General features: G+C 42.9%; 1 protein-coding gene across 1 annotated transcript; it reads left to right on the top strand.

Moving 5' to 3' along the window:
- Positions 1-20,138: 20,138 nt before the first annotated feature.
- On the top strand, positions 20,139-65,180 carry MCHR2 (melanin concentrating hormone receptor 2). Its single transcript, XM_006118438.4, has 6 exons — positions 20,139-20,572; positions 45,195-45,402; positions 57,316-57,525; positions 59,713-59,907; positions 61,904-62,023; positions 64,108-65,180. Exons 2-6 carry the CDS (start codon positions 45,221-45,223, stop codon positions 64,430-64,432), a joined length of 1,032 nt encoding a protein of 343 aa, XP_006118500.1. The 5' UTR covers positions 20,139-20,572; positions 45,195-45,220; the 3' UTR covers positions 64,433-65,180.
- Positions 65,181-72,089: the final 6,909 nt, after the last annotated feature.

Genomic DNA, 72,089 nt, shown 5'->3' with positions numbered 1-72,089 from the left:
GGTGAATGTTGCCCTAGCCACTGTGGGGCCCCTGTGCGGCCGGGGCTGCTGGCCACACCAGATGTGGGCTTGCAGTGAGAACATTGGTGTCCCTTGCTCCAAGGACTTACTCACTGATCACAAGCAGAGACAGTGTGTGCATGCATGACCGACCACTTCTCCCTCTTATCCTCCACAGCTGGACCTGCTGGAGCAGACCAGTGTGCAACACCTGTCCCACCACCCACCCAGGCCCATGGAAGCCGCAGGCACTCGTGGATCTATACCAACTTCATACGCAGGCACGATAAGGTCCTCAAAAGGATGGAGGAGACCATGGAAGAAAGGACATGGGCAGAGGCCCGGTGGCATGACTGCTTGCTGGATAAGCTCCTCCAGCAGCGGACAACAATCTGTGCCACTATCCGGGAGGCCATGGGTGTCCCAGGTCCTGCCCCCATTGCCAATCCTCCTGCTCAACCTTCTCCAGCCTCCCTACCCCCTTTCTTCCCCCTCAACCCCTGCCCCCCCCCCACCTTCTGCCATCACAGACCCAGCTGCAGCCTCCCCTTCTCCCCAGACCGCTACTGTCCCAGGCCCCAATCAACCCTGAGCACGTCTAGGGCCATGGACCCGAGGCAGCAGACTTTTGTGGGCCAGGTGTTACCCTCAGCCCTAAGCCTCCCTCCCCCCTCCAACCCTCCTCCTCCCCAGCCTCCCTTATCCCCAGTTAAAGAGACTTTATTATATTTACAAAAAAGTTTATTTTTGAAAACACTTTTATTTTGTTAGTAAATGTTATTCATTGCACTCTGATCGATGGTTTTTTAATACACAGAATGTTTTTGTCAGAAAACCCGGTGTGTGTGTGTATTAACTGTCCGGAGACTGGTACAGGGATGGGTTGTGAGAGGAAAGGTCTTGCGGGGGGCCCAGGCCACAGGCCCTATTGGAGATGCCCTGGGGAGAGTCATTGGGCTCCTAGGGTATGTCTACACTACCAACCTAGTTGGAACTAGGATGGTAATGTAGGCAACGGGAGTTGCAAATGAAGCCCGGGATTTGAATTTCCTGGGCTTCATTTGCATCTCGCCAGGCGCAACCATTTTTAAATGTCCACTACTCCGGTTGCCTACATTACCACCCTAGTTTGAACTAGGGTGGTAGTGTAGACATACCCCTACTGAGAATCTCTCATACAGGGCCTCCCAGATGTGGAGCCCAACTCATGTGCTTGGCTAATGGCAGCTGTCCGGGGCTGCTCAAACTGCCTCCCCTTGACATCAGCCCATGTCCCCCACCCTGGGAGGAAGGCCTCCCCTTTGCTCTCCACCAGGTGTGGAGCACGCAACATGCAGTCACCACCTCAGGGATATTTCGTTCCCCCATGTCGAGGCGAGTGATCAGGCACCTAAACCTCCCCTTCAGCCACCAAAAGGTGCATTCCACCTGCAAGTGAGCCTGGTTCAGGTGCGAGTTAAATTATTCCCTGTTCGTGTACAGATAGCCAGTGTAGGGCTTCATGAGCCAGGGCATAAGAGGGTACGCCACATTGGCCACGAGGCACATTGGCATCTCCGCAACCCCAAAAGCAAAGTTTCGCTGTGGGAAGAATGTTCCAGCTTGCGGTACAAGTAGGAATTTCTGAAGATGCAGGCATCATGTGCCCCTCCCGCCCACCCAACACAAATGTCCGTAAACTTTCCCTGGTGGTAAACCAGGGCCTGCAGCACCATGGAGAAGTAGCCCTTTCTGTTTATGTACTGAGCTGCTTGATTAGGCGGTGCACGGATCGGGATGTGAGTCCCATTGAGCGCTCCTCTGCAGTTCAGGAATCCCAGCCCAGCAAAGCCGGCCACGATGGTGTCCAGATCTCCGAGGTGGATAATCCTGTTCAGCAGCTCCGAGTTGATGGCCCTCACCACCTGCAGAAATAGATACATAGAAACACACAGAATAGAAAGTTAGAGGGGGTGCTTGAGTCCTTGGGAGGTGTCCCCTCTTCTGTCCCCCCCAAGACTCCAGGACCCCCCCTTCTCAGGCGGCCCCTCCCAGCAGTAGGGCAGGGTGAGGCCAGGAGCCCTCTCCCACTCCCACTCCATCCCCAACACCCTCTGCCCTTTCCTGACAGTCCCTCTTTTATAGTCCCCCTACCCTGCATGGACCGTCCCCTGAGAGGGACTTACCTCCATCAACACAGCACCAACAGTAGATCTCACCAATCTGGGAGCTGTTGGGGGTGGCTAGATTCCAGAGGGCAATAGCCACCCTCTTCTCCAGGAGGATGGCAGGCCGCAGGTGGGTGTCCTGTCATTGCAGGGCAAGGGTGACCCAGGTACACAGCTCCTGTAATGTGGCCTTATACATTCAGAAGTTTCAGATCCAATGCTAGTTGTCCCACCGCTCCACAACAAGCTGATCTCTGCAGTGGTGCTGCAGCCCAAGCAAGGGGCTCAAGGCTGGGTTCTGAATCCAGATCTGGCATGAGCATCATGATGGTCTCATGTAGATGCAGCAGAACTTGAAGCATGACAGTGTGGGGCCATCGCCTGCCCAGGGGCAGCCCTGGCTCCATGGCAAAAATAAGATTCTAAAGCACAAAAACAAACCAAAAACCAAACTGCTGTGGTGTCCCAGAAACCAGGGCACCCAAAGCAAGCACTGTAGAAGCTTTGCTGTTCCTCTAGGAGGTAGGCAAGACAGCTGCAGCAGTAAAGGAATGGTTGTCTGGGGGGTCCCTTTAAGCGTCTGTCTCTGCAAAGAGCATGCTGCAGGACCTGGAAGTAAAGGCTGCCTCCATGACCTTCCAGAAGTGGTTCCAGGTGCCCTTTTTTTGACAGAGCGTCCAGATTGCCTGGCAATCTGGACGCTCTTTTTTGAAAAAGTAGATTGCTTTTTCGATCTACTTAGTGCAACCAAACGCTCTTTTTCAAAAGAGGCTTTTTCGAAAGTATCTTTCAAAAAAGCCTCTTTTGAAGAAGGCTTGTAGTCTAGACGTAGCTTTACAGACTAACTTGGCTACCCTTCTGAAGCTTGTGTTAATAAAACACAATCAACCTCTGGAACTCATTGCCAGAGGATGTGATGAAGGCTAGGACTTTAACAGTGTTCAAAAAAGAGCTAGATAGATTCATCGATGGATAGGAATGGTGTCCCTAGCCTCTGTCTGGAAATGGATGAGAGGGGAGGGACCATGTCAGGATTACCTGTTGTGATCCCTCCTTCTGGGGGAACTGGTATTGGCCACTGTCGGCAGACAGGATACTGGGCTAGATAGACCCAGTATGGACATTCTTATGTAACTTAGCCTTGATTTAATTATAAATATATCTAAATGTTATGATATTAAGCTAGTTACTGATCTTGAATTGAGTCCTACAAACTAGTATATACATTATTCTCTTGGGGATAGAAGATCTGGTATTTCTGTAATAGTTCAGTGAATAAGGGGCTGGACACTACAGAATAATGCTTCGAAGGGGCTCATGGATTGGGGTGCGTCTTCTATTAACATGCAAGGAAAAGTAAGAGCTGCAGAAGGGACATAATTTGGGTGGTTAACAGGGTGATGGTGTCAGGGAGTTAACACCCAGTTAAAGTCTCCTGCTCACGGGATGTCGAGGGGAGATAAGATTATTCACAGTTCTGGGTAACTGAGAACAGTCACATTTCTGAGTTAAGAAATATTACAATGTGATGGAATAGTCTATGATCTAATGTATCACATCAGTAACAGACAGAATATAAGACTGTCTTTTTTATTGTGCATATTACAGCGCCTAGCATAATGGCAGCATGAACTCAACCTGGAGTCTTTTACCACACAAAAAGCCCTATGTTAATATGGAGCAATAGTTGAACCTAGATCTCCCACATTCCAGGGGCATGCCCTAATCACTAGGATATAAAAGGTGAGAAACTGAGTAGAATAACCAAGCTGCATGATCTCCAGCATCCAGTGCTCCATAGTGCTCTTGTTCCAGGTATAGACAAAAGAAGGGCAAGATGGACCCCCAAGAGGGGACTTGAACATGGTGCTGGAGGGGTCTTGCAGCTCTCACCTTGCTTCTCAAAACTGGGCTTTGGGCAGTGACAAGGCCAGAGGGAAAAAGGTGGTTGTGGCAGTGACTGAGGACCAAGGCTTCTGGGACATTGTTGCAGGGCAGGGTTACTCAACACGCAGCCCATTTGTTTGCGGCCCGCGGTGCATTCTGGTTTTATGCAGGGCTAAATATGCAGCCCTCAGGTGGGAGCCAAAACAAAAAAAATAGTCAATATAATGGTCTTCTGTTGATATGCGTTTTAGTAATTAAAGTCCCGAACTGTCATTACTCATTAAAAGTGCTTTCATTTGACTTAAATGGGATCTGCGTGTGGTATAGTCTTGCCTTAATCTTTGTATTCATGCCCATCAGTGTGAAAGAAGCTATTTGCACATATTTGCATATATATTTGCAAGTACATTCAACTGCACTTAAGTTGCAGCCCTTGGCATGTGCTGTGAGTATCATTGTGGCCCCCGGGGCTTTCAAAGTTGAGCAGCCTTGTTGAGTGTCCTAATAGCAGGGATAGGCAGTCTGGTATGGCACATAGAGCAGGTGATGGGAGGGTTGTAATTGCTGCATCTGCCAAGGTGCCTGTGTAGAAATGCCTAGAAAACAAAGCAGTGCCTTCAAGCCTTTTGGGGAGTAAAGGGACTCAGTCTTAGCTTGAAACAGCTTGTCCTCAGCAAAAGGGAGGGCCTGGATGGTGGTTTGGGCCTCCCGTGAGAAGCCAGAGGACTGCAACAATGACTCCCTGTATATGACTACTCCAGTTGCAAAGCAATGAGGGGATGTATCTAATCACATAAACCACCACCTGGGTGCTCACCTTGGCCGTCAGTCATCCAGACTACACAAAGTTCTGGAAACACTGACATTTTTCTGATGGTCAGTTATCCAGGAGCTCCACTAGCTTGGCATAATTGTTAAAGTTATACTTTGCTAGCAGATCCTGGTAATTAGAGATGCAAAATTGCAATGTCACAGAAGGGCAAATCTTTTAGCCCTGGGCATTTGGCTACCCTGTCTAAAGGGTGGGATATGGCTGGGCATGTGCTGTCTTGAATGTTAAGTTGCCATATTATCTAGCAAGGAAGTGGGGGTGGCTGGGAGAAGAGAAAGCCAGCTCCGTTAGGGTACACATTCACTACAGAGGAATATCAAAGCTGCCACTGTCAATCTTACAAGGTTCGAATTAGCCATCTAGTTAAGATAGCTAATTTGAAGTTAGAGGGGCACTCCAGTTGATGCCACTATCCATGCTTTCATGAGGAGTAAGGGAAGTCAAAGGAAGAGTGTTCTCTCTTTGACTTCGTGCAGTGTACACAGCCCCAAAAGAGTATGTCTACACTGCAAAGTCGAATTAAGATATGCAATTTCAGCTACATTAATTATGTAGCTGAAGTTGAAGTACTTAATTCAGCTTTTGGTGCTGTCTACACTGCAAGAAGTCGAAGGCAGAGATAGACATCCCAGAGCAGTTCAGACTCTCGGGCACAGCCATTGCATTGTTATGCTGCTCTTGGGGTCTACTGCACCACTATCACCTGAACCCTTAACAACACTGACTATCTTGGGACCCTTTTTGCCAGTCTTATCTCAATCCCCAGCATGAGAGTTGCAAGCACTAAACTCCACTGACAGTATTAGAGACATTCCCTAAGCTCTTGGCCACATTGATATCTGTCCTCCCAGCGGCTCATCTGGATCTGCCCTACTCACTTTCTCTGATGCTTATGAGACCATAAACCTCTCTAGAGGATGCACCACTCCTATTGAGACATGGACCTTACCCAGGCCTTGGCCAAGGACCACTCATATCAATGGCTCAACTGCTTCCATACTAAAGGAGATTCTCCTGCAGGAGTGTCTGATCTGATGGTGCAATGCCCTTCATCGGCAATGAGACCCCACCTAGTGCTTCTTCCCTCTCAGATCCGATGGTGTAGCCAGTACTGAAGAAGCCCCAGCATTAGAGTCGCAAGCACTGTCCTCCTTGTGTCCTGCTGCCAAGCTCAGGGTTCCATCCCCACGCCACACCCAGCCAGGTGAGATGTCAGGTGCAGACACAACCACGTTGCCACCCAAGGTTCCCTCTTCTCAGGGCAAAGTTTAAAAGAACTGGGAAGTGGTGGAACAGCAAGCATCAGCTACATCAGCCACCAGTCAGGATCACTCATGGGGACACGCACTGCTGTTGCTACTAAACTCCACTGACAGTATTAGACACATTCCCTAGGCACTTGGCCACAGATCAGACGGTCCTGTAGGAGAATCTCCTTCATAAGGAGATTGAGGAGACAGAGTAGGTGAATTTCAGGTCCATGATGGGTAGCAGCAGCAGATTTCACATCAAGCCACTAGAAGGGCTTAGCCAAGGGAATAAAGATAGAGTTGGTGCTTGTTGCACATGGAGAATGATCAAGAGCAGAACACACCAATGAACATAGAACACAGTCCCCCAGAGTAGCAGGGGGACAGACTGGCTCCAAATGAGGTGTTGGTTGAGACTAACTGTATTAAATTGCAACATTATAGTAAAAGAAAAATAAAATACTAACTATATGATAAACCAATAGTCTTGAAGGCAAGCTAAGAGTGTGGACGAACAAGGATTCCAACTCCAACTATGTGACAGTAAAAACTGAGGCGGCATCCTACCTCACAGCCTCATGCACCATGAGACTATGCACCATGTGACTATGTGTGGCACACCTGCGAGTTAACAGACACTGCTACAACTATCTTCCAGCTCTAGCGCATAGTGTTCTTGTGCACAGGCATTTGGATTACATACAGGGACGATCATTCAAAGAACTACCATTGATACTAAAGTAATAAAATACTGAGTCTGAATAGAAACAGGGAGTGGTTCACTCACTACAAAAAAAAAGTAATTTTCCCTCTTTTGGTATTCATACTTCCTCGTCAGCTCCTAGGAATGGGCCACATCCACCCTCATTGAATTGTCTTAAATAGCGCTGGTCTTCCACATAATAATGTAACACACCCATCTTTGCATATGTATATATCCCTGCCAAACTGAAGTTTCCATTTCATACATCTGATGAAGTGGGTTCCAGCCCACAAAAGCTTGTTCCTAAGTAACTTTCATGGTCTTTAAGGTGCTGCACGAATTCCTGTTATTAATACTAAAAAAATATAGTCTTTGCACAATATTTCTGTGACTAATAGCTATTTGGGAAGTTTGATGAGTCTATGTTATTCTGTTACTGATATAACTAGGAGCAAATTAAAATCTGGCACTGGTGTTTAATTTTTTAAGATCCCACTTTTAAATGTAATTCCTGTAATTAATTCTGAACAGATTTACTTATAAAGTCTTAGAAAATTCATTATGTAGTCAACATGTAAGTGCTGTTATTTTGAGAGGGCTCTAACGTATTTTTCACACATAATGAGAATGGATCTTTGCTTAAAGTGCAATATTGAACTTACTACTGATGCCTGCATAAAAAACATAAATCGTTGTCTGCTAAACAAGTGCATGCTTTAAATCACCCAGGAGTAGTTTTAACGTCTGAATACTTCTTCTTCTGCACATTTCAATTAAAGTGTACCTTCTAAAAAATGATGGGGTTTTCCAGGTGCTCTACATTGACTAGCTCTTATGCATTTGCTGCTGAAATGAAATGCATTATCTTCTGCTAGAAGTGATATGAATTGACATTACCAGATTTATATAAAACCTGAATTTCTCATCAAGAAACTTAGTATCAGCTGGAAAAGTTAAATTACTTCATTATTAGCCAAAGCACAAACACTGCTTTGCTTGAAAGAGTTAATTTTTTCTTAAAGAAAATTCTGACCATGAACTTGAAGGAACACACTGAACTCCAAAAACTGCATAATGGTTTCTAGTAGACAACAACTTAAAAGCGTATCAGATGCTGAGATTTACTAATCTCTCATCAAAATTGAGTGTTAAGAGCAATTATCGTTGCATTTCATCTTGGCGGGTAGCTTCCAAGAAGCACCAAAATGTACTAATGATGAGAAAAATTTTCTGCTGATATTGAAGTATTTTCCCATTTTTTATTATCTAGGAAAAGCATTCATAGTTTCTTTGGGACAGAAGCTCCTATTGTGAATCATGTTAAAAATAACGACTGGTAGCCAATAGTCTGCTCTAGATTATATTTTTGCTACTAGATAATGAGATCAAATGAATGTTCTGGTGCCATCACCCTTTCTATACAAAGAAGATTCTCTTTCATTAGAGACTAATTTAAATGTTAAGTAGCAGTATTAGTATAATTCTTCAAAAATTACAATAGGATATTCTGCCCTGACCTTATGTCCCAAGAGGTGGATACAGGCAGCATGAGACATTACAGAAAGGCTTCTGCTCTCAGGCACTAATAATACTGCCAGCCATTACCCCAAGAAGATCAACAGTAATTACAGGGCTCTAGGGGCATGTATGAAGGAATCAGGGGCACAAGTGATTCTCATCCATCTTCTGGTTGGGAGGAAAGACCTAGGCAGGGACATGTGTCGGTGAATGCATGGGTGTGCAGGTGGTGTCACCTAGAGGGTTTTGGCTTTCTTGACCAGGAAGAGATGCTTGATCTGGGAAGGACTGCTGGCATCCTCCTAACCAAGAAGGGGAAGTACATCTTCAAATACACACTGACTCACTAACCTAGGGTGTGTCTAAACTACATGGCTCCATTGATGGAGCCATGTAGATTAGGCTGATCGGCAAAGGGAAATGAAGCCGTGATTTAAATAATCGTGGCTTCATTTAAATTTACATGGCTGCCGCACTGAGCCAACAAACAGCTGATCAGCTGTTTGTCAGCTCAGCGCGGCAGCCATGTAAATTTAAATGAAGCCGCGATTATTTAAATCACGGCTTCATTTCCCTTTGCCAAACAAACAAATCTACATGGCTCCGTCGTGGAAGGCTTTAAACTAGATTCAAAGGGGGCAGAGGACTAAACGGTTCAGGGAGGGAGCATTAAATGGAAATTACAACAGGGACATAGGATTAACAAGAGGGATAACAGGGAAATCAGCACAACAGCTTAGATGTTTATACACAAATGTAAGAAGTACCAGGAATAGACAGAAAAAATAAGAAATACATAATAACTTCCAAAATAACAAAATCAAAATAGCGTGTCCACACTACGAGGCAACATCGAAATAGCCCAGAATTATTTCGAAATCATGCGTCCACAGTGATTGGAGCCCGCTTCAGACTTAGAGCCCCCAGAAACACTCTCGGGAGGGCACTTTCTGTGGCAGTTTCATTAGGCAAGCTAAGACACATGCTTTCGGATGCTCCTCTCTATGGCTGGGTCTCACATGCCACTCCTCCACTGCCTCCTCCTGGTGGGACACCAAACCAACGCAGTGCTCTGATTGCCCTTGCAGATTCCACAGCACTTCTAACATGGAGCCGGAGCTGCTGTAAAGCAGTGCCACACTCATGGGCCTCGTGCTATGCTTCACGGTGCAGTTTTTCCACACTGCCTGCATGCTGCTCCAGCAGAATGATGACTGTCCCCAACTGGAGGACCTCTTCACCCAGGTCCTGGCACTTCTGTTGCTGTAAATGCCCCTAAACCAGTGGTCACCAACCAGTAGATCAGGATCTTCCAGTAGATCCTGGAGCCTCTAACATATAATCCTGACTGGTTTGGCTGCTCCTCTCCCCATTTCCCTGCTGCTCCTGCCCAGAGCCTTACAGCTGCCCCTGGGAGACTCCTGATTGTTGTGCACAGATGTCACTCTGTCCCCCATCTCCACAGAGTGAAGAGGGTGGGATCCTCAGTGAAGGGGTGGGGCAGGGCCTCAGAGAAGGTGTGGAGCAGGGGTATTTGGTTTGAGGTAGATCCTAGACTAACTTAAATTCAAAAAGTGATCTTGTGCTTAAACGGTTGGAGACCACTGCCCTAAACCCTCTGGGCACCGTGGAATGCTGCTTTTGGGTGGAGGGAGACCATTTCTGACTGGTGAGACCACATCTTGCAATGATGGGATGACCAGGAGTGGCTACAGAACTTCTGCATGTGGAAGGCCACCTTCCTAGAGCTGTGTGAGTGGCTCACACCTGCCCTCCAATGATGGGACACCCAGATGAGACCTGCCATCACCCTCTAGAAGCATGTCGCCATCACACTTTAGAAGCTTGCCACGCCAGACAACAACCACTCCGTTGGGAACTAGTTCTGCATGGGGAGATTGACAGTCAGGGCCACACTCATGTAGGTTTGACCATTTTACTGGGAGAGTGGTGAAGCACTGGAATGGGCTCTGGACTGGTGCTCCATGTGCACCCACATAAACAAGCTGTTGTGCAACCCCCAGGCCAAGTGAGGAGTGTACAGCCCTTTACAGCCTGCTCCCTCTGTGTATTTATAGGGAAAGTTATAGAACTCACCTGAAGTGCCTTCCTTAGATTTGTTTGATGCTTGGGAGACATCCTGGGAGAGGAGACCGGCTCCAGGGTGAGGAGCTACTCCTGGCTTGCAGGCATGGTCGAGTGGCTGACCTTCTCTTCCTCCTCCTCCTCACCCTCCACCATAACCCTGCCCTCATGTAGGCTAACACCAAGTGTGTCCTGGCCAGACTCTGATGACAGGAGAAGGTGATTGGCCCCACTTCCAGGAGAGCATCCAACTGTTCATAGTCATAGCATGTGTGCGGTGCCACCCCAGAGCATCCTCGCTGCTCCCTGGTCTTATTGTAGGCCTGCCAGAGTTCCTTTATCTTCATGAGGACCTGGTCGAGGGTCCGTGTCTGTCCCTTGTCAGCAAGACTCGCTGCCATCCAGCCATAGACCTCAGAGATGTGCCTTCTGGTGTGGAGATCCTGGAGGTTGGTCTCGTCACTCCAGACCTTGATGAGATCCAGGATCTCCGCACCAGACCAGGCTGGTGCTCTTTTCCATCTCTGGCCAGAAGCAGCAGGGGGTGCTCAAGGAGCGTTGGCAGCCATGAGGAGCTCAGAGGGAGCACTGGAGTCAGCCATAGCTCCTGTGCTGCTGTGGTGTGGCACAGGGCTGGCAGAGGTCTGCACAAACACTTTTCCTGCAGGCTGTTGCTTTAAAGGCTCCACAGGAGAAGGGGAGCAGTGGAGATGGTAGGTGTGGCCAAAGCAGCTACAAGTGCAGCTGTGAGAGGCCTCTAAATGCCAGTTATTTCAAAATAACAGCAGTTGAGTGTCCACACATGCTATTTTGAAATAACAATTTTCAAAATAAGCATTATTCCTCATGGAAATCTGGAGTTATTATTTTGAAATAATGAGCTCAGTAGTGTGGACACTCCACATGTTATTTCAAAATAAGGTGAGTTATTTTGAAATAACTCCCTAGTATAGACCAGGGCTAAGAGGCCAATGTGGCTCCAGCAGGAGCTCTTTAATAACGTGAAAATCAAAAAGGAATCTACAAAAAGTAGAAACGCAACAGATTGCTGGAGAGGAGTACAAAAAAAACCAGCACAAGCATGGAGGGCAAATTGAAAACTCTAAGGTGCAAAATAAGGTACATCTACAAGGAATATAAAAGATAATAATAATAAGATGTCCTATAAATACATTAGAAGCAAGCAAAGACAAAAGATCCTCTACTTACAAATAAGATATGATCTGGAGAAAAGCAACAACAACAAAAGAATACCTATGTAAACTTTTACTTTCCTCAAACATTAGTACTAAGTGATACTGACAGTATAAAAATATCCATTGTTATGGATTTGAAGCCTATTCTTGAAGTAAAGATCACTGTGAACAAATTTACTTTATTACACACTATCTGTCTTCATGTCCAGGCAACTAACACATGGCACTGAGAAAATGTTGATTCCAATCCTTCTTGAAAAAGTAGATATTACTGCTTATCTGTCAGAAATCTGACCTTAGAGAACTGTAAAAATGAGAGCAGATGTGTTGCAGTCTAAATCCATTAAGATGGATAAAACAGCAGGAACTTATAACACTGAACTCAAGTATATTAGGTTCCATTTTCAATAAATACTTCTCAAGTTATGCTTCTACTGTATATCTTAACAATAATACACATACATGCATTATTTGACATTATATATTTTGCGGGTATAAAAACTTTGAGTAGTAAGCAATATAATATTTTAATATAACACAAAACCACAGTTATGTAGTATATCTCCATTATTATAGTATGTATGTATCCCAAGAAATCGGGCAAGGCCACCTTGTCAAAAACTCCATCAAACTCCAGCCCAGCCAGAACCCTCAAAGTCATCAATACGTGCCTCTCCCAGAAATGACAGCAGATACCTCCATCCTCTAGAGGAATGCTTTGTTTCAATTCCTCCAACCTCCCTCTCAAATCTCACCCACCTGCAAAACAGCTGATGGGGATGGAAGAAATCCATTATAGAATTACTATGACATTGACCCTTCTTCTAAAACCAGCAACTCATTCTGATACCAGCAATGTCCTGAGGCTGAATGGAAGCAGATATCTGCTACCTTGCTCAAGAAATCTCCCAATAAATCAAGTCTTTACACAGACAAAATCCCACTGGCTGTGTAAGAACTGAGTAAAAGGTGAGTAAGTGTAATAACTCACAGCTCTTTGGCAAGAAGCAAACCCAGAATCTTCAGTACTAAAAGCACGGCTCTCTACCAGTGAAATAAAGGGCATGATGCCCTGGCTTGTAGAAGGCTTTATCCTCTTTTGTGGAACATATTATGACAGAGAAAATTGTAATGTTGTGATGATGCATCAAACCTTGAAAAATATTGAATTACTAACCCTGGTTCCACAAGTCTTATTTTTTCTAATAAAAATAAAATTATGTGGTATGAATGAGGTATAGTAATACATAATCTTTTGGTTGTGTTATAGTAAAGGTGAGGGAAGTTCATAAACTAGTAGAGAAAAGGCTTAAGATTGTAATATCAGATTTAAGAATTCCAACGTTTTAAAGACATCCCGTATGTAAATTATTTTTGTTTTTTAACCATAACTAACAGAGGGCATGTCTACATTGCAAACTTAATTCGAAATAACAGCCATTATTTCAAATTAACTTTAATATCGTCTATACATGCAATCCACTATTTTGAAATTAATTCGAAATAGTGGAGCGCTTAATTTGAATTTGGTAAACCTCATTCTACAAGGAGTAATGCCAAATTTGAAATAACTATTTCGAGTTAAGTGCTTTGTAGTCACTTAGTTCGAAATAAGGGGAAATAGGGGGCCTCCAGCCCTTCCCAGGGAGCCCTGGTGGCCACAACCAAGAAAACTTGCTCTCCCCTCCCCCAGCCCCGGAGCCATTAAAGGGGTAGACTCTGGCCACAGTGCCTGTGCCAGCTCCAAGCCTACCAGCCCAGAGCCAGCAGTCACTGCCCCTGACCCACTGGCCCCAAAACATGAGCCAGCAAGCCACTGGCAGCCAGCCCTCCACCGCTCCCCAGGAGCAGTCTGCCAGCTCCCAGGAGCCTGCCAGGGGCTGGAGAAGGCGGGTGCCTTCCTGGGCCAGGGTGGAGATCATGGACCTTATTCAGATTTGTGGGGGATTCCCCAATGTCCATGATCTCCACACTAGATGGAGGAATGCAGCTGTCTATGGCAGGATAGCTGCCAGCCTGGCCACCAAAGGCCACATGCGAACCCAGGAGCAGGTTTGCATGAAAATCAAGTTGGTCCGGTGAGATCCCCAACCCTGGGCCCTGAGCTTTCTTTCCCCCTTCTTCTCCTTGCTTCCCCCTTCCAGCTCCCTCCTCCTAGGTTTCCCCCTCCCCTCTCCCACCCTCTCTCTTTCCCTCTCCCACCTCCATTTCCCAGTCTCCCCAGAGGTTCCTCCCCTCCCCCAGTTTTGTTCAATAAACCCAGTTTCTATTTTTAAGCATACATGTCTTTTCTTTGACATCAGGAAGGGGGGCTAGGGAAGGGTAAGTGGAAGGACATGAGGGAGGAATGGGGCATGAGTCCCTGGTGGGGAGGACCGGGACTCAACAACACAAGGAAAAAAGCAATGGAAACTCTTCCTTCTGGTGTGGACTTTGAGACTGTTATACCTGAGTCAGTTTATGCATGAGATACTGAAATCATTATACATGAGCCTATAAGGGCATATCATCTAAAAGCTGAAGTTGAAGATGGTGGCTGCCCACTTGTTAAAAGGAGCCTTTGTACAGTGAACACATTACACTGATGTCCAGTGGTCATTAGTAGCAACTTCTTAGCTTTTGGCTGGAGTGTTGGTTTTAACACAGCCTCCATGTTTTGAGAGCTGGCTTCAAGAAAAACCTTTTTCTTTGGGTGGCATGCATAGATCAGCCAGTGCAGACTTATGCATCTTGGAAGCTGCCTCCCCCTTTGCGCTCTAAATTTACAGTTTCGTTCAGGAGTGATGCTTGACATGAGCAGTCCTAGATTTTTTTCCCCCCTCTGGGCAGCATGTTCTAGTTTCAATCCTCCAAAGCACCCTTGGTCTAAGTGCTGAATGATTCCGTTCCTGAGAGGCTAGATAGAGTACAGAGGATATTTATTTTTGTAAGCAGCTTTCTAAGGGTCCATCTACACAGCAGGACTTAACTCCAAATAAGCAATGCAAATTGAGCTACATCAATTGCGTATCTTATTTTGAAATAGCTTCTTTCAAAATTGGGAGCATCTACCCAGCACTTATTTCAAAATAGAGCACTCTTCCTTCACCTTCCCTTACTTCTCATACAATGAGGGTTACAGGAGTCGGTGTAAGAAGTCCTCCATCTAGACAGTATTTCAACATTATTTCAAAATAACTGCCTGCTCTGTAGACGCAGACTGAGTTATTTTGAAATCATACTAGTTATTTCGAAATAACATTGCTGGGTAGACATACCCTTAGTAACACTTTTGACAATAATGTAAAATTACACTGTCAATTTGAAATCCAGTCATTTTTAACAGGCACTAAAAGTAATTACAGATATTACATCTGTCTTTTGCCCCTCTTACCAATTATTGTAAGTTTAGAATGACTTTTTTTTCATGTTCAGATGGTTTTTTTTCCAATTTCTGTGTGAAAGACTCAAACTAAGGAATACTGAAACTGTCTGACACAAAGTGCTGTCAAATGAACAAAACAAACCAGATTTGACATTTTTCCTAGTCTATTTCAGATATAACAATTTTATATATTATTTATAACAACAGTACCAATGGGTAAAATATTTCAGAAAAGAAGGTGTCTTTTGATGGTGTTAGAATTCTGTTGGTTTTAAGACCTACAGTCTAAATTGTTTGGGACCCAAATACAAGAGGCCTTCTTTTTCATTGTGAAGTATTGCACAAGATTATTATTGTTACTGTGTATTTTAAAATTCTTGTTCATGAATCTAAAAATATAAACCACTTTATATATTGAAAACAAATATTAAACTATTAATTCTATGCTCTTGTAAAGGAAATTTAAGTGTCAATAATATAAAGCTGATTTATGGCTTTTAATGGAGTGAAGTGGATAAAAATGCTTCTGTAAAGATAATTTAAAAAAAAAAACCTATGAACTAAATTGAATTCTTAACATCAGTGGGGATATTCTTTGATTGTTTTGGGGGGGCAGGTACATTATTAGAGGAGCAGAAAGAATGAGAAAAGGCATATATTTAAATGCTCTGGGAATTGACCTCTGAGGCTGGAAGAGAAGGAAGATATAATAGTCCAGATATTGTCTAATTAGATACAATGATCACAGTAGGTGGGTACCAAATACAACAGTAGGGCTACATATAATGAATATCCATTTAAGTAACTTTATATATGTCAAAAAGTCTCAGAAGGGTAGCCATGGTAGTCTGTAACTTTAAAAATAAGGAACAGTCCTGTGGCACCTTAGGCTGTGTCCAGACTCAGGGGTTTTTTCGAAAAAAGTAGCCTTTTTTCAAAAAAACTTCACCTGCGTCTAGACTACAGCCGCGTTCTTTCAAAATTAAATCGAAAGAACGTGGCTTTTCTTTCGACGGTGGTAAACCTCATTGCACGAGGAAGAACGCCTTTTTCGACGGAGATCAGTCGAAAATAAGTGAGTGTGGACGTGGGGAGGCCATTTTTTTGAAAATACTGGCCTCCAGGAAGAAGCCCTGGTGGACAATCTGGGGCATGGGTTGCATGTCTCTGGTTCCTGTCTGCAGCCATTTCTTAAAGGGACAGGCAACCTCACAGCCACTTGTTGCAGCAAAGGAGCCAGAGCACACGGCTACTTAGGTGCAGCATGTCCCAGCCCCAAGACCCTCCTGGCCCTTCCAGAGAGCCTTCTGGGGACCCAGCCAGGGGCTCCAAACACCGGGCACCATCATGGTCTGGGCCAGAGATCAAGACCCTTCTCGAGCTCTGGGGAGAGGAGGAGGCCTTACAAGCCCTCAAAAGCAGGCGGCAAAATGCGGACATTTATGGCCACATGGCAGACGCCCTGGCCCAGAAAGGGCACTACCCCCACACCCAGGACCAGGTGCGCTCCAAAGTTAAAGAGCTGCGCCAAGGATATGTCAAGGCCAGGGAGGAGAGCTCCCATTCTGGTGCAGCCCCCTACTACTGCCCTTACTACAGTGAGCTGGACCAGATCCTGGGTGGTGGTGGTGAAGCACGCACACCACGGCGTTTCGTCCAGTCAGGCTTGGCAGACCCTGTGGTGGACGCGCCAGAGCAGGACCCAGAGCACTCAGGAGACGGGGACATGGTGCCAGAGGAGGACAGTGAGGAGACGTGTGTATGCGGACATCCTGAGGCAGCATGTGGAGGCCGTGCAGGAGCTCAACTCCATCCTGCGAGAGAGGGCAGAGGCAGAGGATCGGTGGCGTGACCGGCTGATGGAGGAGCTGGTCCAGCAGCGCACGTCCCTGACTGCCACTCTCAGGGAGGTCTGCGGCTTGCCTGCTCCTGTGCCTCGTCCTGCTCCTCCAGCACCCCATGACCCCGCCCCACCAAACCCCCCTTCCACAACAGCATCCCTTTCCCCCCTTGGACCTCCCTTTCCCCCAGCCCCCCAGTTCCCCAGCCCCTCTCTCCCCCTGGCCCTCCTCTCCCCCAGGCCTCCCCGTCCCAAGAGCACCCTATCCAGCCAACCGACAGGTGCACCACCCGATCCCGTGGCCATAGTGGACCCCGAACACGAGGCCCAGGCAGGAGACTGAGATCAGGCAAGCACCGTGCAACCTGATCCCCTTCCCCCCTCTAGGGTTCAAGTCCCCTTCCCCCCTCCAGGTTTCACGTCCCCTTCCCCCCTCCAGGTTTCAAGCACCCCCATCACCCCAGTTAAATGACAAAGAAAGTGTTCAACAAAATGTTTATTGTACATAGTTTTTTCTACATCAAAAATGAACAAAAGCTTTTTTATGTTTGCAACAGTTATACTATTTTTTGAGTGATATTTAAAAAAATAAAACAGAACTTATTATTTTGAGACAAACCCTGGTGTTAATGATTTCTCCAAACAGGGTCAGGAGATGGGTTATGGAGGAAAGCTTCTTTTGGGCCAGGGCCCAGTCCCCAGGCAGAAGTCCCTCAGTAGAGTCAGTGGCCTCCACTTGAGAATTGCTCCCGTAGGGCCTCCCGTATGCAAACAGCAGACCGGTGAGCCTGGCAGATGGCAGCTGTCCGGGGCTGGGCAAAGTGCCTCTCCTGGCCATCAGCACCTGTACCCCACCCTGGTAGGAAGGCCTCTTCTTTCCTCTCCACCAGGTTATGGAGAACGCAACACGCAGCCACCACCTCAGGGATGTTGCTCTCCCCCATGTCTAGGCATGTGAGCAAGCACCGGAATCTGCCTTTTAAACGTCCGAACGCACATTCCACCTGGTTGCGAGCCCGGTTAAGGTGAGCATTAAACTGCTCCTTGCTCGCATCCAGGTGGGTGTAGGGCTTCATCAGCCACGGCATCAGGGGGTAGGCCGCATCAGCCACTATGCACACCGGCATGTGCACATCCCCAACTGCAAAGTCGTGATGCGGGAAAAATGTTCCTGCCTGAAGCCTCCGGTAGAGGTACGAGTTCCTGAAGATGCGGGCATCATGTGCCCGCCCTGACCACCCAACACAAATGTCAGAAAACTGGCCACGATGGTCGACCAGGGCCTGGAGGACCATAGAAAAGTAGCCCTTTCTGTTAATGAATTGGGCTGCTCGATGGGGCGGTGCACGGATTGGAATGTGTGTCCCATCGAGCGCTCCTCCACAATTCGGGAAGCCAAGGGCAGCAAAGCCGGCCATGACGCTGTCCAGATCTGGTAGACAGATGAGCCTGTTGAGCAGCTCCGAATTGATGGCCCTCACCACCTGCAGAACGAGACAGACAACAAAATGTTAGAAGGGGTGCCTTATCTCTTAGGAGGAGAACCCACCACCCACCTTCCCTCTCAAACACCCCGGGAATCCCCTCCTCAGAACCCCCCCCCAACAATTCAGGGTGTGTGGAGGAGCTCCCTCCCACTCACACTCCACTTTGCCCTTCCTGACAGTCTCCCTTCCCCCCACCCCAAACTGTGACTGTCCCCAGACAATGACTTACCTCCATCAGGATGGATCCAACAGTAGACCTGCCCACTCCAAATTGGTGTCCCACGGAGCGGTAGCTGTCGGGGGTTGCCAGCTTCCAGAGGGCAATGGCGACCCTCTTTTCCAGGGGGATAGCAGGCTGCAGGTGGGTGTCTTGCTGTTGCAGAGCAGGGGCGAGCCAGGTACACAGCTCCTGGAAAGTGGTCTTTCACATCCGGAAGTTGCGTAGCCACTCTTGGTCATCCCAGAGCTGCATAATGAGCCGGTCCCACCAGTCAGAGCTGGTGTCAAGCCTCCAAACACGCCTGTCCACAAAGAAGTTTGGAGGCAAGGGCAGTGCGGCTGCTTGACGGATGATCCCTTCGTACCTCTGGTCTGGGTCCAGATGGGGAAGTAGCCTCATGACTGTGTCATGCAGATGCAGCAACACTTGCAGTATGATGGCATGGGGCCATCGCCTGCCCAGGGGCAGCTCTGGCTCCATGCCAAAAAATGGGTCTAAAACAGAAAAACCTCCACACAAAAAACCTGCTGGGGTGTCCCAGGAAGCTGAGCACTCCAGATCAGCACTGCAATGCCTTGCTTACCTCCTCGAGGGACAGCAAAGGCAGCTGCAGAAACAGAGCAACGGGTGTTCAGGAGTGTCCCTGTAACCACGCCGCGTCTCTGCAAAGGGCAGGCAGGCAGCAGCACCCGGAAGGAAATGCTGCCCCCATGCCCTGGCAGAAGCGGTTCCGGGTGGCTTTTAATTTCGAAAGAGCGTCCAGCAGTCAGGACGCTCTATTTCGAAAAAGCGGATCGATTTTCCGATCCGCGTATTGTGGTCTAGACGCGCTCTTTCGAAAGAGGCTGGCAGTCTAGACATAGCCTTAGAGACTAATATATACCATGAGCTTTCTGATTAAGTGGGTTTTATTTGTTAGTCTCTGAGGCTATGTCTAACAATGAGAGGGGTTTTTTGGGGGGGAGGGGGAAGGAGGGTTTGCTTCTTTTTTTTTTGCAGAAGAGCAAACACGCTCTTTCAGAGATCCCTGTATCCCTTGTTCTACTAGGGATAAGGGTTCCGCCGAAAGAGGAGTCTTTTCCTCCATTTGGCCATATCTAGACTGGGCCACCTGGTGGAAAAGCCTCTTCTGGAAAAGCCATCGGAAAAAACTATGCAAATTGCAGAGCGCAATTTGTGTAGCTTTTTCCGACAAAGGACTGCTGTAGTCTAGACCTAGCCTAAGCTGCCACAAGACTGTTTGTCTTTATATATGTCAGTGGGACTCCTCACCATTGTGTCTGCAGGATCAGTCCTTGAGTCTGTTTCCTTTGTGGAACTTTCACACACAGCCTCTTCCCTTTCAGCAGGCAACATTCCTTCCTTCCAGGCAGTTCCAGTTTCCTCAGAGCCGTAGTTGTCTTTGTGGGTTGGGAATGAGACAAGCTGCTTTGCCCTTATCCTTACAGGAATTACACATTTGTACAGCATGTTACAAAAGGGAGGGGCTCCAGCTGGTTTTGTTCAATACGTTTTGTCCCCGTTTCTGAGCAGATGAAGTGAGGGACAATACATTGCAAAGCAGACGGCTTGATTGGGAGGAGTCGAGAAACAAGAATGAATGATCATTGTCAGCTGCTACTGCATCCATAGGGAAGTGTTAGATTGCTATTCTCTGAGGCAAGCAGCGCTGTAGATGCAGGTGTTAGCACTCCTTATCAGCCTAAGTAAAGCTTTGCCTTCTATGTTGATGGAGTATTCAATGACCTGGCACCATTCAGCCAAGAAGCAGAGAGAAGCTTGAAGCAGGGACAGCAAGTTTCATGCAGAAAATGATTATGCTATAAGGTCTTTTACATATTTATTCTGCAGGCAATTAAAAAACCAAGCAATTGAGGAAACAAGATAATACAGAAATGGGAAAGTTAAAATTTCTAGAGACTATATTGTTTGTCTCCTTTGAGCCTCTAGGATGTTTCTTTGCATTCATTTGTTCTGATTCCAGTTTGGTGACCTGCACTCTCTAGACAATGGCAATCCACAGGAACAATTTATCTGAATAAGGTAGGTGTCATAGTGCAATTACTTTCCATTTCTGGTATCCCTAATGAGGGACTTGATGCATGTTTAATTTTGATACTTATCTTAATTAAAACTGCATTGTTTGTGGGTCTTAATCACTGGAAAATACTGTAAAGCGGGGAGCTTAAGCCTGAACTTGGTTAGTTTTCTAAACTTTTGTCTTGGTTTGGTGGATTTGTGACTCCAGACTGTAATGTTTTAAAATTCCTTTTCTGCTTTCTTCATTAATAGCTGCTATTAGAAACCAGCATAAGTTGCAGAATGTTGGTTTTAAATTAGAATGGTAAGAAATCAGAATATAAGGATGTTCTAGGGCAGGACACAGTGAAATGAATTAAAGGATGTAGATCTGATACTGCTTTGGAAAAAATAGGAAACAGGGAGAAACGCTTTTGGACATCAGAGCTAACTGTGTAGATCAAAAGGGCAATTTTTAAAAAAGAGAATGAAATCATATTCTCATAATTTCATCCTAAAATGAGTTAGAATCACCTCTTCTGATTAAATCATTCATGGTATAAGTATCTCAGTTCATTTAAGTAGCTTTGAGAATTCAGCAGGAAAATATTAAATGTACTTTTTTAAAAAAGGTTGTTGTGTTAATCTTTAAGAGCACATTTTACCAATATGAGAGGTTACCATCATATTAAAAAAACTATATCCTCCACCACGGGTATTCATTTTTTAATTACATCACATGAGAATAAATATAAAGATTAATATTTCCCAGGTGATATGCCTGAGGGTACTTTCACCACCAGTATAGAAATAAATATCTGCTTCGTATTGTTTAAAAAAGAAAAGACACTTGCTGATTTACTGGGACATATTATAACTAACTATGGCTATACAAGGGATAACTCCACTGGATTTTTTTTAAAGGCATTTCAAAAAAGATAAAAAAGAGTAACTTCTTTTACAGTTTAATTTGTGTTACAAATCGATAAAGATTATTTTAGCCATTGAGAGCAATGTCCATTATTTTCACTTAGGCTCATTTTATAACATACAGTGACAATCTGACAAGAGGTTTATATTCAACAAGCTGGTTTGGAAGCCCATTGTTCTTATTTCACAGGAGAAAAATTTTAGGAGCATAATATTGATTATGAAAAATAAATGAATACTGATTATTCTCTTATATTAGTGCAAGAACACTGGCTAAGCCGTAGTTTGGCAGAAAAAGACCAGGGGATTACAGTGGATGAGAAGATGGATATGAGTCAAAAGTGTGCCCTTAGCAAATAGTACATTGGGGTGCTTTAGTAGGAGCACTGCTTGCAGATCTAGCGAAGTGATTATTCCCCTTTAATTGGCACTGGTGAGGCCACATCTAGAGTCAGCGGCGGATTTAGGGCAGGGTGAGCGGGTCAGCTGACCCGGGCCCCGCACTTCCCGAGGCCCTGCGCATGTGCCGTGGTGCCACGGTGCATGCGCCGTGTCAAAGGAGGTGCCCCGCGGCGCTGCCCTGGGCCCCATGGCACTCTCATCCACCACTGTCTAGAGTACTGTGTCCAATTCTGGGGCCCCCATTACAGAAAGGATGTGGACGCATTAGGGAAAGTCCAGTGGAGTGCAATAAAAATGATTAGGAGGCTGGTGCATGTGATTTATGAGGGGAGGTTGAGAGATTTGGGCTTATTTAGTCTACAAAAGAGAAGAGTGAGGGGGGAGATTTGATAGCAGCCTTCAACTACCTAAAATGGACTTTCAAAGAGAGTGGAAAGAGGCTGTTCTCAGTTGTGACAGATGACAGAATGAGGAGCAATGGTCTCAAGTTTCAGTGGGGAGTGTGTAGGTTGGATATTAGTACTATTTCACTAGGAAGGTGGTGAAGCGCTAGAATGGGTTGCCTAGAGAGCTGGTGGAATCTCTGTTCCCTAGAGGTTTTTAAGTCTTGGCTTGATGAAGCCCTGGCTGGGATGATTTAGTTGGGGCTGGCCCTGCTTTTATCAGGGGGTTGAACTTGATGACCTCCTGAGGTCTCTTCCAACTCTATCATTCTATGGGGGGGAAAATGGCTGGTTACCATGTAAACATCTTATTAATGCACAAGTTAAACGGTTTTGATCCAGGACATTTCAAAGACTGCCATTCTGCCGTACACACCATTCATTTGTACTGCAAAACAGTAATGGCACACATGATTCTGAGATGCCAGAAATCTTAACTCTGACCTAATTTTTTTTAAAACACACAAAGGCGGACACTACTGAACCCTTTAGCTAATATTGAGTTTTGGTCCTTGAGGCCTAGTATGTGGTTATGGCAGGTGGGAGGCCTAGCAATGGTTGTGGTGCACAGAGCATAGGCCAAAGGAAAGGCATAGGCAGGGCCAGAAGATCTGTTACTAGAGATTCTTCTGTCCCCAGAAGGTTGGGCTAAAATAGCCTCTTTAGAGAAGCTCGCATGCAGATTAGATGGTGATTCTTTCATCCTGAGCTTTTTGCCCTGTGTCCAGTCCCTTATTCCGCTTGTGGGTGTTTAATGTCTGAGTGGTAGAAAGAGATCTCACATCCAATGTCCACTATTGTAAAATATTTTGCTAACACTATAAAACTTACACAGTAGCGTATACAATGTTCCCAGCCTCAATGGCTAGAGACATATAATTCTAAAGAGAGAGAGCTGCCCTGCAAAACCAAATCATCACTCATCATTAATCTGGTATTCATGGATGAAAGTGAAACATCTTGTTATAGATGGTTTACACCAGTGTTTCTCGACTAATGGTACAAGTACCCTCGGGGTACTTGAGAGAAGTCTGGGGGAGTAAATCAACACAACTGAAATTTGGAGAAAACTGAACTTTTGTTTTAAGTTTTACAGTGCTTTATTATTTTTTGTCCTTTTTATACCCAAAAATTTCATCGCCCGCCCAGCTATGATTAAGTTGCTTAAACAAATGTGTTGCAATGGTAGAAAAAAAATTGGTGTGTCTGAAAACTAGGTACTGGCGGTACTTATAATTTTTTTTTAAAAAAAAGGGGGTACTTTATTTAAAAAAAAAAAGGTTGAGACACACTTGTTTACACAAGTCTCTCATCACTGAGTAGCTGCCACTGAGGCTTATATTCTAGAATCCAAGTTTTCTTTAGAATTACTTGAGCAAAGCAAACAGGCCTTTTCTCTGCTTTTACCATGAATTATCCTATTCCATTAGCAACTCAAAACAGTCCTAAATGTGCACTCATGAAAGCATAACCTGGCTTCAGTGTTAAGGGAAGTCACTTTGGCTAATGGCCATTCCTGTTTGCTTCCTCTCAAGAGAAGAGCTAGAAAGTATTAAATAGAGTTTAGCTCTCATGAATAACATAGTACACAGGGAAACTGGCATTTCTCTCAGATTTTCATCTTTGGTCTAGCTTAGAGGTTCTCAAATTGTGGGTTGAAACCCCAAAGTGGATTGTGACCCACCTCCCCCCCCCCCCATTTTAATGGGGTCACTAGGGATGGCATTAGTCTTGCAAGGCCTGGGCCTGGGGATGAAGTCCTAGCCTCACTGCCTGGGACCAAAATCAAAATATGAGTACCACCACCCAGGGCCAAAGGCCTGTGTGGCTGGGTTCAGGTTACAGGCCCATAACCTGAGGTGGTGGGGCTTGGGCCTTGGCCCCAGGCCCAAGCCCTGAAAGTCTAATGCCATTCCTAGGGCAGCAGGGCTTGGGCAGTTTCAGGCTTTGATCTTCCTCCTGGGATTGTGTAGTAATTTTTGTTGTCAGAAAGTGGTTGTGATGCAATTGAGTTTGAGAACCCCTAATTCTAATGGATGTTTTTGAGGGGAGAGGGCACTGCTTAACCAATAACTTCCTGCTCAGAAATGCTTGGAAGTTGGTCATCTCAAACAAACTAGAAAAATTCTGTTCGACCTTTGGCTATGTCTAGAATACGCCAAAGTTCCGAAAGAGGCTATGCAAATTCCCATGGAATTTGCATATCTTCTTCCGATCTCACTTTTGAAAGTGAAAGTAGTAGTTGGGATGCATTTTTTTGGCAATCCCCTCCCCCTTTATTGAAAAGCCGCTCTTTCTCAAAAAGTAGGTTTACTCAGCTTTTCGAAAAAACGGGGGGGATTGCCAAAAAATGCATCCCGACTACTTTCTCTTTTGAAAGCTCTGCTTTTGAAATTGAGATCAGAAGATATGCAAATTCCCATGGAAGATGAGCCCTTTGATAATGAGGTCTGTAATTCTTCCATCTACTGGTAGCATGCTATCATTAGGTATTATATTCACAGGAATCCCAGTTATGAAATCAGGGTTTCGTTGTGCTAGGTGCTGTACAAACATAGAACAAAAATATGGGCCCTGCCTCAAAGAGATAAGTATAAGATGAGACAAGAAGTGAATACAAACAATTGTCAGAACATAAGGAAACTGACACATTAGCCAGAATGATGGGTGGTGTTTCAGCGCTTGGATATCCATAGTCAAGGTTTTTTGTAGGCAAAGGAGAGGTTTAAGAAGATTTTCTATGTAGCTTCTCCCAAATAGGAGAAGCATGAAGATGCTTTTCTGAAAATTAAACAAGTAACAATGAAGGTTGACGACATTAGCAGACTGGAGGTAGGATAGTATGTTCCAATGGAAAAAACATTGGGCATTGGAGACATGGGTTTACCTCAGGTTTACCAGGAACTTATTTTGTGATCTTGAGCAAGTCTCATGCTTTTTCTACCTCCGTTTCCTTATCAATAAAATATTTGCTAATCCTTATAAAAGAGATCTATTGCTGACAAGTACTGTATGTATTTTAGGCATTGAGTATCATTCGTATTATTCCCATTTAGTCCTCTGGACAGATCTCTGATTGCAACTGATTTTTGAGTTTAGAACTTTTCCTTTAGCTTCTTGAGACAAATTACCAGGAACTGGTAGATGCATGACTTCACATGGACACCTGGTGGATGCATATACCGTATATACTCGAGTATAAGCCGAGTTTTTCAGCACAGTTTTTGTGCTGAAAAATGCCCCCCTCGGCTTATACTCGAGTCAGCATCTCGAGAACTGAGGCGGGCGGGCTCAGCGCGTCTCTGCCGCCGGCCGGGTCTAGCCGCGTGAGCCCAGAGCTCCGGCCCCGGTAACCGAGGCACTCGGGGCGGGGGGGCGCTGCCGGGAGCGGGCTGGGCTCCATGTGTCGGGGGCCGTCGCTGCGCGGGGCTCTCGGAGCCTCTGCCGGCCGCTTGGGTTGCGGGTGCGCCCGCACGTGCTGCTCGGAGCCAGCGGCCTCGCCCCGGGTCTAGCCGCGTGAGCCCGGAGCTCCGGCCCCGGTAACCGAGGCACTCGGGGCGGGGGGGCGCTGCCGGGAGCGGGCTGGGCTCCATGTGTCGGGGGCCGTCGCTGCGCGGGGCTCTCGGAGCCTCTGCCGGCCGCTTGGGTTGCGGATGCGCCCGCACGTGCTGCTCGGAGCCAGCGGCCTCGCCCCGGGTCTAGCCGCGTGAGCTGGTGCTGGGCGCTTTCTTGCAGGCGGCCCTTCAGGGGCTCATTGGATTGGCGGGAGGACTTTGAGGACTGTGTTGTGATCTTCTAATATTTAACATTACCGGTATTTATTTATTTATTTCTCCTACCAAGAATTCTTAAGCACTTGCACTGAATTTGTCCTAAAAGGTAAAACCCTGCATGTAAAGTTTATTGTTCAGTGAGATCTATTAGATGATCATTAATTAATATACAATCTCTCTCAACTTATGACGCTGAGCTGTATACTCCTTACACAATATGTGGAATACAGGGGATGGAGTGGGTGGATTCTATAAGGAGTGGGGCTTATGAGAAGTAAGAGGGGTCAAAAAGGAGGGACGGGGCCTGGCGCCCCCCCATCCTAAAAATTCTTTTTTTTATCCTGTTAGAAATGGATCCCAATATTGGTACTTCTAATCCTGGACCAAAACAAAAACGCAGGTCATACGAAGCTGGTTTAAAACTTAAGGTTGTGTCAAGAGCAGAAGAAAGCAATAACAGTATTGCAAGTAGGGAATTTAGTGTTGACGAAAAACAAGTAAGGGAGTGGCGGAAAATGAAAGCTGACTTGGAAAAGATTCCAAAGGCAAAAAAAAGCTCGACGTGGTTTAACGACTTCATATGGGGCTCTAGAGACTGAATTGCATAAATGGGTTATGGAGTGTCGTCAAAATGGTTACTGTGTAACACGCATGGAATTCGCTTACGTGCCCTTCAAATGGCTAAAGATGACAAATTTAAAGCACCAGGCATTGAAAATTTTGTTGCATCAGCAGGATGGTGTACCCGCTTCATGAATAGGTTTGCCCTATGTTTGCGGCAAAGAACGAAGATTTCACAGAAGCTGCCAAAAGACCTTGATGAAAAAGTGGTGTCATTCCATTCATTCATCATAAAACAAAGAAGGATCCATAACTATGACCTGGGAGATATTGGGAATATGGATGAAACGCCTATGACCTTTGATCTTCCAAGCAACAGAACTGTGGCAAGTTTGGGAGACAAAACTATTTTACTAAGAACCACAGGAAATGAAAAAAACCATTTAACCGTCGTTCTGTCATGTTTGGCTAATGGAACTAAGCTGCGGCCTGTCATTATTTTTAAAAGAAAGTCCTTGCCTAAAAAGGTCAAATTCCCACCACGAATTATAGTGCGTGCACATATTAAAGGCTGGATGGATGAAGACAGAACAAAAAAATGGCTGGAAGAAATTTGGAAGGGACGACCAGGAGCAACCTTAAAGAAAAAACCATCACTGCTAGTTTGGGATATGTTCAGAGCCCACACATCTGATGACATAAAAAAAATTGGCAAAGTCTTCTCAAGTTACTTTGGCAGTTATTCCAGGTGGGCTGTATTGCAGCCCCTAGATGTGTGTTTAAATAAACCTTTCAAAGACCGTGTGCGAAAGATGTGGCATGAATGGATGTCATCTGGTCAAGCTCGACTGACAAAAGTTGGAAATCTGAGGAAGCCAGACATAGAATTGATAGCACAGTGGGTTCGTGATGCATGGGAAGAGATTCCAGAGGACCTGGTGCAACGCGCCTTCAAGAAATGTGGCATTAGTAATGCTATGGATGGCAGTGAAGACAGCGCTTTGTATGAGAACGACAGCAGTGATGGTGATGACTGGGAACTCAGTGATGATGACAATGTCTATGCTGATAACCTCACACCAGCTGAAGCTCTGTTTGGACATACAGATGATGAGGAGGAGAACTCCAGTTTTGAAGGATTTTAGCTCTTATGTGTTAGCTTGGTTGCTGATTGAGCTAAGGTTGTTGTACTTTTAAAGTTATGGTATTTTTGATACCATATTGTTTTTGTTGACCCCCTTTTGCACTTACAGAGCTAGGTTATTGTTTTTCTTTGAAATAAATATTCATGTAATTTTATAGGTATCTATCTTCATTTTTTACATTTACCAGTAGCTGCCTCATTTCCTACCCTAGGCTTATACTCGAGTCAATAGTTTTCCCAGTTCTTTGTGGTAAAATTAGGTGCCTCGGCTTATATTCGGGTCGACTTATACTCGAGTATATACGGTATTACATGGATTTCTGAACAAATGTCCCAGAGACAGATTTTCTTTCTCCCCGTCCTCTCTCCCCCATGGGATCTAAAATGAATTCAAAATGCAAATGATGCTTGTAGAACTCATTGCTTTATTAATTGTGCTCACAAGGTAGATCAACATTGGAAAAATAACTTTAGAAGATGGACAGTTTCATATATGACCAATCACAAAGCTTTTATGATGCCCTTCACTGATTAAAATGACTGTATTCTATTCAACAAACTGTGCTGAATACTCCTCTTTGCCTGAATATCAGGCATTCAGCACATTTTGGTAAAATTACTGAAATATAGGAACTTCATCTTGGCCAGCAGTCTAAAGACTAGACAGTAATTCCATACTTACAAATATGAAGTGCTAAACAATGCCACCATAAAACTGTTAATTATGACTTCTCCTGAACTTTCAAAGTACTAGCCTTTCAAAGTCAGGCATTACTGTACAAAATAAGACCTTGTCCAGCAAGTTTGTACATGCATTTTACTTTAAATATGTGCGCACTTTCAGGACTGAGGCCTTCTCCCCGCAAAGCACATTTATAACTAACAATTCCCAATAACATCAGAATGAGAGTAGACCACACCACTACTTCCTGAAACGCTTGAGGTAGAAATCATGTTTAAAAGAGATGTATTCATTTTCTAAATCAGCAACATCAATTGTCCACTTATTTGTATCCCTCCATCTGTCTGAGGGTACATCTACTCTAGCCCCCTATATCAATCTAGGGAGGTTAATGAGGGCGACCAGAATTGCAAAACAAACCCAGGATTTAAATATCCCACGCTTGATTTGCATGTTCCTGGCCGGACACCATTTTAGAAATTGACTAGCCCGAAGTAAGTACCCGCGTCTACGTGCAGCAGTGAAATGGGATTCCGATTTAAAGCCCTTAATTCGAATTAACTGGTAAACCTCATTTCAGGAGGAATACCAGCTAATTCGAGTTTAAATCAGAATCCCGTTTCACTGCCGTGTGTAGACGCAGGCAGTTACTTCAAGCTAGTCAATTTCTAAAATGGCGATGGGCCGGGAACATGCAAATCAAACATGGGATATTCAAATCCTGGGCTTGATTTGCAATTTTGGTCACCCTCATTAGCCTCCCTAGATCGATCTAGGGGGCTAGTGTAGATGTACCCTGAGTGTTTAATTGTTTATTTCTTTCCAAAAGAATATATCGAATCATACATATATTCATATCACACGTCACATCAAATAGAACTAATCAGAGGAGCATATGGCCTTTCAAGAAACTCAAAGGGGTTATAGAAACACCAGGTTATTTAATTCTCACTCTCCCTAATCAAGTGGTGAATAGGAGGGTTTAGAACTGGATGGGAAAGGATTTTTCTGCGCTCTAAGAATTTTTGAGATTTCAAATTTTTCAGTTTTTTGTCCCAATTCAGGAAAATCTCAAAACTTTGCACAAACCATTTTGGATTGAGTGAATTGAACCATTTTGGTTTGAAACATTCAAAAATTTTTATTGCAGCTTTGAATGTTTCTGTATTTTTTTTTAAAATTTATTATGAATTTATGTAAACAAATACAGAGCTTTTACATGACTTGCTCTATCCCCCGCTTTCCTCCATGCCTTCCCCTCCCTTCAACCCCTCTTCTTCTGGCACCCACTCCTCCTTTCTCCTCTTCCTCTCTCTTGCTCCCATTGTCCTTCCCCTTTCCTCTCCCAGCATCACCCTCTCCCCTCCCCTCTTCCACCCCCACTGACATCTTCCCTCCTGTCCCCCCTCCTGCCCTTTTCCTCATCGTCTCCTCTTGGCCCTCTGGCATTTGTCTCTCCTCCACCCTGCCCCTAGATGCCTTCCCCTTTTTTTCTCCTGCCCTGCCCCCTTTCCCTCTCAGCACAAGCCCCTTTCTCTCCTCACCACCACTCCCCACTTAGTTCTCTCCCTGCCCCTTCCCTCCCCTGCTTTCAAAGTGGAAAGCAGTTTTATGGAGCTGGATCCGGGCTGCAGTGCTATTTTTGGCACCACAGTTTGACCCAGCTGTTCCCGGGGTGGGACCATATGCCAGGGCTTCAGCAGAGGCCATCTGTGGTGCTATTTTTTAGTACCACGGTCCCAGTCCCCGCAGGTTGCATGGCTTCAGCTGGAGCCGAGCAGAAGCCACACAAGGCCTGTCCCGGTGCTATTTTTAGTATCATGGTCCTGGTCCCTTCAGGCAACCCGGGATCCAGCTGGAGTCAAGCGGCAGCCACACAAGGTGCATTCCAACCAGGGAAGACACATCGGAATGGGCCTCATGTGGCTGCCACAGCTGGAGCTGTGGCTGCCCATAGGGACCCAGACTGCAGTATTAAAAATAGCACCATGGGTGGCCTCCACTCCAGTCACGGCACCTACTGAGCTTGAGCGCACAGCGCCCGTGCCAGGCTCCATGCAGCTCCAGCTGGGGCTCCAAGGAATCTCAGAAGAGGCAGTGCTACCAGACCAGGACCTCATGTGGCAGAGGTGTTCCTGCAGGGGAACGGAGGGTGGGAGAGAGAGAGGAGCTGCACACCACTGGAAGCTAGCCAGGTTGCCCTAAAGGCCCTGCTGGGGGGCAGGGTAGGAGGCTGCTGTGTCACACCAGTGTGGGCTGGTTTCTGGGGCATTTCACTACTTGATGGAGCATCAGGCCAGAGTATTTAAATTCAGGAGAGTCCTACTTTGAAGTAGGAATAAGAGATCCTCCGGAAATGGGCTTTTTTCCGGAGGATCGGGGCCAGTGTAGACGCTCTTTTCCAGCTTTTCTAAAAGCCGGAAAAAAGCGGCGGACATTTTTATTTAAATGCCGCGGGGGATATTTAAATCCCCCGCGGATTTCCCTATTACGACCTGTAAAATTAGCATGCCCCTTTCGGAAAAGGGGCCAGTGTAGACGTAGCCTGGGTGTTACTGTAATACGAAGAATATTTTTCCTCTGCATATCTCAGATGACTTTACAAAGGTAGAGAAACAACATTGTCTATATTAAGCAGCTGGATAAGCAGAGTCATAAAGAGCATAAGAGGTCTGCACAAGTGGCCAAAGCAAAAACTAAACCCTTATCTTTTACAACCCAGAACTATAGTTCCATCCAATAGAAAAGAGGTAATGGAATTACAGGGAAAATGAAGGATCAACAATGAGGCCAGTGGAATCCTTCTAATGGTTAAAATTAGATGAGTTTTTATTTCACAAGATCCAGAATGCCTGAATAGATAAATGTTAAACAAGCTAATTAATAATAGAACCTGAAAATCAAAAAATGAGTACACCTTTCAGAATAAGAATTTGATAATGTCAAAGGCAGTAGAAAAATCAAGAATTATAACTGATGTCTGACTTGGATCATAACAGATAAATTAGCTTCTCCATGCATAAATCAGCCCATGGCAAGGTGAGGTTTAATAAGAGGGTGATATCTATTTGATTAAATTGCCACCAACTCCTCACACAAGCTTGCATAATTTATAGGAGAAAGCAGCTAATCTTCCTGTTCCTTCTTTCTGGTGTAGAACTGAAAACAAATCCATATTAGGCCAAACTCTCCCTATAATACTCCCTTACAGCTATGAGTCATTTACAATGGTAGGGAATATTTAAAAAAAAATAAGTATATCCTAGCTCTCAAATCTATGGGTTAATTAAAAACAAATAGAAAGACAAATAGGGGCATATTTATATGCAAGAAACCAAACTATTAGTTTGGTTAAACTCCTCTCTAAGAAACCTAAAACCACATTTACCCAAGACTCCACATTTAACCTAGACAAACCACTAGTGGATCATTCTTCTCTGACAATTTGGCTTGCAGACAATGAAGAAGTCTTTAGTTCTGCAGCCTAGTAAAGGACTCAATTGAAGTTTCTTGTTCTTCAGGCTCTGTTTGAAGCCTAAACCACACCCTGTCAATGGTCCTGAGTTTAAACCACTATGGATTTATTTACCCTGCAGTAAAAAACCTGTGGCTGGGCCTTTTACTAAGAAGCTGTTTAATTGTGTAGACATTTGGACCTTGGCTGGATCCATGCAAGAGAGGGATGGACCCAGAGCTCAGGCTACAGACTGAGTCCGAAAGGCTCCCATGGCTCAGATTAAAGTGCAGCCAGAGTCAGCTGGCAGGCACCAACTTAGGGTGCCTAATTGCATTGTGGACACAACTATGATATTAGAATGTGCAATCCAGACCACTGATGCTTTGTTTCTATATCTCCCATCTGGGCTGCTCACAAATATCCTTCCAGCGTTCAACATAAGAACAGCCATACTGAGTCAGACCAAAGGTCCATCTAGCCCAGTATCCTGTCCGCCAACAGTGGCCAATACCAGATGCTCCAGGTAATCTTCACGTGATCCCTCTCCTGTCACCCACTTCCAGAGAAACAGAGGCTAGGGACACCATTCCTACCCATCCTGGCTAATAAGCATTGATGGACCTAACCTCCATGAATCTATCTAGCTCTTTTTTGAACCTGTTAAAGTTCTAGCCGTCATCAAATCCTCTGGCAATGAGTTCCACAGGTTGACTGTGCGCTGAGTGAAGAAAAACTTCCTTTTGTTTGTTTTAAAGCTGCTGACTCTGAAGAGAAGCCATCATGGACCCCCAGGCAATACCAGTTAAGTTTTCTAGTTAAAGAATAAAACAAGTTTATTTAAATACCAAGAGACACTTTTTACACTAGTACAATTACAAGTCATTAAAGTCAGAAATCACTTACAAGAGAAATAAGATAAAATGCTTCCCAGTGGTAAATATTAACAAACTAGACTTGGTTCAAGGCAAAATTCTTACTACTTTTTCCCAGCAACAGGACTGATCGAATTTCATGTCAGGATCTCTCTGTGAGTCAAATGCACTGGTTTATTTTGTCTTCGTAGGTGCAAAAGCAAGAGCGGGACAAGGAGAGACACCTTGGAGTATTGCCTCCCCCCTTTGTAGTTCAACTACCCTTTAAAATGCATTTTCCTGAGGGTTACCCATAGATGAAATTTATTCGTACTGTGAGGATGGAGACACGATATCTCTTGACAAAAGAGATTCCATGCTGTTGTATGCTAAGTTGTAGATCTATTTGTTCCTGTCCTCCTCCCTCCCTCCCCCCCCTTTTTTTTTGTTTGCCAAAGAATGGCCAAAGGTGCTGGTCCATTGATTTTGATGGCATCTGGCTAAGGCATCAGCTTGTCTTTTTTCTTAGAGAAACTGATTTACTTAGACTTGTCCAGTGAACACATTTCCAACCTAATTTCAGTATATGTTTGTACTGGCGCTACACAAGTTTCATCATGATATTATTGACCAGGTAGTTATTCATTTTCAAATGAAGCCTCACAAGGCATATTTTCTACAAAGATTGTTACAAGGGTTTGAATACAGCGGTGCATCCAGTTACAGTGACACAAACTATCAATGAAGTCCAGAGTCCCAACTGATTTTATCTCAAACTTTCCAATGTCTTATATAGTGACTGAAATTTCATTTCCAGATTCTAGGCAATTTTATTCTATTTCCCTCATGATTCACACATGCATTTGAGATCTATTCCATCACATTAAATCTTTAAAAGCTTTAAATTAAAGTAGTTTCCATGGAATTACCAACCTGAAATCCTGACTGACAGGTTCATAGTCATCAAGGTCAAAGTCATGTAAAAAACATTGTCATTTGGCTCTGAGCCATACATGCAAGTACTCAAGAAATAAATGGGAACAGAAAAAATGGGACGGAAAAAAAGATCTAAGGAACCAGCATAATACGGAGGGGTGTAACAGAGGAGGTTTCTGGGAACACTGCTGAGAAAGTCAAACAGGGTGAACTGCTTAGAGACAGGACTATTTACAGCCCAAGACTGGGGGTCCTCCACTATCAGGCACATCAAACCAGACACAAACAACACTTCTGTTCACCAACTGGCTATCAAGAAGTCATACAAGAATCCCTTTAGACACTTTGGTTTTCCTGTGCCATCATGGGTACTACTCCTTGCACAGGTGAAAAGTTATGAAAACCAATCTTATCAAATCAGAACAGGCTCTTCCAATCAGAATGGACCAGCCTCACTCCCAGGTCAATGTAGACCTCAGTTCTTACTTAAAAGAGCATGTTGTGAGAATCCTTTAGAACCTAAAAGTTTATTAGAGTGAAAGGATGAGAGTAAAATTATAGGAATAAAGTAGGGTATGTCTACACTACCCTCCTAGTTTGAACTAGGAGGGTAATGTAGGCATACCGCACTTGCAAATGAAGCCCGGGATTTGAATTTCCCGGGCTTCATTTGCATAAGCGGGGAGCCGCCATTTTTAAAACCCCGCTCGTTCGAACCCCGTGCAGGGGTGTACCGGTAGTTCGGAATAGGAAGCCTAGTCCGAACTACCTAGTTCGAGCCCCGTGTAGCCGCGCTGCACGGGGTTCGAACCAGCGGGGTTTTAAAAATGGTGGCTCCCCGCTTATGCAAATGAAGCCCGGGAAATTCAAATCCCGGGCTTCATTGCAAGTGCGGTATGCCTACATTACCCCACTAGTTCGAACTAGCGGGGTAGTGTAGACATGCCCATATACACTAATTGCAGAGTTCTTGGTGCAGGCTTGTAGCAAAGATGGAATATGCTTCTGGCTTAAAACATGTCTCTGGAATACATCCTCTGTTAGGATGGTTCAACAGTCCTTTCAGGCTTCAGTTAATAGCAGAGATCCTTCATAAGTGATTACCCAGATTCAGGGGCAGATGAGGATTTTGCTGGGCCCAGGGCAGCACAATTTCGCGGGGCACCCCCTTTGACACGACGCATGCGCGGGGCTTCTTGAAGCGTGGGGCCAGGGATGGCTGCCCTGCTCGCCCTGCCCTATATCCACCCCTGCCCAGATTAAAGACAAAAATGGAGGATCCTCCCAAGGCCCTCTTTACACCTTTGCCCATGTGGAGGGAAGCCCATTGTTCTCCCTGTGTTAAAGTATGTCCCAAGATGGAGTTTGTCACCTGAGCAAGTCACCTGTCCAGTCCTTTCTAGACAGCAGCCATCACTTACTTGTTGGTCTGAAACAATCTCATCAGATGTGGATTGGCACTACCTAAGGTACTGCTATTCACTCGACTAATAGTCTTATCACAAAAGGCTGTCCAAGCCTCCTGTTGATATCTCCCAGAAGCAAACATTTTGAAATACAAGCACATAGACAATACTTATAACCAGTGTTCTGTCTAAGCTGTGTGGCAGCACAGCTTCACAGGTGATTAATCAGCCCTGCCGAGACAGAGGTTCAGGGCTCAGTGCAAAGAGCTGACAAACTGGGTGGGGCTAATTAATCACCTGGGAAGCTGCACTTCTGTGCAGATTAGAGGAAACACTGCTCTTAACTTCAAATACAATGAACATACATTCATATGAATAGTATAAATAGAATCAGAAATCATACGCTTTTTTTGTTGACCTCTTACTTGATTACTTTTGATTTGTATGTTCACAAGCCAATAACATCACAAGGGGGAAGAGCACATCATCAGTTATGTCAAAATAACTTGTGGCTTGTGTAGACGCAGGATAGCTATTTAGGGATACCTCCAATATCCCGAAATAGCTGTGCAGTGTAGACATACCCTTAGTTTTCGCTATGAAATTAATGCATACTAATGAAATTGGCAGTGAATGAAACCTAAAGAAATGGAAAGATTGCAGGAAAACCAGCCTTGCAGCAAATAAACACCTCAATTCTGTGTTTCAAAATAAAGTAGCAAAGTTGCTAGGAAAGGATAAGATAAAGTAACATATCACAAACTTTTATTGTTCTGCCTTTATCAAAATTAATATTTAACAACAAATGACAGATTTTATGAAGCACTTTCTCCCACGTATATTCACCAATCTTTCTCTATTTGAGCATATTTTGTCTTGGCATTTGAGATCCCCCTAGATGCATATGTGCTGGGTTTCCAGTCATCTATCTCCATATAACTGAAATGGCTAAGGGTATAGCTGCTAATTTTAGCTGATGCAGCAGTAGCCTTGGGAAAATGGTAAGACATCAGCCCTGGGAATTCTGTTCTATTTAGGTTCTTACACTGCACTCAACTCAATGATATCTAATCGCTTCCCACAAACTAAAATGTTATGTGTATACATTTCTGCTTTTTCCATGTTTGCAGATTTTGGCTTATTTTCTTTTGAGAGAATTCTGTGATACTGGGATTGTAGACAGGAGGCAAGAAAAAGAATGTATTCAGAATAGCAGTATAGAAATTGTCAGTTTGGCACTCTGAGGGAGGAATGGAAGTTGGTTGATCTAATCTAGAGAATAGTGTTGCACAATCAGTTTGGGGATTAGATCTTCCAAGGTGAAAAGAATGTATCTTTTTTTGGTCTGTGCAGAGATAAACATGCCTATATAACTGCAGAATAGGTATAATAAGGGCATACCACTTTCAGCACAGTAATATGCTTTATTACACAACCCTTTTTCTCCTAACCACTTCTTCCCTCATTTTGGAAAGCAGTAGGAATGGTGTTATGTGGCCTGAGCTGAGTGAATAATGTGTCTTCTTTAAATCAGGTAATTTTTTTCTGATCGCTGTCCCAACTTACTCCGTATGATGTCAGAGGTGATAGACACATACATTTTGTCTTTGTACTATGACGTCATGAGAGTGGGGCATGCACAGCTGGGTTCCGAGTCACAACCATTACTTGTAAGAATTTGCCTCCCCAAAACTGCTTCTTTACACAGCAGAGATGTTTTGATTTTGTTGAAAATGGAAGCCTTCTGTACCATAGACATGAGGATAGGATTTCGTCATTAAGAGAAAAAGAATAGTGTCCTAATATTATCTTTGATTTTTGTGCATTTAGACACTTGCTGTATTGGATAACATTTGGTCTTTTGCTAGTGTTTGTGTGGGACAGAGAAATATGGCAAGGACTATGCCACAATTCCAGTATCACTTTGCTAAAATGGGCAAAAATATTTTTTATTCTAAGCAGAGCATATGCAGTTTTGTCTTTGTAGTTGAGTGCTGATTTACTCTGGATGACACTTGACATTGATGATTGGATTATGCATTAGTTTTATGGCTCATCCAGCCATTTGTAAGGTAATGTGTTGTCAGACTGAGTATCCTGGATATGGAACAGAATTTTTTTAGAAGTCGAGGTTACAAAAAGAAGCTGACAAACCTGAATTCTTTGAAACCTGCTCTTTTAATGTCTACTTTCTAATACAACACTTTGAATAATATGTCCTGAATTTTGAAAAAAAAATTATGACTTTTCATACTCCACTGTTTGTGTTTTAGAGCTGTCAAAAGCATAGATTAAACAGCAGAAAAGTCATTTAATTTCTTTCAGTTACTATAATCTTAGGTGTTACATGTAACTATAGTGTATCAAAACCTTAGGTGCAGAAATATTACTTTGAAGTTGATGTGTTCCTTTAAACATTCATGGCCCAGTCTTGCTCCACATTGGCATCTAGAACTACCTAATGATTTCAAAAGAAGCAGTAGAAACTCAAAATTCCCTTTTTAGTCAAAGGGAGTGGTTTAAATTGAAGACTTCTATGACTGAGCTCTCAGCCAAGAAATGTACTTGAAATGAAAGAAATTAAACAGTCTGCTTTTTACAAAATTTCCTATCAACTGTAGTTCTCTAATATATTTTTAGTAATGCCTTGAATATATTTAATACATTTTTAGATAATGTACAGTATCTGAGCAAAAACTTGACTATTACAAAATCTCTCTCTTTATTTAGCTTGACAAAGAGAGTGGCTTCCTGGCTAGAGTAGGGGGCCAGCTGTGTTTTATTCACAATGTAGACATGTTGATTAAAGTCCTTGCCATCACACATCATTTTCATGTGTACATACACTTATCTTCTAGGTTGTTTCCTTGTGATCTGGCTGTCTGCATCCATCTGTTTTCTCCTGTTTTGTACTTAGATAATAATCATGGGACAGGGACCACAGTTCTCTGTATGCTTCATGGTTGCTGCTCTGTCCTCAGTGGGGAGCTGCTGCTGTAGATGAGGAAGAAAAGCCCCTCCCTCAGCTAGACAGCTCTGTGGAGACCTGAGCCCCTGGGTGGGTGGGGCTCATTAAGCAGCTGCCAGCTGTGCTACCACACAACTTAGAGGGCACCTTGGCAGACTGTCCTTTAGTTCTGTGTTTGAATAGCACCTATGGGAAATGATCAGGGCTCCTAGATGCCATTGTACAAATATTAAATAATAATTGTTTCAAAATTACTCTAATTTTCCATGAAAGGCACAGAATATAACTCTTACATTACTTGTCCACATGCATTCTAGTAGTAGCAAGTGTATTCTTCAGGTGTTTAGTATTTATATGCTGCAATAATAAATAGGAAAGGAAGCTTTTTATGTACATTGGGAATAATACAGAAGACAGCAATTTAGATGCTGTGTTTTAGAAATCTCTTTATGCATTTTTAGTGTGAATAATTTGTTCTTTGGTAGTGTATGGCTCTGGGTTTTTTGCAGGAAAATTATAGCTGTGCATTTTTACTAATGTGTGCCTGTCTCACATTTCATACAATGCTACTAGTGCCCAGCTCCTGCGCTTTTGGTAACAATGAATGGCAGTGAAACTCTGCCTCCTAAAAACTGGTATCAGGGTCCTTTTATTCCCCAAAATATAAAATATTTTTAATTTACAGTCAGGACAAAATATCTCTGTTAGTGAGATGAACATATTTTATTATGCATGTAGCGTACAATAATGTAGTGTGGCATGAGCAATTCAAGTGTCACTGCCTCCAACAGTGAGAAGGTGTCATTTTAATAATGAACCCAACTAAACATGATTTTTGAGAGAGTGGAAACATACTGCATAATGTTTTGGTTTTTTTTTTTTTTTGTGGTTAGTTGCATTTTATTTTATTTTATTTTATTTTAATACTAGTTAGTTTTATTTATTGCTTGGGTCCTTAACTCAATTTTTGTTTTTCTTCATTTTACTCATCACTCTGGGGATGAGGGCTTCTGTATGCAGGCTGCCCCATGGAGAGTAGAGTACCCTAGCCCTCTCTCACTGCAGCAGCTTGGGGCCAGGTGAGAAGCATCTCTTCACGGCCAATGCAGTTCCAGCTAGGGGACAGACACACACACACACACAGGCAAAATCTCTCAAATATATAGTGGAAAGCTGTCCTTGTCCCCATCTCAGGCTCCTTGCTCCTATCCTATGCTCATTATACAGTATAAATGTCCCTGCCTTCCATCCCATATAACCTGCAGCCCCCATGTGGCTCCCTTTCTGTTTTATGAGAAACAATCCTATTCCAGCTACATCCCATTTTCCTGGCACAACCAAATCCTGACCTTACTTTAAGTTATGATAAGAGAAAGCTGTGTACTGAATTTGGTAGTCTGAGCTCTTACCATTTTGGAGGAATTATTGAACAGACAGACAGGAAAACTCACTCAAATATATAGTAGATAAATGTTTATTACAGTCTGCAAAAAAATGGTTTCTCATTACAAACTTTTATGAAATTATCTGAGGTAAACAGGATGAAATTCTGTAAGGTACTCCACTTAGGAAGGAACAATCAGTTGCACACATACAAAATGGGAAATGACTGCCTAGGACTCAAAATGCCTTAGAGGCTGTGGGATTTTGTTCTTCTACTTTGAAGGCCAGATTCTCTGTTGGATCATTGCACTGCTCAGGCAGAGTAGAGAGATCAGGTGCAGCCCGATCAGGCCATCTGAGATCCCCATTCCACATGTATCTGTGAAGGAGCTCTTAGGTGGTCTGAATTGATGAATCCAGCACCAGTACCTGCAACCATCCCTCAGTCACTCAGTTCTGTCACTGGGGATGTGCTGAAGATGAGGCTGAAGTGTGCTGCATTCCAGTTAAGCTCAGCTAGTGCACAGCCCCTTAGGGACTGATAGCAGCGCACATAAATTAGATCAGCAGTTCTCAACTTTTCCAGACTACTATAAACCCCTTCAGGAGTTTGATTTGTATTAAAAACTACTTGTTTATAAAATCAAACATAAAAATACATGTGACCCAGGATGCTCATATTGGGAAATTACTTACTTTCTCATTTCTACAATTTAATTACAAATAAATCAATTAGACTATAAATATTGTACTAACATTTCCATGTGTAAGTCTGTACTTACAAGGAGACTGTGCAGAATTTTAGTTTGCATTGACTTCAGTAGGGCTTTTTATGTAGCCTATTGTAAAACTAAGCCAATATCTAGATGAGTTAATGTACCCCTGGAAGACCTCTGTGTGTTCCCAGAGGTTCACTCAGGGCCCAGATTACTTTAGAGAATGAGAGAGCCATAACCAGCCCCTTGTCAAGTCTGCCCATCCACCACCCTTCCAACTCAACTACACCAAGCAGAAACCAGACAAAAGAGAATGTGCTCTGACAGTCCAATTGAAAATGTCAATGATAAAATGATAAGAGATCTAAATGAAACTCAGCAGAGGTGATGCCAGCTACAAATAGATTTTGGCTAATGTAAATGACAAAGCACAGTCCATGTAATTTCAGAGTCTATTTTTTACATGTTGCCCCACAACTTAACAGGTTGTTGCTTCTGCTTTGCCAACAAACTATTATATTTAGAGGTGAAAAGTGGGCACAGCATGAAGGAGAAATAATTGTTCCATTCTAGAAAGAGGGATGAGGTAAAGCAGGAGAAATCAATTAAGCTTAGCAAATAAAGAGACAAGGGGCAGCCAGGACATGAGAATGGTGCTGCACTAAGATGAATTCTGGCAAGACCTCCTCTATTAGCTCCAACGTTCTTAGTAAGCTCCAGAGTTATATAAACTAAAGTCTATACTATTAATCACAAGCAATTGGACACACCTTGCACATTATAGTCAAATCATCATTAATTTAATCTTGTCTGTCATTTTACAATAAAATGGCCTTTCCTATGGAGTCAGTTCTATGCATCTATGCAATTATATACTTCCTAACTGGGAATTATGACTAAAATAGTACACATCGGCAGCTCTTGAATAGCTGCCTGAGCCTTTTAAAACAAAATCCATATATTTTCAGAGTACAAGAGGGGTACTTAGCATCTTGTACAAAAACATCAACTAGGAAATAAAGATACGGAGATACTCAGAAATCGCAACAATACTATTACTTCGAATTGTGAGTAATTTGGTTATATTTTGCTATGAGTCTCCATCTGTTTGTGCTAAAATAAAATTCTTAGGCCCAAGGTTAGATTTTACCAAGCTGTTTTTATAAACTACAAGACTCTTAATTCATGAATGCTTTATACCACACAAAATCCCAAATCTGTTGATGTAATCATATAGTGATCAGATGCTAACACTCTTTTTCACACAGCCTGAAACAGATGTCTCTATAATTATGCTACTGGGAACTGCTTTTCTAAATAGTAAATTAATACTGGGTTTTTTTTCATCTCATCATGGCTACTAAGATCAGTAACTAAAGTTGGCATTCAGTAACTAAAGCACCAAAGCATCCAATTTTCCTTGTATGCTTCCTATAGTTCCATTTAAGATAAATGAACACATGACATAGAGAGAACAAAGTTCATGACTGGTGACTTACAGGGTAGGAAAAGAGAAAGAAATCAAACATAGCTAGGCTGTGACCACAATTTTCAAACTGGGAATCTAAATTAGTCTGTTAAAGTAATCATTTTATTCAACTCCATTAGTGATCTGTGCTTTTACTTTAAGAGGTAGGCCCACCAGCATCTACCGATATTAGCTTGTAATGATCCCACCTGAATTATGGGTGAGTAGCTTCTCCCTAAATAGTCAACAAACTGAAGGTAGCTAAAAAACAATATGATTTAGTATTCTTTAAAATGTCATGATTTTAATTCAGTCTCATGTTATTTTTGTGATGCGGTATCGTGTAGTGTTAATTTAGATGGTATACATGAGCCAAAGGTGTTAACATGATCCTGACTGCCCATCCTATTAAACAGTGATAAGCAAGGTTTGGGATTTGGCATTCAGAAACCTCAGCCTGCTTGTTCCCATGGCAAATACGCCATTAAAATGCCTTTTAACTTTTAATTATATATAAAAAGGAAAAACAATTCAAGTATTTTAAAATATTAAATGGGACTTTTATTTTAACAACATCCCTTGTTCCCCATCTCTTTAGCTGGAGAGAGTTTATCAAAGGAAAAAAACCTTTCTTTGAAAGTCATTTAGGTGGTATCAATACGGCAATAACTGTTCTTATTGGGGAAAAGGGAAGAGATGAGATGGGTTGGAACTTTCATTGCTTCTGTTATTAAAGTTTGATCCCATTTCCTAATAAGATGAAACAAGACAAACACACAATACAGGAGAGGAAAGAACTGCAATGATAGAAAATGCAGCTTCAAACAATGGACAACTTTTCCTACCAACTTCATCAAACAATCGTAAGCTAAGAATGCAGAATTAAGACTGGAAGCTCAATGTTAATTGTGTCCCCCTGGTTCTTCTGCCTTTCAAATAATGTGTCTCTTTATATCATTCTAAATCATTTATAATATAATTTCACACAAACCAGAACTGCTTCTAGAACCTTGTACCCAGTGGATTAGTGTCATAGAACTGGTCAAAAAAGGGGCAAATCTTCATACTCTCGAAATCTAGCTCTCTGCTGAACTTCTGCATTTCACACACAGGCCTCCCCAAAAGTCAGGATTAGATCAAGATGGTTTCCCATTTAGGGAAATCTATATTCCTTCCACTCAATACTGTTGGGCAGAGGTCCCTGTGGCAAGACTGAGCCCAGTAATATTTATTTCACCGCACAATGAATTCCACTTTGGCAGTGGTATTTCTTTGAAGTTATTTTCCCAACTCTCTTTTATCTTTCACTCCTCTTCAATTCCATATATTAAGATGAGGCACCCTTAGGGGAAAAAAAAAGATAGCTTTTGTCCCCTTACTGTGACTAGGACATCACAGACCTAGATCTTTTGTAGTCGTTCTCCAGCCAGTTGCTCTGAATGATCAGGTATTGCTGTTTATTCTCCATAAAGGGATATGCCCTGATCCTTCTATATAGTCCATGGGTATAGATTGGACAGTCATCGGAAGGTGAATCCTGCAGTATAGTTTCAAAACAGCTAGTCCTAGTGAAAGATCTCTTCTTGTTATCCTATGGAATCAGAAGTACTCAGACACACATGTCTTTGCCTTAAACTTGAGAGAGTATGGGTTCTGAATTAATTCAGCATGGTTAAGAATGTAAGAACGGCCATACTGGGTCAGACAAAAGGTCCATCTAGCCTAGTATCCTGACTGCCAACAGTGGCCAATACCAGATGCCCCAGAGGGAGGGATCACAACAGGTAGTCCTTATGTGATCCCTCCCCTGTCACATACTTCCAGAGAAACAGAGGCTAGGGACACCATTCCTACCCATCCTGGCTAATAGCCATTGACGGACCTAACCTCCATGAATCTATCTAGCTCTTTTCTGAACCCTGTTAAAGGCCTGGTCTTCACAACATCCTCTGAGAAGGAGTTCCACAGGTTGACTATGTACTGTGTGAAAAAACACCATTCTTTTGTTTGTTTTAATCCAGCTACCGATTCATTTCATATGATGACCCCTAGTTCTTATATTGTGGGAATAAGTAAATAACTATTTCTTATTCACTCTTTACATACCAGTCATGATTTTATAGACCTCTGTTATATCCTCCTTAGTCTCCTCTTTTCTAAGCTGAAAAATCCTCTTCAGCAACAAAAGCAGCCAAATTGCATTATTGTCTCCTAACCCAAGCCACAGGCAGTAACCCACTTCGCTTTTGAAATCACTTGCCTTGTATCTCAGTGCAATGGGAAACAATGTCCCCAGCATTTCCATTTCAAGCACTGGAAAATAAATCACATAGGCTGTGTCTACACTGGGCCACTTATTCTGGAAAATCAGCCGCTTTTCCGGAATAAGCTGCGAGCTGTCTACACTGGCCCCTTGAATTTCTGGAAAAGCACTGACGATCTACTGTAAGAAATCAGCTGCTTTTCCGGAAGAACTATGCTGCTCCCACTCTGGCAAAAGTCCTTTTTCCGGAAAACTGTTCCGGAAAAGGGCCAATGTAGACAGCACAGTAGTCTTTTCCGCAAAAAAGCCCCGATCGCGAAAATGGCGATCGGGGCTTTTTTCCGGAAAAGCACGTCTACATTGGCCACGGACGCTTTTCCGGAAAAAGGGTTTTTTCCGGAAAAGCATCCTGCCAATGTAGACGCTCCTTTTCCAGAAATACTTATAACGGAAAACTGTTCCGTTTTAAGCATTTCCGGAAAATCATGCCGGCGTAGACGTAGCCATACTCTATGAAGAATCAGATTCTGAATCAATTCTGACTGGGAATAAGATGTACACTTTTAACAGTGAAAGCAATTAACCACTGGAACAATATATCAAGGGTTTTTATATTGTGACAATCTCAATTTGGGGGAACACAAGGTGAAGAAATATCTGAGGATTGATTCTTGGCAGCACTAATCACCAAATGAACTCCAGATAAGAGAGAGAGCACTTCTGAAAATCAGGCTTCGATTCACTTAAATGGGACACCCAAAATTAGAGCTTCCTATTAAAAATTTGGGCCTAAGTGACTTCTATATGTTTCATAAATCTGTGAGAGATCAAGGCACAGATGTCCATGGGATTTGCATGTTCAGAATTTCAAGTTTTCATATCCCCTACTCCTACTGTGATCATCTGAAGAAGTGGGCTGTGCCCACAAAAGCTCATGATACCATCTACATGTTTTGTTAGTCTATAAAGTGTTTTGTTGTTTTTTTCTGTGACAGACTAACTCGGCTACCCCCAAAGAATTAATACTGTAAGCTAAAATGAACCATTAAAACTAGCTCTGTATATTTTAATATAGGTACAACGCATGTCCCAGACTTTTTTTAATAAGGTGATATGAATACTCATCCACAACCACTTGGAAGATTTTATTTATGAAATTCAAACTGTAATTAAAAATCATGTGTCTCAAGCTACCGTGCTTGAATAATGAAATATTCAAATTGTAAGAGTCTATGCATAATTTATTTTCTGTTACTGTTACAGATGTAAAGATCTAACATCTCTGAAGAATGAATGAAATACAGCCTTCCTATTGGAACAGCACACCTGACTTGTCCAACAAATCATGGAGTGGAGGGCATTACTACCAAGTGATCATTGCAGCAGAAACCATCATCCTTCCTGCTCTAATTGGGATTATCTGCTCAATGGGATTAGTTGGCAATATCCTCATTGTATTTACTATAGTAAGGTATGGAATTTAGCGTATGTACTGCAACAGAGACTTACTACTGTAAACAAATCATTTATTTATTGAGTTCAATGGGATTTAAGCAGATGTGTAAGCTTCTTTCCTGAATAGATATGCTTTTTAAATGAGATTTTAGAAACTGATCCAGCTCCCAATGAATTCACAGGTAAAATTTCCATTGACATGGACAATGTAAAGCAGAGTGGGCAACCTGCGGGCTGCACGTGGCCTATCAATCTGGTGGGCTGCAAGATAGATTGTTTACATTAAGCATCTGTAGAAACACCCCTCACAGCTCAGTGGCCACAGTTTCCCATTCCCGGGCAATGGTAGCTTCAAGAAGTATCAGGACACAGAGAGGCGCTGGCCACCCCTTCCCACAATTCCCTTTGGGGCCGGAACAGCTAACTGGTGTCACTGTGAGCTCTGGGGAACCATGCTTACAGATGCTTAACATAAACAGTCTCAGGTTGCCCACTACTGGTGTAGAGCCTTTAACAAAAAACTTTCGCCACCTTCACTCTGCTAACAATGCAGTTTGATTTCACTGGTATTTTCTCTCATGACTGAGAATGATTAAGAGGGATAATCTATCCAAGAGATTTGCTAATGTGTGACATTCAGACCAAAATGTAAACGCAAACATAGGTCTCTTGTGTATACATTGTTTTCTTGCTCATACATCTGTATTAGCAGCCAAGCAATCTATTTTGAAACTTTTTAAGTGCGTTTAAAAAAAATGAAACATTTTCCTTTTTCTGTCTTGAAAAGAGTGTTTCTATTTATGCTTATTTTTATATCAGTTTGTTATCTAAGCCTTCCTGGCTAGCAAAAGCCTCCTACGATTTTAATGTTTCCCCCAGAATGACCCCTTACTCCCAAGAAGAACAAGCGCTTCTGCACTAGTTGAGGGCTCCCCTGTATCAGAGAAATCTCCAGCTGCATCTTTGTTTGCTTTGCTGTTATCTAGCTGTTTCAATTAGACTTATTAGACCTCCAGATCTATGCTAGTTATCAATTATAATTTTATGCAGCAAGAAAATATTTTTAATCCCATGTTTCTATCAAGAGTTTCCTATAGTGGGACTCTTACCTGCGTGATTTCACCACAGAATTTAAAGACTTGTTTCATTAGATGCTGATTTGATCTAAATATCCATAGGACAAATCATCATAACCATGATAGGCTAAGACCAATACTTAATAAATGAACTCTGTTCATAGACACAGTGAACTATGGCTTTAAGGGGGAGATTTCCAGCAACATATAAAGGAATGAGGCACCTAATAACTTGTTGAGCCTTAGAAAATATCCCTCTAGTGCACTAAGACCGCAGGGCTATATTTGCAAAGGAGCGTATGTATAGTGACACTGAGAATTTTTAGTTACCTAAAAAATCAGTGGTATTTACAAATCCTGAGGTTGGCACTTATGCTCTCTACATAATGAATGGGGGTAGAGAAGTACCTCAGAATGGAATTCACAAAAGTCAGCACACTAGGTGGAGCTGCTCCTAAACTAGCAAATGGAAGATGACAACATGGGGCAGAGGTGACCCCAATACATTCTCTATTACCCCTCAGGTAAGTACTCTAATCACTCAGCTATGGGATATTCTGATAGAGAACTTCCTCCATCTGTCCTGTTAAAGCAGTTCTACCATGAATGACTAATGAAAGAACCACTGAGCTGAGAGACAGGTGACTCTCTAGCCTTGTGGTTAGAGCAATTCCTTTGAGATATGGGAGAACTAGTTCTCCTGCTCCAATGACTTTACATTATGCAGTCAGGGTGGAAGAACTTCAGCAAGGGCAGCTCTGAGAAAATCCTGTAGCTCACGGGGTAGAGCACTCTTTTGTGAAATGGCAGTGCCTAGTTCAAATGCTGCCTTCTCCCTCAGATAGAGGGAGGATTTGAGCTAGGGTCTCTCATGGCTCAAACAAATAACTTATCATTATGCTAAAAGTTATGAGGAAGACCCTCGGTAACCCACACACCTAGTGTGGTTCACTGTCCCATGCAGTGGCACTTAGACCATTTACAGCAATAGATAAACACAAGAGACCTCTATAGCCTAGGCTGAGAGCCATCTGGCTTTATAGTTCAAGCTGCAAAGATTCCTATACAAAGGTCCTAGGTTTGAAACTGCTCTGGGGTGGTTACACCTCCTCTCCCAATTGTTGTGTGTAAGTTTACCGAGGCTACGTCTAGACTGCAAGCCTCTTTCGAAAGAGGCTTTTTCGAAAGATACTTTCGAAAAAGCCTCTTTCGTAAAAGAGCGTCTAGACTGCAAGCAGTTCTTTCGAAAAAGCAAGCCGCTTTTTCGAAAGAAAGCACTCAGGCAGTCTGGATGCTCTCTTTCGAAAAAGCTCTGTTTGCATTCAAGAACGCCTTTTTTCGAAAGAGCACTTTTGAAAAAAGTAGCCTTTTTTCGAAAAAACCCTTGAGTCTGGACACAGCCCTACAGAGTACTGTGATGGAGTGCACTTACTACTGCAGATTAGCTCTTCCTACTAGTCCTACCTCTTCTGCTGATGTCTTGCCACCATCACATCTCCAGGACCCATGTCACTCCAAGGACAATGAGTGTCCTCTCCAGGACACAGCCCTCCAGCAGTGCTGCACTCTGTGCTCCCCCATTCCTGGGAAATGTTCCCAGGCCTGCCCACTATTCCAGGTATAGGCCCAAGGACTTAGTAGATAACAGCAACACACTATGTTCCCTGCAACCTCTCAGTCTACTTTCCTGTACCAGTTCCATGCTGCCCCATCACTTTCTCTGTCCTGATCTCAGGGCCTCAACATGCCAGTCTTAGCAGACAGCCAGGTACTTGCTCTCTTTTCCCTAATTCTGCCCACTACTTCTGTGTACTAACTTTCTGTTTCCTGCAAGACAGCCAGGTCTTCTCCCTCCTCAAGGTCCAGGGAGCAATTGCTTCTGCTCTGCCATGAAGTTCTTTTTACATGGTCCTATCCAGCTCTTGACTGTCTGCTCCTCACAGCCACTCTCCTATTGGCTGATTTCTGTGCAGCCTTTCCGGGCTCCACTAACCTGTTACCAACCAATGCAGAGTGGACAACACTTCAGAGGCTCCAATCCAATAAGCAAGCCCTGCAGGTGAGTTAGGTGGAGGAAAGTCAGGCAAGAGGCTGCAGGGTGCAAGCACTGAGGCAGAAATATAAGCACCTAGGGAAATCTGACTGCAAAAATTTAAATGCCAAGTGAGTTTAGATGTCTAGTGCCTCAGCGGCAGCTGAGCAAAACTTCTGTGAAGCCCAATGAGGACTGACTGTGGGACTTAGGCTCATAAAATGGCAGTTAGGTACTTAAATCCTTTTGCTTCAGGGGGTAGCCGAGTTAGTCTGTACAGAAAAAAAACAACAAATGGTCTGGTAGCAATTTATAGACTAACAAATGATACCATTTACATGTTTTGTTAGTCTATAAAGTGCTACCAGACCATTTGTTGTTTAAATCCTTTTGTGATTCTAGTCCCAAATATTTAATGTACCGTACGAGTTGGTGCCCACAGCAGTCATTGATCTTTGTGGAGAAGACCACAGGAGTTTGTATGAGTTGGAAGTAAAGAGAATATGACTATGTAAATGAATGAATGGATATAAAGGAAGAACATTTTCGCTGAGTTTTTAAAATTAGTAATATAGTATCTGAAATATTATAATACAGGAAAACAAAAAAGAAATAAAGTTGTTTTTTCTTTTCAAAGGCCTTTCTCTGGCATCAATAACAAGATGAGGCAGAAGATAATAGAGACAGGCATTCACTTTATATAATGATAATTTAAACTATATTTGCATGGGAAATTTTTACTTGTTCAAATATATTAGCAAGAATACCTCAGTGCATCAATTATTGATACCTACTGGTTCTAACAACAATGTTCTCTGTTTTGACTGAGATTCAGTTAATTTCAGCCAGTACCCAATCCTTGGAGAGGTTTGCATGAGCGTATATATGATTGTAGAGATGATCTGGTCTTTGAGCTGAGAGGAGCCACTGATTGGGAGCAAATCCTTCTGAGATTCAGAGCATCTGCTGAGCTCTCAAAGTGCTGGTTAGTACAAGCTCTTGTACTGGAATCGAATACATTATGATTTGTGACAGCACACGATGCACTCGCCAGAGCCTCCAAAATTGTTATTGAAATGACAGTTAATCCATGACTTATTGCAATATCCATTCAAAGAGCTATTTATCACCCCTTTTTGTAAGAGAGTTGGAATCAGTCTTTCAAGTCCTTTCTTGATTAGTGTGAGGAAGAGTGTTGGCTAGAAGACTGAACTATAGCTAGAGAAATGGCACATTTACAGAATCTGTAGACTTGAAATCTTGATTATTTAAGTTATCTATCATCTTATCTTACCATGGCTTGGGCAGAAAGCTGATTGCCAATGTAATTTCTCTCACCTTAGCAACTGCTGAAAGAGTTTTAAACTCAATAGAGGAAAACATAACTGAAAAGAGAGTTTGTAACAAAAATCTGTAGGCTGCACTTTTGATGGTGTTTAATTGATAACATAATGGCCACCATGGGAATCCATGTACCCACATTTCTTCAATATTACATGCAGCTTTGGTCACCCCATGTCCAAAATGATTTATTAGACCTGGAAAGGTGAAAACAAAGGCAGTAAAAATTATTAGGAGTATGGAACAGTTTCCAAATGAGGCAAGAGTAAAAAGATTGGAACTGTACAGTTTAGAGAAGAGTTGAATAAAGGAAGACATAAAGTGAATAGGGAAGTTTTATTTACTACTTCACATAACAAAAAAATTAGGCATCAACCAATTAAACTAATAGTCAGTAGGTTTAAAACAAACAAAAGGAAATACTTCTTCATACTATGCATCATTAATGTGTGGAACTCATTGCCATGTGATATTCTAAAGGCTAAAAGAATAACTGGGTTTAAACAATAATTTAATATGCATAGGTCCCTGTACCTGGACATACAGCATGGAAGAAAGCATATCCTCTTCCCGCACAGTAATCACTGCTTTCATTTATGCTCGGTTCTTTGCCTTATGCTCGGTCCCACACATCAACCCTCTTTGACAATTCCAATGTTGGAACTATCAGTGGGGGGAGACAAACAGATGCATATATTTTCAAAACACCTCGGCTACGTCTAGACTGGCATAATTTTCTGCAAATGCTTTTAACAGAAAAGTTTTTCCGTTAAAAGCTTTTGCGGAAAAGAGCATCTAGATTGGCATGTACACTTTTCCGCAAAAAGTACTTTTTGTGGAAAAGCATCTGTGCCAATCTAGACGCGGTTTTGCGCAAGAAAGCCCCGATCGCCATTTTTGCCATCGGGGCTTTTTTGCTCAAAACCGTTTTCAGCTGTCTACACTGGCCCTTTTGCTCAAAAGCATTTCCGGAAAAGGGCTTTTGCCCAACCAGGAACGTCAAAGCATTTGTGCAAGAAGCACTGATTTTGGACAGTAGCGGCCAGTGTAGACAGCTGGCAAGTTTTTCCGCAAAAGCAATTGCTTTTGCGGAAAAACTTGCCAGTCTAGACGCAGCCCGGGAGAAAAATATTTGCACTTGATAGGTTCACATCTTTTATTTTCATGTATTTGAGAACTTGTCTCATGGCCTTTAGATGTATTTCCTTTAATAGCACTTCAGTTGCCTAAGGATGCTTGCTGTACATTCTTTGCTGATCATTGTTAGCATAAAATCTGACAATAGTAGAGAATTTGAGCTTCCAACTGTAAGTTCAGAGATACCTGCCTGTGTGGCAGGATCTCTCTTGTTAATATGCATGATGTGGTACACAAAAGCCCTACAACAAGGAAACCAGTGAATTTCAACTTTCTGGTAAACATGTGTTTACAAGTGACATTCAGAAGTGTAATTTTATCTGAAAAGTCTGAGTGTTTAAACATAAAAGTATCAGTGGATGCCTGAAGAGCAACCAGGAGTTTCCTGGAGATCTACTAGGCTCTTTCAGGGTGGACAAGATTACAAGCTATTTTTCTATATACAGGCGGTCCCCTGGTTACATGGATCCGACTTACATCGGATCCCTACTTACAAAAGGGGTGAGGCAACCCCGCATTAGCTGCTTCCCCCCAGCAGACCAGGGAGATGCGGAGAGGCTTTTCTCAGCTGACACCTCAGCTTGAGAATAAAGGACTGAGGGAAGTGAGGTGTGGGAGAATAAAACTGAGCTCTGGAGAAATGTTTGGCTAGAGTTTCCCCTACAATATGTACCAGTTCCGACTTACATACAAATTCATCTTGAGAACAAACCTACAGTCCCTATCTTGTACGTAACCCGGGGACTGCCTGTACATGGAAGAACGAGCAAACAAACAAATGCAAACAAGCATCTACCTGCGTGCTCCTATTATCAGTGCCAGCAAAAAAAATTATAGCTCTGTACCTCTGGTTCGTCAACATCACAACTCAATGAGGTAGGAACATACTTCATTGCTTATTAGAGATGTGTGAAACAACCATTTACATCTAGCTGTTTCCATTGAGCTATAATTTGTGTCTTTGGAAATACAGTTATTTGATATTCTAGAATATGGTGGCTGCAGTACAAATAATAAGAAACTTGGGACCAGTTTGTGTAGCTGTTATTTGTGAAGTGCCAATAGTGGGCAGTGTGCTGACTGAGGTATGCACAAGTGGGAATGGAATTTTCTTGCCTGCAGAAATCCCTTCTCACCTTTTGTGTCTTTCAGTGAGATTGACAAAAATAAGCCTCTACCCTCGACTAGAAAGTAAACTGAAAAGAAATACTATCGTCACCCACTCCTTTGAGAAAACATTTTGAGCCAGTATTATGTTGTCTACTTTTTTGTTGAGAAGATAAATACTCAGAATAGATCCTTGATGTTACAAATCACTTTAACAGATGCTTAACTGTAAGCATGTAAATAATCTACTAGGACTATTCATGTCAGCTACAGTCAGACTGCTTATATGCTTAAAGTTAAACGTGTACTTCAGGGCTTTGATCTGGGGCCTAAGTGCCCTGTAATCCTTCCAGAGGGTTTTTTACTTAAAATATATCTCATAAATTTATGTATTTTGGAAAGATAATTTTCTGTCTGAGTGCTTCTCAGTTTACTTTCCCCACCTCTAATATCATCAATTCACAGACACTTACCTTCCTTCCTCCCCCCCCCCCCCCCGCATCCCCCTCCTGTTCTGAAATGTGATTTGTCCTTTTCATATGTGTTCACTTTTTTTTAATTGTATCCTTTGGTATATATGGTTGTGACTATTTTCTTCCACTATTTGATCTGAGGAAGTGGGTCTGGCCCACGAAAGCTCATCATCTAATAAACCATCTTGTTAGTCTTTAAAGTGCTACATTGTCCTGCATTTTGTCTCAGTTTACTTGTTTGTTTATGCACCAATATGGCCGTCTGAAGTCAGAGAGCCTGTTAGTTACACATGCACAGCCCATCTTCACACACTTCTCCCTCACTCCCTCTCACTCCCCACCCTACAACTGAGGATAATTTTCTGTCTGAGTGCTTCTCAGTTTACTTGTTTGTTTATGCACCAATATGGCCGTCTGAAGCCAGAGAGCCTGTTAGTTACACATGCACAGCCCATCTTCACTTTCTTCCACTATTTGATCTGAGGAAGTGGGTCTGGCCCACAAAAGCTCATCATCTAATAAACCATCTTGTTAGTCTTTAAAGTGCTACATTGTCCTGCATTTTGCTTCAGCCCATCTTCACACACTTCTCCCTCACTCCCTCTCACTCCCCACCCTACAACTGAGGAGTGTGCTGAGCTATGGGCTTCATGTTTATAAAGGACTGGATCCTTGTCTGGTTTAAATCAGCAAAGCTCCTCTGAGAGGTTAAGTAATTTTCACCAGCCACAGCTCTCCTGCACTGTCTGCAGATACAATTTAACACACACATTCTGTGCGATAGGAATCTAATTACATTTACAAAGTCAAGCACTCACAAGTTAGAGAATGCCAGAATTAAGGCTACCTGTGCAATCTTAATCCAGCCCCTTTATGCATTTGAATTATGATACCTTCTTTAATTACATGATTACCTTTTTTTTTTTTTTTTTGCAAAGCCCCAGCCTCCTTCCATGTATAGGCTGGACAGTGCTCACTGAATGAGCAGCTCTTCAATATTTTGGTTTTTTTGGATTGTTCAGTATGTAGCCCCAGATTTTCTTTACTTCACACTATTCAAACCTAAGGACAAAATTATTTTTTTTCAGAGGCTTTTATTATTATATCGTACCACCTATACTCTCACGCATGGGCTAGAACTTCATTGTACTAGGTGCTGAATTCTTCACTATAAAATGTTAATTGATTTATCTTCACAACAATCCTGTCAGATTAGGGGTGGTATTACTGTATCCCCATTTTATAGACAGGTAACAAAGGCACAGAGATTAAGAACAAACGTTTAGGTGCCAAACTTGAGACACCTAATTTCTCCAGCTTCTTGCTACACTATCTAGCACTTTATATATTCAAGAGCAGCTCCCATTTATTTCACTTGCATTTGAGAGCTCTTAGCCCTTCTTCAAATCAGACCCCAGAGTATTGAATACTGTGTACAGATGTGGTCTCCTCATCTCAAAAAAGATATTTTGGCCTTGGAAAGGGTTCAGAAAAGGGCAACTAAAATGACTGGGGGTTTGGAACGGGTCCCATATGAAGAGAGGTTAAAGCGACTGGGACTTTTCAGTTTAGAAAAGAGGAAACTGAGGCGGGGATATGATAGAGGTCTATAAAATCATGAGTGGTGTGGAGAGAGCGGATAAAGAAAAGTTATTTATTAGTTCCCAAAATAGAAGAACTAGAGGACACCAAATGAAATTAATGGGTAGCAGGTTTAAAACTAATACAAGAAAGCTCTTCTTCACACAGCGTGTAGTCAATCTGTGGAACTCCTTGCCAGAGGAGGCTGTGAAGGCTAGGACTATAGCAGAGTTTAAAGAGAAGCTAGATAGTTTCATGGAGGTTAGGTCCATAAAAGGCTGTTAGCCAGGGGATAGAAATGGTGTCCCTGCCCTCTGTTTGTCAGAAGCTGGAGAGGGATGCCAGGAGACAAATTGCTTGATCGTTGTCTTCAGTCCACCCTCTCTGGGGCACCGGGTGCTGGCCACTGTTGGCAGACAGGCTACTGGGATAGATGGACTTTTGATCTGACCCAGTATGGCCGTTCTTATGCTCTTATTGACTTGGCTTGGACATGCAGAAAAGAGGAACACACAGTGAACCAGCTGTGAAGAGTTTGGTTTAAGTAACTTGCCCCATATTACATAAGAGCTCTGTGGCAGAGACTGAAATAGAATCCAATTATCCAGGATGGCATTCAGCTGCCTTATCCAGGAAACAATCTTTTCTCTTCTTCCAATCTCCTATCTGACTCATTCACTTAACAGCTTCTGTAATAAATGAGGTGAGGTCCTACAGACCACAGCCTCCTTCAGTACACAACCCTGACTCACTCCTCCAAGCAGCAATATTGTGGAAAAAGTAGTAGGCGATAGACTGTATCATAAGATTTTTGCATGGAGAGAGCAAATTAAGTTTATATAGGTAATCTTAATTCTGGTATTTTGCAATGTTTGAGTGCTTGATTTGCAACCTTAATAATGACCTGATAAAACATAGTGTGCGTGTGTGTGTAATATATTAAAAAATTCGAACATATGTCACCACGCAGAGAATTAAGAAGCTACCAATGAAGATAAAGAAATTATCTGATAATCCTTCTGGGAATGACCAGAGCCATCTTTGCTATTTAAAATAGAAGAAGATAAAGTACATGAAAGAGCAACAAAAATTATCAGGGATATGGAACAGCTTCCATATGAGGAGAGATCAATAAGACTGGGACTTTTCATCTTGGAAAAGAGAGAATTATGAGTGGATATGATAGAGGTTTATACAATCATGACTGGGTGAAGAAAGTAAATAAGGAAATGTTGCTCACTTCTTCTAATAATACAAGAAGTAGAGGGTCACCAAACACAATTAATAGGGAGCAGGAGTGGGTTTTAAGCAAAGAAAAGGAAGGTTACCTATCAACACACAGTAAACCTATGGAAGTCCTTGCCAGAGGATTTTGTGACAGGGTTAAAAAAATAATGTAACAGGGTTAAAAAAAACTCAATAAATTCATAGACAATAGGCCCTTCAATAGCTATTAGCCAACAAAAGCAAGAATGAAAAACTGTGATCTGAAGTGTCCCCAGCCTATGTTTACCAGAAGCTGAAAGTGGCTGATGGGATGATTTACTACTTCTACTCATTCCCTATGGCTATGTCTAGACTGCAAGCCTCTTTCGAAAGAGGCTCTTTTGAAAGATACTTTCGAAAGAGCCTCTTTCGAAAGAGAGCGTCTAGACTGCACGTTGAACTTTCGAAAAAGCGGCTTGCTTTTTCGAAAGAAAGCATCCAGTGAGTCTGGATGCTCTCTTTCGAAGAAGCCCTATTAACATTCAAGAATGCCTTCTTTCGAAAGAGGAACTTTCGAAAGAAGGCGTTCTTCCTCGTAAATTGAGGTTTACCGCCATCGAAAGAAAAGCCGCGTTCTTTCGATTTAATTTCGAAAGAACGCGGCTGCAGTCTAGATGCAGGTGAGGTTTTTTCGAAAAAAGGCTTCTTTTTTCGAAAAAACCCCTGAGTCTGGACACAGCCTAAGGCACTGGCCACTGTCAGAAGATAAGATCATGGCCTGACCTAGTATGGCTGGTATTATCTTCTTATATAATGGGACATGAAAGGATGTATTTGTATTAACTGACCAGTTGAGGCATTATGAGGGCATCTGATCAAAATAAACACTGTTTTAACTGAAAGTACCAAAATGCACTGCCCTCTCTTCCCTTCTCTTCCCTAATATTTCTTCCCTCTCTTTTAGGTAAGCCAACTTAACCAAATTCTGCCATGTCCCACACTCCATTTCAGCTCTGTTAGCAAATGAATTTCCTCTCGTTGCCAGATATGCACTTTTCTTCATCTGAGGAGATATGTTCAGCAAGTGTAACTCTGCTATTTGTTTCTAACATACACAACTTTTGAGGGGGCAACTGAAAACCTTTTTTCACTTGTGACCTAAACTGTGACTAAAACCCAGACCATCAGAGGTAGCAGATTAGTGCTTTGTAAAGATGCTGAAAGCTGCAAAGAGGTGCCCAGTGGGGTTCCAATTTGCCACTAAAACCCAGACCATCAGAGGTAGCAGATTAGTGATTTGTAAAGATGCTGAAAGCTGCAGAGAGGTGCCCAGTGGGGTTCCAAATTGCCTCTTTATAAATCTTGCCCTTTGTTTGTTGCATCATCTAATCCCTAGATCACAGGGCCTGAGTTTCGCCCTTCAGAGCTTGTCTACACAGCAGGACTAAACTCGAAATAAGCTATGCAACTTGAGTTACGCTAATTGCGTAGCTTAAGTCAAAATAACTTAGTTTGACTTTTGGTGCTGTCTACACAGCAGTTATTTTGAGATACAGCACTCTTCCCCTGACTTCCCTTATTCCTCGTACAATGAGGATTACAGGAGTCGGAGTAAGCAGTCTTCTAGCTCAATGTTATTTTGACACGTTGTTGAAATAACTGCTTGTGTGTAGACGTGGACTATGTTATTTAGGAATAATTGACATTATTACTAATAAGATTAGTTTTTTCCAAAATAACGCTGCTGTGTAGACATAGACTCACTTATCCTTTACCAGCTTTACCCTTATGCAGCTTCATCAAGTATAGTGTCACTGTTGTGAGTGGAGAATCAAGCCAAAAGCCTTTTTAAACTTTAAACATTTTTTCAAAGGGAAGTTCGGGTTACCCAGGTGAGCATTAAAAACTAAACAGCATTAGCTCAGAAACATTGATATCAACTATGTCAAGTAATCTATTTTCCCCATTTGTTTCAGGTCTAGAAAAAAAACAATTCCAGATATTTATATCTGCAATCTGGCTGTAGCAGATTTGGTCCATATCATTGGCATGCCCTTTCTCATTCATCAGTGGGCACGAGGAGGAGAGTGGGTATTTGGCAGCCCTCTGTGTACCATCATTACATCATTAGACACGTCCAACCAGTTTGCATGCAGCGCTATTATGACAGTAATGAGTTTGGACAGGTATGTGGTTTCCTCTGAATATAACCTAATTCTGTGCAACAACAAATGCAACATTTTCATTTCACATTTAAAAAGCTGTTTACAAATGAATCTTTATTAATTCAATAATAAGAAATGTTGTCTTTCCTGCAGGTGTTAGTGTATCTAATTTTAAGCATGGAAGCAATCCCACTGATTTCAATGGAACTATCTTGGTCTTCTGTGACCACAGTCCGTCACAACTACCAGATGCCCTTTTCCTCCTTCAGAGGAGTGCACTGGTGCAGGAGAGAATCTGCCCTTGTATGTTAAAGGTGGGGCTCTGGTACTGTTTGGGAACACCCTCCAGCATGTGTCCACATTGCCTAGGTTTTTAAATCAATTTTTTTTCATTACTTGCTGTTTTTGAAAGGTGTGCAGGGAGCCCTTCATCATCTTCCCTTCTAGACAGCAGCAGGAAAGCACTACTCTATTAGAGTATGTCTACACTACCACCCTAGTTCGAACTAGGGTGGTTAATGTAGGCATTCGAAGTTGCAAGGAGTACGAGGAGTAACGGTAGTTCAAATTAGAAAGCCTAATTCGAACTACCTACTCCGTGCCACGTGTACGGAGTCCGAACTACCGGGGATTTAAAAATGGCGGCGCCCGGCAAGATGCAAATGAAGCCCGGGATATTTAAATCCCGGGCTTCATTTGCAACTTCAAATGCCTACATTAACCACCCTTGTTCGAACTAGGGTGGTAGTGTAGACATACCCCTAGAGAGATATACAGCCTCCTTGGATGCCATCATTAGTTCTTTTTGACAAGGCAGCAGGTAAAGGGCAAGGAAAACAGAGGTTCTCTTTTCCTCACTGTCACCAGAGGCATGTAGATTAGGCTACTCGACACAGTAAAATGAAGCGGCGATTTAAATAATCGCCGCTTCATTTAAATTTACATGGCTGCCGCGCTGAGCCGACAAACAGCTGATCAGCTGTTTGTCGGCTCAGCGCGATAGTCTGGATGCTCCCCTGCCGACATCAAAGGTATTTGTCGACCACCCAGGTATGCCTCCAGTGCTTATAATAGTACCTATTAGACTGCTCTAATGAAGCACATTGGGGAAGACATGCAAAAAGCAGAACCAGATTCCAAGGCGGTGCATGTGGAAACTTTACACCATCTTTGAACACAATAGTCTGATTTGTGCTCTGTGTATTTTGGTCCTATACGCAGCCTACCCCACACCTTTTGGACTCTGCCATGATAGCATGGAAAGATGCAGACAGAAAAGTAGAACTTAACCTTAATTGTTTTCAACAACAAAATGGATTTTCCCTACATAGATTCTAAAATACCTGGGACCAGCCTCCCAAAAGAAATTATTTACCAGTCAATCCAGCTGTAATGCTAGTAATAGTGCATCACCCTCAAGATCAGACTTTAACTAGAAAGAAAAAGGATGTCAAATGCAATGTACTTAAATGTCTATCTTATACATTCCTGAGTAAACATTTAAATGTTACATCTCTGCCATATAAATTGTTCCATTTAATCTTCTGCTTTCCAGCTCAAAGAAAGACTACTTTAATCCACTTTGAGCTGACAGACTAAAGTTCCCCTTTCAAAATATTCAGGTCATAAAATTTCAATTGAATTTATATTGTAGCATTTGTAAACTGTGGACAGCTGGAGGTTTACTTGTGAGTCAGTGAACTCTTTGAACAATTCAGAATCTATTTTTTTGGTAGTAGCAACAGTAATTTTTCAAAATTCTACAGACACGATTACAGCAGATTTGAGGGATCCTATTACTCAAATATACCAGATTGGTCTTTAATCATGTAGGAAAATGAAAGTCTTAGGTGCGTATTCCCATCCCCTTCCAGGAACTAATTGAGTCTAAAATCTTCTTTTTGTGGATGAGTCCTGAAATTGACTTCTTCCAGTACCATCATTTAAAAAAAAATCACATCAGTTAAAGGATGTAGTAACCAAAGCTTAATCATGCAGAACTGCAACTGTGGACTGTTCAGAGCACTGCTTGAATAAATTACAGATTCAAAGTGCTTTTTCCTTCTGCTCATAGCACTATATGACATTTTAAAATGCAGCTTTCATAGCTGGCAATGGACATTTTATTTGTTACTTTAGGGACAGATATAAAAACTTCTTAATACATTTGATTTTTCCATAATATTGTTCTGTTACCTGCTTTTGCAGGTATTTGGCTCTTGTTCAACCATTTCGCCTCACCAGCCTGAGAACAAGATCAAAGACTATTCGAGTTAATTTATGCCTGTGGGCTGCTTCACTTATCCTGGTGTTTCCTGTGTGGGTCTACTCAAAAGTAATCAGATTCAAAGACGGTTTGGAGAGTTGTGCTTTTGATCTAACATCACCTGATGATGTACTTTGGTAAGGTTCTATAACTACATAGTCCAGGCTCGCAGTTGGTGAAAGAGTAGCTCCACACCAGCTGAGGTCAGGGCCCATTTTGTTTGCAGCATTCCTGTCCCCTGACATAAGGGAGCAGAATAATTAATTGGTCTCCTTCTTGGCAGTTCAGTGGGCTATGTCCACTCCCATCCTGGATAATATTATTAATATCGAGGGCCTCGGCACAACTGAATGCAATTGTGTTACACTGATGGGCGGCAGCTGAGGATAGGGCTTGAAGTGCTTAGTCTCTGGCTAGAATTAGGTATCTTCTTTTCTACATAGAGATCCCTCACTGCACTGTCTGTTCAAGAAAGCACTTTGACTTCAGTGACAGCAGAGTTAAGTCAGTCCAGAGCACTTTTGAAAATGTTGATATTCTAGGGCAGGAGTGGGCATGAGGGTTTGGAATGGGTGCCATATGAAGAGCGATTAAAAAGACCGGGATTTTTCACCTTAGAAAAGAGGAGACTAAGGGTGGATATGATAGAGGTCTATGAAATCATGATTGGTGTGAAGAAAGTAAATATGAAAAAGTTATTTACTTGTTCCCATGGTATAAGAACTAGGGGTCATCAAATGAAATGAATAGGTAGCAGGATTAAAACAAACAAAAGGAAGAAGGTTTTTTTCACGCAGCACACAGTCAACCTGTGGAACTTCTTGCCAAAAGATGTTGTGAAGACCAGGAATTTAACAGAATTCAAAAAAGAACTAGATACATTCATGGAAAATAGGTCCACCTATACTTCTTAGCCAGGATGGGTAGGAATAGTGCTTCTGTTTCTCAGAGGCTAGAAATGGATGACAGGAGATTCTCTTCTATTTACTCCCTTGGGGCATCTGGCATTAGCCACGGTCAGAAGACAGGATACTGGGCTAGATGGACCTTTGGTCTGACCCAGTATGGCTATTTCTATGTTCTTATGGGCAAGATGTAGCGAGCTGGCTAGAACAGGCCCGCCAAGCTCCTGGATCTGGCCCGAAGGACCATTACAACAGAGCAGCTCACACCACTTTAAATGGCTGGCTGCTTTCTGCTCTGCCCAGTTTCCAGCCAATAGGAGCTGAGAGATTTTCCTGGGGACAAGAGCAATGTGCAAAGCTTTCTCCCTTCCGTACTGCCAGAGTAGTCTGGAACTGCAGCAGGCAGGCAGGGAGCCTACCTCAGGTTTTTGCAGGGCTGTTGGCTGGGAGCCATGTAAGTAAGCACCTCCCAGACAAAGCCTGCCTCTGGCACCCTACCTCCTTTCTCCCCCCAACTTCCTGACCCAGACCACCACCCTCTCCAATCCCAAGTCATCACCCAAACCTCTACCCCTTTCCTCTCTTCTCCCAGGTCACAATTTGCTCCCAGTCCCCTATATCCCCTTCTGCATCCCTCCCTTAGAATTGTCTCCTGCACCCTTTACCCTCCCAGATTTTATACCACAAGCCCCTGCCCCAGATCACAATTCCCACCTTCCCCCAAACTCCCTCTCAGACACCACATCTTCTCCTGCACCCCAGTCCCCTACCCCAAGCTTCCTTCTGCACCCAACCTCTGTCCCAGATCCCACACCCCTTCCAGAGAAGTGAGACCCTGGACTACTTACCAAAATCTTGGCATCCCCCCCCCATTAAAAAATTTTGCCCATGCCTGCTCTACAGAGTTCTCATTTATATATTTCATGTTCTTCTAGCACAATGCCCAAGATGCCTGACTCTTGGACTACATCTCCTGGCCTATAAGTAAATCATGGCCAATATGTTCAAAAGAGGCTTCTGATCTTGTGTGTTGAGGGCCTAGCTTGATTGTTTAGGGAGTATAGTTTCAGATGTGCTGAACACTCACAGCTCCCCTTGACTTCAATTATGATTCCAAAATCAGATGCCACTTTCTCAAAAATTAGGTCTATTCTTTTTTCCATGTCTTAGTTTGTTTATGTGCATTATGTAATCATGTTGCCTATTCTCTCTGCATTTTGTTTTCCAGGTACACACTCTATCTGACTATAACAACTTTCTTTTTTCCATTACCACTGATATTCATTTGCTATATATTAATTTTATGTTACACATGGGAGATGTATCAGCAAAACAAGAAAGCGGGATGGTAAAGTATTAATCCAAGTATTTTATATTCTAGCTGTACTACTAAGGGTGGGAAGAACTTGTTTGAAATAGGCCAAGTCCTGAAAAGCACTATATAGACTTCACTCCCATGTTGTCAATGAGAGCCAAGGGTACTCAGCACCTCGAAAAAGACACACAGCATTTTCTAGTCTAGGTCCTATAATTAGGTTTGATTTGGTGGACAAACAGCTTCTCAGATCTGAATGCGGTCTAGTGAAGCATTGGGACAGAACTATTAATAAAAACTCTCTTGGAAAGTATAACGAGTTAAGGCTCATACGTTCATTGAGTTCAAACCTCTAAAGGTGTTAAATCATTTCATCTAACCTGCTTTATAACACAGGCCATTATATTTCATCCAGTTATATTGCTATTGAGCCTTGTTACCCTTCTGCTCCTGTACTGAGCTGTGTCGATATTTCCTTTGCAAATCCCTATTTCAAGGGCAGAGCCATCCCAAGGTACGGGCTAACCAGGCTACTGCCTGGGCCGCCCCATTGTAGGGGGCACCTTGCGGGGCTGCCGGGCCGGGTGGGAGCAGCACCGCGCATGCACCACGCGCCCAGGGCGGGGCCATGCATGAGCCGGGTGCCCGGGGGTGGGGGTACCGCACGCTCGGGGGCGGGGCTGGCATGCGTTGCACTCCGGGGGGCGGCGCCACACTCTCAGAGCCCAGAGCACACAAATAGCTCGGGCCGGCCCAGTTCAAGGGCTTATAACAACCCAAAATAAATAGGTACCCAGCTCCAATCATGTAGATTTTTATCTCAAGAAAGAATTACTTCTCCAAAATTTGATGGGAAATTGATGTGGTTTTGTCTTGTGGCTGAAGCACGTGATTTTTTAAAAAAATTATAATGATTTCAGGTGCTGACAGAGTTAGAACTCCAACTACAGAGGACCCAATTCTCGATTAGGGTTAGTTGAAAATTTGGGGGAGGGGAATAGTTTCAAAAAATGCAGTTAAAAATTAAAAAATCTAAAATTTTCCATGGAAAATGTCAGTTTTTTTGTCAGAAGTTCAAATATCAAAAAGAATGTTGGTCAAAAACTGAAATATTTTGGCCAAAACATTTCTGTTTAGAAATGCTGTGGTGCCTTATGAGAGTAGTAGCTCAGGTTTTTCGAGTTCCCATTCTCCTTTTTGGGCCAGGCACCCCGATCAACCTACATTCCCTGAAATGTACTAGAAGAGGTGGTATATGTTAGTCATGGTGAAAGATCAAAGACATAGACTAGTCAAGGAGTTAATCATAGATGAGAAGGTGGATAGGAGACAAACTATAAAAGCCATGAAGTTTTTCAGCAGCATTTCCAAATCAATATATTGTATGTTTTGGATGAAATATTACAGTTTTGGGGCATTTCGTATTTTGAATTTTCCACAGAAATCAGATGCTTTTAATAAAAAATTGTATTTAGTCAAAAACACAATTCAAACATTTAAAAAGAAATTTAAACAGAAAACCTTCAACCAGCTTCAATCTCTCCTCAATATCCCTCCTATACAGGGCAGGCACAATCATCTGTTGCAGAGCATTTATGGTGTCTTACACTCCAGTGGTTGCACAGAGAGAACAAGTGCTTAGGTTCTTCAAGTGTAGCTGACCCCTGTGTAGTAGAAGGAAGTTTCCTTGTATCCCTCCTCTCAAGTCTCTTTAGGAAAATGTGAGATCCAGCCATTTTGGGGTGGAGGGGATGCCCTGTATTTGTTTCCCCATTACAACAATGCAGTCAGAAGTAAGTAGGGGTACCAAACTGTATAGTTCGAATGCAGGAAGAGGCAGATATTTGTTCACGATATTCTATATGACAACAAATTGTCATCAACTGGGCCTATTAAAAAAATCTTCTCAGTACCTTCTGAAGTAATTAACCCATAAGTCCATATTCAGCCCTGGCAGAAGCAGGCACTATGCCAGTGAACAAAAACAGAAGTCTAGGTGTAGTGCCTACTTCTGACAAGACTAAATTTTGTCCAAAAATATATTGTCTTCACCGATCTGTGCTGTCCTTTATATTATCTTCATTTTAAAGTGACTAATCTTCACCTTTGTGTTGCAGTTACAATACCAGTATCCCAAGACGAAGGGTCATGAGGCTGACCAAGATGGTTCTGGTGCTGGTTGGTGTATTTGTTGTAAGTGCTGCCCCCTACCATGTGATACAGCTTGTGAATCTTCAGATTTCCCAGCCATCACTGACATTCTACGTGAGCTATTACTTCTCTATCTGCCTCAGCTATGCCAGCAGTGGCATTAACCCTTTCCTTTACATACTACTTAGTGGGAACTTTCGGAAGCGTCTGACTCGGTGCACAAGTATCAAGCTCAAGATGACAGAACGTGAAGTTAACAACATAGAAAACACACTGCGATCAAGCTTTTAAAAGGAGTGTTTATTCATTGAGAGAGAGGTTACATATATATCTATTTTTATGATTTAAGTGACTAAGTCTCATTCCCTTCTCACTTATACTACTATAACTCAGGAGTGTCTTTTTCATGGTCAATGGATTTACATTTGTGTAAAGTTAGTGAGAGAGAAGAGTCGGACCCACTATTTGCATATTAGGTTATGTGGTGGAAGGATGCTGTACAAAAGTGTTCTTTGTTATCGTGCAATTGCCTCCTTAATGATGAATTCTGCGAGCTTCTAAAATGACACGATACAGGATAGAAGGACTGTCCACAGTTGGTATGCTCAGATGTGTTCAGGATCTGATGTTACTAGTGACTAACCCATTGTGTCCATTACATTGTATGAGATGTCATAAACAGGATGAGTTAGTTACTAATAACAAGCCAAAAATGACTAACTTCCAACACAGGCAGAAAGCAGCACTAGCAGTAAATTTCACTAATCATACAAGGGTCTCCCCTTGAGGACCCATTCCTGTACCCTGTAAGCTGTGCACTTGGACAACCACTCAGGTGCAACCCAGCTGTTTAACAGAGTGCCCATGGCTAGTTTTTATGTTTCTATTGGTGGTACACATTTGCACGTTTCCATGCACATAAAAAAATTTAGACACATGAGTGCAAAAATCCACACATGGATGGAAAAGATGAGAGGTAAAATTGATTAGACAGAGAAAAAACAAAGAGGAAAAGAAACTTGGAGGGAAGGGAATGAAAGCTTTCAAATTTAGCTTTGTACATGTGCTTTACAAACCATGAAATGAATGCACTGATATTTATATTAAAGGTACATTTGAAAATATTAAACATATTGTTTTGACAAAATGCTGTGTCTGACGGGGGTTTTTCTCTATTTCTTGTTCTCAAAATTATCACTTCCAAGACAGCCTTAAGAAGAGTACTCACTCCCTAAAGAGTTCAAACCTGCTCCCGCTAGAGTCAATGGCAAAGCATCAATTGACTTCAATAGGGGAAGAACGGGGCCTAACATTTGTGTGTGTTGCCAGCATTTTAACTGTATGATTTCCATTAAGATCACCATAATATAGTAAAACTGTGGGGCCTGATTAAATTAGCTTAACTTCTACTGAAGTATTAAAATCAACGAGCGTCTGAACAAGCAGAGTATTGAGACTATGATAACACAAGTTGGCTGAAAGGGAAATATTTTTTTTTTTTACTTCGGTAATACTGAAAACAAAGTCATGCTTGATCTATAGCACAGTATTCTAGGAAATCATTAAAATACTTTACAGCTCAGCGTTTCCTCTTTTTTTGGGACCCCATTGTTCACATTTTCAATAGCTCAAAGTCAAAAGTCAAATTGATAAATATCATGTACTTTGGTAGGGAGTAAATGTATATTTCTTTATTTACTATTTAGTGGGAAAAAATCTACCGTCAAATTAATAAAAGACTAACATTTTATTTTTATTTTTTGCTAACCACTCGCATCTTCTGGGATTATTTACAGTATTCCATTCCACTAAAACAAGCAGTAAAAATAGCCTCATGATATGGGGTGAGAGAATCTCCACAATCCTATTTCATTTTAAACTACTCTGAAAAAATGAAAATATAGCTCCGATAGAAGATTTGATATTACTTCCAGCTGAAATGACTGACGAGGGAATAGCTGGATCTGAAGGAAGAATCTGTCCATAAACACAGGGATCAATTGTAAAATGCAATGTAGTGATTCTTGGTACAGTAGTCAAACTGAAATATCCTGTGTTGGGGGTATACATGAGAGAGCCACCTTTTTGGCCAACAAATTGAATCAGAAAAAGGGAAATTCATCTTAAAAGTATATACACCATCGGTTGTAGAGAAGGCCAAATTTAGGAGAAGACTTTAGTACTCCATTCTCTGACCCAGTTGCTGGGGAAATAATTTTAAGGTGTATATACCCTCAGTCATAGTAGGGCTGAGCTAAAAATGAACGTAGCTTAGTGTCTCCATTCTAGCTTGTGGTGGGTTCTAAGGGTACAGGACAAATAAGAATGAAGATTGCTGAGCACATTGGTACAAAGATTCAGAAACCCCTCATGAAGAGAAGAAGTAAAGTATATCGTTAGAACAAATATTGCAAAAGTTTAGGCATACCCCATGGTCTGACAATTTCTTAGCTCAGTGCTTTTTTTGTTTAAAAAAAAAAAGTGCCGGTACTCCAGGGGAAAAGTTGAGAAAAAAACAAACAAAAAAATGGGGTGGGGCCGGCATTGCCCTTTTAAGACACACGGTCCCTTTAAGACATGCGTCCCACCCAACTCTGGGACATTTGCTTACAGAGGTGCCGGTACACTTCATTCTTTCCAGGTAAGCTCTGAGTGGAAGTGCCGGTACTGAGTCTGGAGGTGTCTGTACTGCATACCGAGCAGGACCGTCACAAAAAAAGCACTGCCTTAGCTGATGCTTACACCATGCAGAACTTGAGAATAAAACCCTTTACCTCAATAAGAGACACTGCTGCAGACTGGCTGTCATGAAAAGCCTGTGATGAGGCATTTAAAAAATTAGCTGACTGCAGAAATCAAAATTCTGATTTACCCAAGAAAAAGACTAGGAGGTGTGGGGCTAGTGAACAAGCTCGCCCTCCTTGCTAAATCGGAAATGGAACAAAGCCTATGTCCATGGAAAGGGGCCATTCAGCAAGAAAAACAGGTTCAGGCCGAGACAAGCAGATAAGCAAAAGATAGAAAGATGAAGGCATTGTGGCAGATGTAAGAAAAAGTAATAAGAATGGGCATTGGAAATTTAAATCCTTAAAATAATACTTAAAATGGTAATATCTGAACCAATGCCAGTTTTTATTTTAAGAGAATCAGGTAACTTCAAAATTAAAAAGCATGAGCTGCTACAGCTTGAGCTAAAGAGGCAGACCATCTGAGCAGTAACAACCCATTTCCTCTGGGAATTGGCACAGAATGGGACCTGTAAAATGTGCTCACCAGTGGGCTATATGTGTATTTCCCACCAGTGATAAATAATTTTGTTGTAATTTCTCCAAGGAGACTTTTTGATTTCAGAACACTTCCTTGAAGAAGATATTCATAATTTTATTAACATCACTGCAGGTACTGATTATATCTTTGTCTTCAAATAATTTGCTTTCTAAATGTGTATAAAACACTAACAGCTCCTCCTGATAGGACTATTAATGCTTTTCTGCAGCTACTGTATAGTTCTGCACCACAAGCACTTTGTTTTATTCAAAGTTATGGTAATGAGTGTAGAGAAAAACTTTGAAGGTTAAATTAGAATGTTCTGCCTGAAAGGTTCCAAGATGCTCAGTGGACAAAAATAAATATCAAGCTCTTATTAGACTTGCTGTGCAGTATATACTCAGTGGCCTTCTGGACCTGCTCCTGCTCCCATTAAAGTAAATATAGGTTGTACCTCCCTTAACTGGGACTCTCTGGTGTAGCAACATATGTAGTCCGGTAAGACCACAGATGTTCCTGGACCACAGAGCCCAGGTCTAGGGAGTCTGGCTGCAGGGCAGGAGCACAGTGGTAGGGAGTAGTGACTCAGCAGGTGGGAGGTTGGTGAGGCGTGGAGTTCTGGCCCCAGGGCTGGACAGTAGCAGGGGGCTGGCAGCAGCTATGGTGTTCCAGCTCCAGCTCCATCCATGCAGCTCTGGCACCAACGATAGCCAGGGCACATGCAGCTTTGGCCCTGGTGACAGCCAGGGAGCACCTGACCCAGCACTGGTGACGTCAGGCTGGAGTCCTAGCGGGGGGGGGGCAGCGTTCAGCATGGGACATGAGGGGAGGAACCTGTCCTGATCAGGCACATCCCCTGATTCGGGACCGATCAGGTCCCAAGGATGCTGGACCAGGGAGGTCCAACGTGTAGGAACACTCTGGATCTGTATAATACATGGCATATATGGTGTTATATTTCTTATGATGCCAAGAGTGATGTCATTGTTCAGACTAAGTTATTGCCAGGCAGTAGGTGACAGGTTATTGGGTGTTTTTAAACTGGGAACTGGAGGGCTCAGGAGTTGGCAATGGAAGACGTCTTCCATAGCCCCCTTCAGCAAAAGCCCTTAAGTACACATTGAATTATAAATATTCAGGTAATCCCACAGTGATGTGGGCTGTGCTGCATCAGGACCTCAAGTCATCCATCCAAATTCAGCCCAGCTCAGTGGAGCCTGAAAGGCTCCATCATCTTAGTGCCCCGAGGACAAGTATTCACAAAACAAACAGAAACAGAACTGGCATCCTTGGTGGCAGTCTCTTCAGGTTATGCAAGGATGAATGATTACAGAGACTGAAATGTTCTCACCATTCAAAATAATTCCCTTCAGCATGGGCCTGTAACCCCTGATGCACTATTAAAAAGTACCACAACTGCCTAAGTTGTACAAGGCCAGGCTCTGCAAAGCAGTAGAGTCTTTGTTTTCCTGTGCTGTGTTGATTGGTATCTATCAAGAATCATTAAAAGAAAAAATAATTAAAAGAAAGCCCCTCATGGGCTCGGGAGGTTTTTTAGAGCAAACCAATGCAATGAACACCACAAGAAATCTAACTAGTGCAATGATTTCCCATGAGAACTGCGTGGAGTTTCATGAAAAGACATACAAAGTAGCAAATCTTCCAGAGTCCTGTGCATGGGCGTAGTGGCCCCAACACAATATATTTTAGTTGTAATATCTGTACTAATGACTGTACTAATATTGCACAAATGTACACTAGCTGATAAAACATAAATCACTATTAAGGTTTAAGAGAATTTTTGTGTTCACTTGGGCCTGGTCTACACCAGCACCTTAGTCTGACTTTAGCCCTCCAAGGTCAAATTTTTAAGCGGTACATCCACACTACCAAGGCTGGTATTCCGGAATAAAGGACCGTGGAATTCAAACTCTGTACTCCTGCATTTCATGAGGAATAATGTTATTCCCAAGGTTGCAAGTCTGAAATATCATTAGTGTGGATGCTCTGGTGCTGCTAATTCAAACTTACTAGCCTCCAGGAGGCCTTCCGCCGCTCCCAGGAGTGCTTCCTGGGGCTCTGAGTCCAAGGTAACCTGTCCAAATTAATGGAGACTGCCTCAGAATACATTCGATTCTTCTCCATAGTGAGGACACAGAACTTAGAATTGGTAAAATTGGGTGCTCAGAAGTTGAAATGAGTAAATTCAGACTAATCTCTTGGGCTATGTCTACACTGCAGACTTCTCGTGTAAGAACTGTTTTGCGCAAGAGTTGTGCATAAGGTCTTCCACAAGAGTGCATCCACACTGCCATGTGTTTTTGCACAAGAGATATGCCTTTGTGCAAGAGCATCCATGGCAGTGTGGACACTCTCTTGCGCAAGAAAGCTCTGATGGCCATTTTAGCCATAGGGGATTCTTGTGCAAGAAAATCATGTTGCCTGTCTAAACTGCCTTCTTGTGGAAGAGCTCTTGCATAAGAGCGCTTATTCCTGGTGGGGAGAGGAATAACTCTTCCGGAAGAAGCCGTTTTCCGATGCTGTACTGTAAAATTACTTGTGCAAGAACATATGTGCAGTGTAGATACCCGTCAAGTTTTTGCACAAGAACAGCTGTTCTTGCACAAAAAGCCTGCAGTGGAGACGTAGCCCCAGTGTAGACATGGCCTTGGTGTTCATGGAACATGATACAATGAACTCCTGATAGGGATTCTGGGCTTCAGAACAATATATCAGTGGACCCCCTGTTTCCTTGCCTCAGAGGGAGCTACAAGCCACCTGCTTTCAGTCCCAGAGAAACCTTGAGCACTATCCCTCAATCAGAGGACCCTCTGCCCCAGGGGCAGAGGACTGTTTTGCAGGGCCCTAGGCAGCATAACTCCGCGGGGCCTCCCTTTGCTACGGCGCACACGCGGGGCTTTTTTAAGCTCGGGGCCCGGGGCGGCCGCCCCGTTTGCCCTGCCCTATATCCGCCCCTGCTCTGCCCCATCCCCCCACTTTCCTGGAGGTACCCCTCCTACCCTCCTTCCTCTCTCTTCCCCCAAATCACCTCCAGCCCAATTCTGCCCCCACCAGCAGTCCTGTACCCCCCTGGGCTCCTTTCTTCCAGCTGTCTCTGCTTATCCCTGCTTTCACCCCTCCACTCTTTTGCCTTCCCATCCCTGTTTCTTTGCCCCCCTCGGCCCTTGATGCCTTCAGGCCCATGCCCAGCTCTGTCCCCAGGGCTCAGCTCCCTCCTCCTCTTCCCAGACTAGACTGCACCTGCACTCCCCTCCCCACTCACTGCACCCTTTCCCCATCCTGCCATTCCATGCATATGTACTCCAGGGCACCCTGCAGCTGCTGCCATGCTGTTACAGCAGCACTATTTAAAAGGACCAGGTCAGGGCTGCCACTGCTGCTGCATTGCAGCAGTCCCAAATGCCCTTAATGCCATCATGCCCCTATGCAATTGCCCCTTTGTCCCCCTCCCTGTCAGTGGGCTTGACAGAGAGCATGCTGGGAAAAATTCACAGGTAATAGTTACTTGTAGTAGAGAAGAGAAATTAGCTAATATTGAAATGCAAATCCAAATCTTGATGTTTATTTTCTGTCTAATCTGTATGTGTTTGCTTTCCCTCACTTTTTCTTCTTTGAAACTATGATTTTTCTATTAAACTTTTTATTTATTTTTTACTCCAAGCAGGACTTTGATGTGCAAACTATGTGTGGAGTGATAAATGCAAAGTAATGCACATTGGAAAAATAATCCCAACTATACATACAAAATTATGGGACCTAAATTAGCCATAACCACTCAAGAAAAATCTTGGAGTCGTGAATAGTTCTCTGAAAACATCCCCTCACTGTGCAGCAGCAGTCAAAAGCAAACAGAATGTTACAAATCATTTAAAAAGTAATAGAAAATAACAGAAAATATCTTACAGCTGCTATATAAATCCATGGTACGCCCACATCTTGAATATTGAGTACAGATGTGGTTGCCTCACCTCAAAAATGAAATATTGGCATTAGAAAAGGTACAGAAAAGGGCAACAAAAATTATTAGGAGTTTGGAACAAGTCCCATATGAAGAGAGATTAAAAAGACTGGGACTTTTTAATCTTAGAAAAGAGGAGAGTAAGGGGGGATATGATAGAGGTCTATAAAATCAAGATCAGTATGGAGAAGGTGAATAAAAAAGTTATTTACTTGTTCCCATAACATAAGAACTAAGGCTCACCAATTTAAATTACTAGATAGCTGGTTTAAAACAAACAAAAGGACGTTTTTCTTCACACAGCCCACAATCTGTGATACTCCTTGTCAGAGGATGTGAAGACCAGAACTTCAACAGGGTTCAAAAAAGAACTAGATAAATTCATGAAGGTTAGGGCTATCAAATACTTCTTATCCAGGATGGGTAGGAATAATATCCCTAGCCTCTGTTTGTCAGAGACTAGAAATGAATGACAGGGGAGGGATCACTTGATGTTCTGTTCTGTTCGCTCCCTTTGGGGCATCTGGCATCGGCCACTGTTGGAAGGCAGGATACTGGTCTGATCCAGTATGGCTATTCTTATGTTCTTATGAGTGTGTGTGCCAAATTGAACAGCTAATTGGGGTTAGATTTCATACTGTAAGGGGATGAAGAACTAGAGGGGTAAAATCTGAGTCTCTGATAGTTAAGGATTTGGACGAT

The sequence above is a fragment of the Pelodiscus sinensis genome, chromosome 3, assembly GCF_049634645.1.
Source record: "Pelodiscus sinensis isolate JC-2024 chromosome 3, ASM4963464v1, whole genome shotgun sequence".
Lineage (NCBI taxonomy): Eukaryota > Metazoa > Chordata > Testudines > Trionychidae > Pelodiscus > Pelodiscus sinensis.
This window is presented reverse-complemented; position numbering and strand designations above follow the sequence as displayed.

Coding starts and splice junctions, on each gene's coding strand:
- MCHR2 (XM_006118438.4), top strand. CDS start 45,221: ATGAATGAAATACAGCCTTCCTATTGGAACAGCACACCTGACTTGTCC. Junction 57,526..59,712: donor ACAGTAATGAGTTTGGACAG/GTATGTGGTTTC, acceptor CTGCTTTTGCAG/GTATTTGGCTCTTGTTCAAC. Junction 62,024..64,107: donor CAAAACAAGAAAGCGGGATG/GTAAAGTATTAA, acceptor TTTGTGTTGCAG/TTACAATACCAGTATCCCAA.